Here is a 59999-nt window from a genome sequence, read left to right as displayed (position 1 = left end):
AACAAATAGAAGAATGAAAAGAAGTGATGGGTTGATGAGGCATCATGATACAGCATTAGTTGTTTGATGCTGTATCATGATGCTGTGTCTTAAGGCCACTAGATGGCACTCTCAGTTTGAAAATGATGCCAGGTTTCATTGAGTTAGAAGATCAGAGCCAAATAATGTAAAGCAAAGTACCATCTAGTGTCTTTTAAAATGAATAAACTGTATCATGAAAGGGTAACAAGTAAAGCAGATCTAAATTCAATTTACGAACAGAAGAGGTGTTTTTATTTCGAAGTGTGAAATATTCTTATTAGTGATGGATGTGAATTAATGGGATTTAAAATAAAATAAATGGATTATTAAAGCATTAGAAACATCTTAAGACGTTTTTATTTGTTCAGGCTTTTCCTTGATTTTCTCATCAGTTTTATGTTGCCCTTTAAAGTATATACTTTATTGAATATTGTTTTGATTGTTTAAGCGCTTTGTGACCCTGGTCTGGAAAAGCGGTATACAAGTAAAAATTACTAACTTACCTTTTTTCAGCGGACAGTTTAAATAAAATCCATATGTGGAAGTCAAACAATTCAATACAGGAATGAGAGGAATTCACCAAGTAGCTTGTTTTTTGTTTTCTTTTTATTTGGGAGCAGTGGGCTGGAGGATCCTTTACCACTGAAAGTGCAGTAATGATTTTGAATTATGTATTCTATATTTAAACTTCCAACTACACATTGAATCGTTTTATACAACGTTTTATGATTAGGGCAAGCCTTAAAATCAAACTTGTATAAATAGCGACGTTTAAATAAGTAGATTTAGATTCAAACAATAAAACAAAATTATTAAACAATAATTATTTGATGCCATTTTCAACCATATTTCGAGTAACATCGTGTTACATGGATCTGTCAGGTAAGTTGGAGGAACTCTTGGGAACCGGTTTATCCGGACACATATTTGTGTAACTCAGGAAGTGCAAGAATGCGGATGCAGTGTTTTATTGTGTTATAGGGCAGAGTCGCAGAAGGAAACAGACTTCTCTTCTGAAGGCGTATTTTTGTGAAGGTCGGGGATGAAGACTCCAGCTGTGTGTCCCGTCCAGACAATGACTTCACGGGGATAAGATGGCGAGTAAATATCTGTTGTAAAGCCACCGCACCCTCAGCTTTGTTTGCCAGGGAGGCATGTGTGGCTTTACAATTGGCTCCCGTTAAGCCTCTTTATCACCAGGTAGAAGCTGCCGTGAGGCTTTTTATGCGGAAAACCTCCCGTGTCTGAGTCTTGTCGTCCGATATGTGTCACTCACAGCTGAAGACGCTGGTGTTTGCTGCCTGGCTGCTGGGCTACGTCAGCTTCCTGCTGTCGGCCAGGAAGATGTGGAGCAGCAAGTACGTGCGGAGCCCCGTGGTGCGTTCAATTCTCAGCAACATGGTCGGAGAAAACGAGGATCCGGAAACTCAGCAGGTATATTTTGGAGTCTAGCGTTCAACAGATGAGCTGTGAGGCATCTTTTGACACTGCTGTGATCCGCAGAATGTGTAAACAAAAAACTCAGATGGTGATGTTTTATCTTGTTGTTTATGTTGTTGCAGTGGTACCGATGTTCTCCGGATCAGCTTGGAGAAACGGTGCAACCCCTCTTCATCCAGAGCCATCTAGATACAGACACCAGAGCCTTCCTCAAGCACAGTGTAGAAAAATCTGGCTGGATCTTCACTCAAATGTATCACTCCTTGATATCCTCAGTTCTGAGCCCTGTCGTGTCACGCACCTCCATCAATGGGTAGGTACACACACTCACACACACACACACTCACACTCACACACAGTTTTGTGACGCATTTTCTGATTTGACTCCCAACATTTCAGGTTTCTGGGCCGAGGCTCCATGTTCGTGTTTTCAGCCGATCACTTTCAGAAACTTCTCCGCATCGGCCCCGAGTGGCGTGCGGAGCGACTCCTGGACCTGGGAGCCGGCGACGGAGGCGTCACCGAAGTCATGAGCGGACATTTCCGAGAGACTTATGTCACGGAAGTGTCTCCGCCGATGAAGTGGCACCTTCAGCGGAAGAACTACAAGTATGGAAGTAGATTCTTCTGTAGACTCTTAACCAGGGGTGGACAATTGCATTTCCTCGGGGGCCACATTATATACTGTATCCGTTTATAAGGGGTTGTCAAGCCAAAAGAAAAAAGGGTAATTTTTTAAAGAAAATCTTGGTTACACTTTACTCTTAATCTGATTGTATATTATTGATTATTTCTTTAATTTATTTTATTCAAACATACTTAACGATTTCTTTTTGTATATGTCATATATTTAAATAATTAAATGGAATACATTAAATGCATAAAAGTGTTTTATTTCATTTAAATATAAACTCTATTTTAAAATGTGATATAAAAACACTTTTATAAAATTAAAAAGAAAAGCTTAAAATAACAAATAAAAGAAAAACGAGGAAACAAAGCTCTTCAACAAGTTATATTTACAGTTTAACTAGTAATGCATTGGTTTGATAGCAATCCGGAACCTTTCTAAATGATCAGTATATAGTATTATTTTGAGCTCATGCAGACCTCGTAGTTATAGTCAAAGGGCAGCACTTTACAGATTCAATATCGATCAGTGTTTAAAGAAGAACTGATATCATGTTTTCCGAGTTGATACTTGACACGTTTGTCTCTGTCTTCAGACTTCTGGGGATTGACGAGTGGCAGCAAAGCGGTTTCCAGTACGACGTGATCAGCTGTCTGAACCTGCTGGACCGCTGTGACGACCCCCTGTTCCTCCTGGAGGACATCCACCAGTCTCTGGTTCCTCATTCAGGGAGGCTCATCCTGGCTGCAGTGCTGCCCTTCCAGCCGTACGTAGAAGTGGGTACGTACATGTGAGGGTTCTATCCTCTAAACCAGACCCGGGGGCCACATTCCCAGCACATACTCCATCCATGCGGCCTGTATTTTATTTTCCTTATTATAAGAATTGGTTTTATATTGTAGTTTCTTAGCATATTTTAAGTGAAATGTATTTAAAATTAATTATTACATGATTTATTTTGTTATTATGCATTTCATTTATGCAATGTGCATTTTTATGTATGTAAAATGAAATAATATACAATCAAAATAATAACTAAGCTTATTTTAGGATGTCCTTTTTTCACATGATATAAAATTTTGTTTCTTTCAGTTTAATAGCCACGCATAAATGTCAGGGTTTATAATGAAGGAAATGTAATTGCCCTTCTCTGTTCTAAAACACACTTTTGAAATGAGGAATCGTTGTTCATGTTGCAGGAGGGAAGTGGCAGCGGCCCAAGCAACACATTCGAGTGTCAGGAAAGACGTGGGAGGAGCAAGTCACTAAGATGACCAATGAGGTGTTTCTCAAGGCTGGGTTCGAGCTGGTGGCTGTGACCCGGCTGCCGTACCTCTGTGAAGGAGACATGTACAACGACTACTATGTTCTGGATGATGCTGTATTTGTTTTAAAAGCCTCAAAACTAGAGAGTGAAAACTTGACCGATTGACCTCTGCGACCTTTAGCAGCACGGACTTAACTTCCTTCGACTTGTTCATGAGGCATTTTTTTAAAACGGTTCACTTGAGTTTCCTGCAGTGCTGGACAGGTAAGTCAGATGTGAACTCAGGAACTGTAACTTTGACATTTACGACATGTCATTGTCTTTGTGGACATCTCTTGTTTCAACATGCTGTTCAACCAGATGCAACACTACGAGCTAATGATGAGACCGTATCTGTAAGAGAATGATGCCAGTTATATGGCAGCAACTATGTACAGAACACTGTCAGATGAATTGAATTATATTGACATGTCATTAAATCCATCAAAAAGAAAATGATGTGGGCGACTATTTTACTGTGAATGCTTAAAGACATTTATAATAACATAATTATGAAGGCAATTATTTAATCGTTTTTTTGCAGCGAAAGACTCGCTATCGTTCTAAGCTTGGCTTCTATAGACGAAGAGTCTTATACATTATTTGCATTTAAAAAGTTACTAGAGATGTCAAAGGGAGTTTCACATTTTAGAGCGTGACATAGCTTAACATAAAGAGAGGAAGTCTGACTGAGGCAGATACAAAAGATAAGGTTATGGTGGATGAGGCGTACTTGCTATGACGGTAAGTGGCCAAAGACAAAAGCTCTAATAAACGAGTAAATAAAACGTGTGAAATGTTTTAAGACCTCATTAATTTTGTTGTTACTGCCATTGAAGTAGATTGATTTTAGTGACGCTCTCTTTTTGTTTCTTTAGTTTGTTCCTAGTTATGCAGGCACTTACGTATTGGACTTGAACTTTAAAAACTTAAATTGCCATTAAAAAAAAAAAAAAAAAATTCTTTGCAAATAAAAGTTTAGATGGAATATTAAGCAGACAAAATACAAGTAAAATTATCTATTTTAAGTCGAGTTTTCCTACTTACATAGGGTTGTGTCTAATATTTCTTAATGCCACTTTAACATGGCACTATTTTATACCGTCAGCAATGTTAAGAAGCCACACAAGCGAAAGAAGAAACCACAGAACATCCTTTGAATCTGTTAAAAAAAACTACAATACCCTCACACCTTCACAAATCAAAGTAATCCAAACCCAACATCCTTGGCGGAGGTAACTAAACACGTCTCCGGGTTCTCTCCTCTCATTGGTTAACCTCTGCTCCGTTCCTGTGCTCTGATTGGCTCTTGTTGTCTTGGTTACGGCCCCGAGCCACGTCGCGCTTCACTCGCCATTTTCCCCTGAACTACCGGACTCGTCTTCCGTCTCTGCTGCCCGTCCCTGCGTCACTTCACCGCCGTCACCTCAGCAAGAAAAAAAATACATTGACGGAGGAAGAAAAACCCCTTCGCTCCCGCTGAGTTTGTTCGCTCGCATTCCTTTGCTAACCGGAGCTGCTCCAGACATGAACATCTTCAGGCTAACCGGCGACCTGTCCCACCTCGCAGCCATCATCATCCTGCTGCTGAAGATATGGAAGACCAGGTCGTGTGCCGGTGAGTGCGACCAACACTTTTATTACTTTTATTCACACCGTGGTGTCACGAACAACCAGTCGTTCAAAAAAGCAGTAGCTACGTGTTGTTGCTTCGCTGCTCCACACTGGTGGCTAAAGGCAGCTAGCATGCACCTCTATCTACTGGCTCTCCTGTCACTCACCTTTGACCCTTGGATTGAAGCTCATGTAACCATCATTGTATTCCTATATCTCAAGAATACATCTTGTAAACATACTTGTAGCTGTGAGTATTCGACATCCACGCTGCGATGTCAGGCCCTGCACTGTGTGAACACACTAAAAAATGTGTAAATAAAAGTGTTAAAATAGTCGCTAGTTCGACTTTAGTTGCAGAATTAACTTGGATCTTGTTGCTCGTGTATGTTGTGATGGTGCGTGTTAGTGACTGACGTGGCATCTGACAGCATCCGCGTGTCTCCGTGCGAGTTAAAAGTTGCGAGACTCGATCGTTGTGTTTCTCCAGAGGTTAAAGGTCCTGAAGGTCTTGTGTGTCACAACGAAAACATGTGGTTTGTTTGCTTCAGGTGAAGAGATTCTATACAGATATGAGGGGAGATCAATGCAGACCCATCGGATAACTAGTGATCAGTTTCAATCATTTATTAATATTCCTTTTGATATAGAAAACAAGTAGTCAGAAGTTTTTTTCTAAAGCTCCTTCTGTGCTAATAAAACGGGTCTGACTGAGACGTAGTTTCGTTCCTCAACATTCGTCTTCTTCTGCCTGCAGGTATTTCTGGAAAGAGTCAGGTCTTGTTTGCTCTGGTGTTCACCACTCGCTACCTGGACCTGCTCACATCCTTCATCTCGTTGTACAACACCACGATGAAGGTGATCTTCGTCACACAAACCGACTACACTAAACACACACTGGGAAATGCCAGCGTGACACTCCCTTGTTAATCAAATTCACATCCCCTGCGCGGCTCATTGAAGAATTTGAGTGCTGATGTGTCTTTCAGGTCATTTACATTGGCTGCGCGTACGCCACCGTGTACCTCATCTACATGAAGTTCAAGGCGACGTACGATGGAAACCATGACACCTTCAGAGTGGAGTTCCTGGTCGTGCCTATCGGTGGACTCGCTTTCTTGGTCAACCATGACTTCTCCCCTCTTGAGGTTTGTTCCTTCCTCATCCTGTAAAAATAGAAATGTCACATTTATGTTTGACATTAACATCATTTTTTCTTGCTTTCAAATCAGATCCTCTGGACTTTCTCCATCTACCTGGAGTCGGTGGCCATTCTCCCCCAGCTCTTTATGATCAGTAAGACGGGGGAGGCTGAAACTATCACCACTCACTACCTGTTCTTCCTGGGACTCTACAGAGCTCTCTACCTCATCAACTGGATATGGAGGTTCTACTTTGAGGGCTTCTTCGACATGATCGCTATAGTCGCCGGGGTGGTGCAGACCATCCTCTACTGCGACTTCTTCTATTTGTATGTTACAAAAGGTGAGTTGACTTCGTTGACTTGTTCCATAAGTGTAAGTCATTTTTATTTGTATAGCGCTTTTCCAGACGAGGGTCACAAAGAGCTTAAACAATCAAAACAATATTCAATAAAGTATATACTTTAAAGGTCAAGATAAAACTGATAACACAACAGGAGTTCCAGAAAATCAATGTAATGTGATAAAGTAAAATAGGGGTTAAAAATCTGAAATACAGATCTTCACATGTATTTAAAAGTTATGTCAGAATGATTGATTTATATCACATGTTTTATCTATCACCCACCTGATAAATCCTTCTTGTGCCATTTCTCACACTGACACAGTTTAACTTTGTCTTTAAAAGTACTACTGTGGTCAATTTAAAACATGGATTAATAAACACTGCAAGGAATTTGTTGCTGTGTGTATATTAAACATTAGTTGACACCACCTTCAACATATCAATTTTTAAACACAACCACATTGTCAACTTCACAGATTTAACATGCAACACTGTAGCTGTTGATATAACTTGCATCTAAATCCGCTGCATTGTGACCACAAGGTTGTTGAAGGTTGTACCTGCAGTTCCACACATAACCGCTTGCAATGTTCTTCATTTCACTTCACAAATCATCACTGTGAAATGTACACTGTATCTACATTATTATTAAGTTTGACACACTTGGCAAGTCTGTTATATAAACCTTTTTTTCTAGTTTTTCTCTTAGGGTTTACCTTGTAATATCGTCAAAAATAAAAGGTTTAAGTCATTAATGATTTTTTTCTTGAGTTTAAATGATTTTTTTTTTAAATCAGCCCTTATCTGTTTAATATAGACCAAAAAATGTAATTCAATCCACTCACACATGCTTGGATCTTTATATGGATCAATATTGATGAGTTTTGTTTTGAGATGTCTAAGTGAAAAATCATTTTTGAAATCATTTTTCAGTGCTGAAGGGGAAGAAGTTGAGTCTGCCAGCCTAAGTGCCAAAGATGAGTGGAAGGGGAGACTGACAGAAGACAGGTGGGCAGGTGGAGGAGAGTCGGTGGACCCTGTGCTCTCACAGCTCCTCTTCATTCCCACACCAGTAAGATGCCTGAGACAGAGAGCGGTTCGGTGCTGCATCGCCATCTGGACCAGCACCTATGAATACCAGAACACCTACAGGAGCTGGATTTCTGTTTGATGCATCTTGCTTTAACTTTTTTAATACTCTGTATAAAGTAAGAAAAACAGTGAAACAAGTTTTCTACTTGCAAATGTGTATGCTGAAGATTTGACACATTGGTGTATTTAAGTTGGAGAAATAAAATTGCCTCTGATTTGGCATTGTATGATATGGAAGCAGACTCATGAGCTGGGATGTTTTTGACTGTATTTGCAATCAAAATAAATGTGCTGGGCTTAACTTTGGAAGGTGAGTTTCTTTTTGTTTTATGTATTCCTTTGTTTAATTAAAGAAGTTATTTAGTTTATAAGAACTATAATAGAAAACATAACAAAGTGATTAATAACAACTTTCGTTGAAATTTATGGAACATTTCACAGTAATGGTTCTGCATGGCCAATGGGGTCGGATCTTTTTGTTGGAGTTCCCCTTGTGTTCATTATCTCTTCAGTCAACCGAAAGTTCCACAAACATCCTCCTGCTGTATATACTTGTGACAATAAAATACAACCCAACTTGTTCAAACTCGTTCACTTGATAAAAATGAGTTTATCATGTTTGTCTATAAGTATTCTCACAATAAAATGTTTTACTCACTCATTTTTAGTGTTTTAAAGAAGCAGACATTGAGGGTGTTTAACCTGTCTAAAACATGCAGCTACACTAGCAGGGTTCCTAAAAGCTTTTAAATACTTATAGTTTTTTATTACTGTGTATTTTTTCAATGGACAGTATCGACTGAATATGGCTTATTCAGTTTAAGAAATACTTTTAAGAAACATTTTATTTACCCTAATGGTCTCTAAAGTATATTTTAAAAATAACTCATGAATACAGATAATAAAATAATTGTCAGATGTATATCCTTTGAATTATTGGATAAAATACAATCGTTCGATTTTTTTTTTTTTTAGGTAGGAACTTTTGATTGTTGCAACCCGAGCCCAAAACATAAACGGACACTTGGTTAGATGGCTGCAGACGGATGATTTTTGCCTCCAAAATACAACCTAATGTTTTCTCCTTTTCTATAACGTAATTCTGTCATTAAAAAGAAATCGACGGTGAAGACAAGCCACGTATACAATGGAGAGTTTACATCTAAGTTGTAAGTAAACGCTAGCATTGAAACTGTGACAAATAGTTCTGCTAGCGCTGCTAAACCTGAAGCGTCAGGTCTGAAATGTTAGTTGTGCATTATTTTAAATACAAAAGATTGTTGAACAACCAATATTTATATACAACAACATTTAGGAACACAAAAAGCTACGACATTTCTGGTTTAAATTACCGTTAGCTCTTACTTCAAAACGATGGTTTAAGGAAAGCTAAATAATGTTAGATAAAATGCTCAAAATACATTATAATGATATTATTTATCTAAGTAATTACGAGAATAATTTAAATAATTGACTCACTTTATAATAAAAAGTAACATGGGTTAGTGTTAGTATTGCATTTGAAATTCCCTTCAGTCAATATTGCACACTTTAAATTATATTTTCTTTACCCTTATCCCTGTGGAATGGCAACACGAGTTTACTTTATGAGATTGCTTTTAATATTTATTGTACATTTAATATTGTTTCTATATCTTAGTGAGCCAATGATTAATGCACTATCCTGACTAACATGACTCTCAAAGCTACTTAATTATTAAGTAAAGATGATTTTAAAAATGTTTCTTTGCTTTGCTCAGGTACATCACTTCCTCTCTCTTGTATTCGACTCATGGTCCCTCCACTACAGCTGGTGTCGGCAGCAATCTGGCAGACTGTCCAGAAAAGGGGTTTGGCTGATTATGGGATGCTTGAAGAGTTTGTAACTATTGTGACAGATGCTATTCCAGAGCTACTCACCAGCTCTGAGAGAGCACAGCTGACTGTAGGCCTCAGAGCACGAGTAAGTTCATGAGTCTGTTCCGGAATTTATTTCAATTTAAAACTTGTGTTTTAACTATTTTAGGAGTGTGTTGAATTCCATTTGAAATCACAGTCAATGTTGTTTTTTCTTGAACTGAAGACTTAACTTTTCTGTGGTTTTCAGCTGATCCTGGAACTGTGTAAACATAAAGGAATCGCTGATCATTACCTACTTCAGCCTCATCTGGACAGGATTCACTTACTCACTGATGCCCATCAAGCAAATGTGACTCCTTAATTCATGCATTAAATTAGCTTAACTTTCTTATCTTGCATTTGAGGTTTAATTGGTTGTATGTTTTTCAGATCGCTGATGTAACCATGTCAGATTCCACCTTTTCTGAGTTTATTCAAAATCTGTTGAAAGATCCGTCTAAAGGAAAGGATATTTTTCAGGTCAGGGATAACATTCATTATTCTACTAATTTTCATTAACCTAAGTGGTAGATTGTACAAATCTCACCGCTTATTTCTCCCTCCTACTGTACAGAAAGGGTACCCAGTGGAGTTCTTTGTACAGTGTGACAATGCTCTGGACAATCTAATGGTTCTATTCCTGACCAGACTGGAGAAGTCTTTTCCCCTTTACACATTTCAAGAGGTAAAGAACATCAGAAATGAAACGAAAAGTGTGTTTTAATCTGAATCTTTGTGTAATCCAGGTCGCCTTCATGTGCGCTGAGGTGTCTTCTGTTCTTGAAGACTCTGTGGTGTCGGTGTCTCGGCGTGAAGAACTCAGAACTCTACTGAAGCATCAAAGGAACATGCGACAGAAACTGGTAACTGGAGTTATTGAAGAAAAGGCCCCAAATTGCAATGACGCTACAGTAAAGGAGAATGCACCTATTATGAGTGAAACTGAGGTTGAAGCCGCCTTTCTGTCTCCTCCTCGACAACATCCTGAAGAGATAGTGGACTCAAGATGTGGGAGTGGTCGAACAGTTAATCGGGTTCCCGATGATCTTAAGGGCAAAAATCAGAAGAAAAAGAGAAAGAAAACTGAAGTACCAGTGAGATCTCGCCCTGTGAGATCTAACAGGGGTTTAAAGATGCGCCAATATCTGATGGAAGAAAAGCGGCAAATTGATGATGAGTCCAGCTACATAGATCCACCCACAAACAGTTGCCCTGATGGCCCTGTGAGTAAAGGCTCCAAAAAAGGTTTGCAGACATCTGCAGGCAACAAGTCCAGCCAAATAATTCCGTCATTAAAAACTTGCTCAGCCAGTAAAAATTCAAACAAAAAAATCAAAGGTTTGGAGAAGTCATTAGTCACTCACGGCAGTGATAATGATTCATGGTCTTACTACTCAGATCAGGAATCCTGTGGACATAGTTCTGGTTCCTGGTCGTATTACTCGGGTGATGACGCCACTATAAAAAGTTCCAAGTCAAGAAAAAGGAGTGATGACCTTCCGTCGGCAGATGAGGTCAAAGCAACTTCAAAAGTTCCTCGTCGGGTCCACTGTTTCATCTGCCAAGAACAATTGAAGACCAGCATCAAGACCCACATGAAAACCCACTTCCCCAACGGAGAGTACTCGTGTCCTTTCTGCGACACCAGGTTCAAACTGTTGCGCTCTCTGCAGCTGCATTTAAGGAGGACCTGCTACGAACACAACGAACAGAATTTGGTGCCTGATCCGAGCCAGAGCCTCTTCAAATGCGACACATGTCAGAAGGGCTTCAGGTACAACCTGGCGCTTCTGATGCACAAGCGAACGCACAACAAGCTTTACTGCGGCGTGTGTCGGAGGGTTCTGAGGAGCCCCGCACAGTTGGAAAGACACAAGGCTTCACACATGCCGTTTCATTGCATCCGCTGCGAGGAGTCCTTCACGGTCTACAAGCACCTGCTCAGCCACTGCAGGCACCTCCACAAACTGCGGGCACCTTTCCAGTGCATCCGATGTCCCAAAACGTTCTCTAAACTGCAGACCTTGATCAAGCACGAGTGGAAAGACACGGGTGACCTACCCTTCCAATGCGCCATCTGTGGGTCAAAGTTCAAATGTGACAACGAACTGGAGAGCCACCAGAGAGTTCACAGCAAAGAGAAACCCCACCTGTGTGCCGTTTGTGGGAAAGCGTTCTCTCTGAGGTGCAACCTGCTGAGGCACCTTCGCCTTCTCCATAGTGAGTCTCGAGACGAGAAGAACCACGCTTGCTCGCTGTGTGACAAATCTTTTAAGGAGAAAGGAGCTCTGGTCATGCACCAGAGAAAAAAACACTTAAAGGAGCTGTTCCGTTATCCGTGTCCCATCTGTGGGAAGAATTTCTCTGCATCCTCCATCGGCAGACACAAGCTCATCCACACGGGGGAGAAGCCTTTCAAATGCCCCGTTCCAGAATGTGACAGAGTGTACCGCTCCAAGCCTGAAGTCAAAAGGCATGTTCTCATCAGCCACTCCACCGATCGGCCGTACAAGTGTGAGGTTTGTGGGAAGGGCTTTGTGCTGCCATGTCACCTGAACAGTCATTCTAAAATACACTCGGGAGTAAAGCCGTTTGTCTGCCATATATGTGGGAAAGCTTTCCTCAAGCTCTACAGCGTTGAGAGACACAAGCGGCTTGTCCATTCATCTGACGCAATTTGAAGGAGGATTACTCTGTTCAACTTCACCTCCTTTGACAAATGTGAATTTTATCTGTAATAAATCCATGTTTGATTTTTCAAATACCCTGGATATTGTTCTTGATGACTGCAATTTAGCTTCTGCCATTTTAAACTTGCAACTATATCTATATATCTATCTGTCTATATAACTATATCTCTCCCTCTTTCTGATGAAATTAGAAAAATATGACAAACATAAATAAAAAAAGGAGTACAGTGGTCCTTCATTTATCGCAGGGGGAAGAGTTCAAAAAATAATCTGCAATAAACGAAATCCGCCAAGTACAGTATATCAAAAATACATTTGAAATCCAAATAACTTTGAAAAAACTCGAGAGTGGTGTTATATAACAAACCTTTTACCTGACGGGCCATTATTACTGTAAGAACTGCAATAACGGGAATAAAGAACACGTTTATTTATGTTTTACCATAAAGGCTCTCTATATATTTTATGTTGATTTAAACTACTCAACTATTACATGTTTGATTTTGTTTGGAAAACTTTTTTTTTTTCTTTTTTTTTCTTAATTAAATGTTTTTTTATTTTCTTTAAACGTTGGTTATAGCCTGTGTTTATAAAGATACAACACGAAGTGTAGCCGTGAGAAATGAGAACGTTGGATACACGGAACTGAGGATCTTTGCTTACGCTCGTCGGACTGTTGTTAAGGACGGACACCAAAGGCAGCCGTTCTGGTACAGAGTTCTCTTTTTGAGAGTACACAGACCACAGTTCTCCATATTGGAGCCCTATCATATACTTTCTACTGTGATGTAACTACTGCAAACGGAGAGAATGGACGGAGATATCGCTGAGCCTCCATGTAAGTATTTTTTAACTAAAATACTAGTTTGTTTGACTAGGCCGCAACGCCGCCCGCGCGCGGGAACGCCGTCGCTAAATAACTCAAAAGTAATAGAAACGTTGGGTGTATGTTTTTTTGAAATACGTCCTTATTGTGTAGGAGTTAATCTTCGATGTTCCATCGGTAAGCTAAAGGTAGTTAGTTTGTAGAAAATGCCGTTTTCTGCCCGGCTCAAGGCTAAATGCTAACGATGCTAAAGTAGCTTCTTCAAACTCCGCCTTGGATCACATCTTGTACACATTGACTCTGTTGATGGATTTTCCGGCTCCATCCATTTATGCATGTATACATGATGATCTCAGTTTGTGTCGATGTTTGTTATCACTCAACTATAGCTTTTATGTACACATAAACATGTTGAACTTCATGTCATGTCTTTTTTTCCAGCTCCCACGTCCCTCATCTCGACGCTGAAGCTTCTGGTTCCACCCATTCGTCTGATATCAGCAGCGATCTGGCAGACTGTGGAGCAGAAGATAGTCACCGACTATGGGCTTCTTGAGGAGTTTGTGTTCATGGTGACTGAGATGGTGCCACAGCTGCTGTCCACCAGACAGCGAGCCGAGCTCATCCTGGGCTTGAGAGCACGGGTAAGAAACGGCCAAATATGTCTTAACACAAAATATAATACAGTAAACATTTATATATAACCGCATCAATGTACTGTTAGAACACTCAGGATGTTTTGACACCTTTGTCCACGTCAACAAATGCACCTTAGAAATGTATTGTGTAAACCTCTACAATCAACATTACAATGTAAAGTTACTTGATGAATTTAATGAATTATCTTTGCCAGGATGTGAAATCAATCTCACCTATAGATTAATGGTTATGTCTGATTATTTAAATAAATAATTTCAAATGTAGAAATTATCCCATACACGCTGTATATATTATATTCTTTGATTATCTTTCCTTATTATTCGATCATTTGTGTTTGTGTGTGCGTTGAGTTATCTTAATCAGGGTTCCTGCAGATTCTTGAAAAATTCATTGGATTCATGAATCAAGTTATCCCGAGACACTAAACAGTTTAAGTAAGATCAAATGTTTAAGTCTTAAGTAAATTTTATATTTGCATATTTTTCTTCATGACTGAAAGCAGTACCAAGAAAACATTTATTTTGTATAGGATCTTTTTTATCATGCTTGCATTAATATTTCATGTCGCGTTTCTTTACTTTTTCAAATTATGTTTGATGGATAAGTTGGTCCTAAATTTATTTCCAAATATTATAAAAGTCATATGCCTTAAGCTGTAGTCACCCTGATTTGTAATCATTGAGTGTGTTTGAGAGAACCTGGCAAATCAAGGCAAGCTGGTCAAATATAATGCACAATCGGCACCATTCCAAATAATATGTCACTTCATGTACCACATGGAAAACTGATCAGATGAACAGCAAACACGTAAGACTGTCCAAAAAAGCTTTTTGTTTGATTGCTCCCTTTTAAAAGCCATTAGAGCCCTTGCATGCTCGAGTGAAATAGACAATCCCACTGCTCTAAAGTACTTCTGATGGGAAATGGAGGCGAGCTTTGCTTTAATTCTCCTGTAACACGTTTGTTACAGAACAAAAACATTTTCCGTGGTAAACATCGGTATTGTTGACGAATAAATCTTGATTATTGAATCTGGTTGGTCGTAGCTGATCTTGGAGCTGTGTCGATCTGAGGACACTGCAGACATCCACATCATTCAACCACATCTAGAGCGCATGGAGTCCCTGCAGTCCCTCTGGAAGGTAAGAAACAAAGGGGTACAAACATCAGATCAGTTTGTTTTTTTTAATGATTTCCGTCTGTGATTACAGTCAGAAAATGCTGAAGACGAGTCTTCCGATTCACGTTTCATGGGTCTTGTTCAAAACCTGCTCCGTGATTCCGAAGAGAGAAAAAACTTTTTCCATGTAAGTTTGTTACGATTGTGTGTCATTGCCATTTGGACGCTGCAGCTGACATGTGGCAATGTGTTTGTTTACCAGGATGTTTTCCCAGGAGAATTTGGACCAACTTATGATAAGGCAATTCAATCTCTGATGTGGCTTTTTGTGTCTCGTCTGGAGAAAATACTTCCCACTCAATCTCTCCAACATGTAAGTGTCTGATTTAAAAATGTATGTTTCACTCTCTGTTACAAGACTGCTGTGGAAATATTTGGCTTCTTTTTCATTGGCAGATCGCCTCTCTGCTCAGCAGTGCTACATCTGTGCTTAATGAATGCATGATGACTTTCACATCACCACATGAGCTCAAAACTATGTTGGACACTCATAAAGATCTAAGCCAACTGGAAGACATTGGTAAGTTTATGTAACGAAATAGATTTACTTCATGTCTTACTTATTACCTTCATGGAAAGGATTTATTGTTTAATCCTTAATGTCTGTTCATTTTTTAACAAATATTACACAAAGGAATTTCTCTTATTTTCGATCTCCTCAAGTCTTATATGATCAACTATCTACATCCCTTCTCACCTCTATCCATTCAAAAACACTCTGTCGTCCGTTTAGCTGGAGCATTAACTGCTTCATCCAAGTGTATGTTTTTGTGAATGTGTAGAGGAGTGTATGCATGCATTCCCACCGACTTGGTTGTTCCTCAGGATTTGTCATTCACAAATTTTATGAAGAAAAAAAGTTTTTAACAGACTATTGTTTTTAATAGTGATAAGTTAGAGCCCGGTGTGATGTTGGATGAGATAATACAAGTTTTATGCTTGATATATACAAAGACTTTGGTGCAAATTGTATATATTTTTGGTGGCCTAGAGATACAGGGGCCTTGTTTATCTAGAAGTGAAAATTTTCTTTTGTATTCTTTGCTGTTCTTGGAAAATACACTAGTGTTAGTATTTAAAATTTACTTCAGCCACGTTTGAGCATTTGTGTTGTTTGTTTTCCAGAGTCATGCACCGTTGACAGTGACATCCTGTCAGTCTTGTGTCTCCCCCCTCTGGATCGAGTGGAGCTCCTCAGTGAGCAAACGGAGAATGAAGGAGCAGCAGCAGAACTTCCGTATGCAGTCTGTTCCGAGATGGAAGTGGAGTCCGAGACTCCAGGAGCGTTGAACTCTGATGCATGTGTGCAGAGTCAGTGGATGGATTTTAACAGCAGTGTTAAAGACGAGGAGGACAATGGAATAGTTCCAGACACTCCAGCGGGTCCAGAAAGTGCTGGCGATCAGCCTCAAACTCTAATAATAGGAGAAGACGGACAGGTCTCCGTCCTTGACATGGAAAAGAAGCCCAAAAAACGTGGCAGGAAAAGGAAGCAGGATGTTGAGAGCAAACCAAGGGACTTTGACGACGACCCAGACTTTGAGATCTCACCAAGAAGACCGGTGAGGAAAAACCGAGGGATCAAGATGAAGAGGTATCTCTCTCAGTGGAGGAAAACGGGAAAGACGGACAGCACAGTTGACACGTTAAACAGGCCGGCGGATTCAAGTGAAAACAATCTGGACGAGAGAACGTGCAAGCTTTGTCTGAAGGTGGTGAGTGAGGTGGAGTTGCTGGAGAGCCACACATGCACTCAGCAAGAGCAGCTTGCCTGCCCAGCCTGCAATAAGGTCTACAAGAATCACCGCAACCTACAGCTGCACAAATGTCCGGCCAAATCAGGGGAGAAAGGGGACGAGGACCATGATTATACCGGAGAAGATCTGGATGGCTCCACCTCTGCTGACAAGACCAACAATGATGGCAGCCCAGGCGACAGTAAACACCTACTGGACGGTCCGTTCTACTGTACTCACTGCAGGTCTGAGTTCAAGTGCAAGCAGACCTTCAGGTGCCATCAGCGGAGCATCTGCTACAGCGAGCAGCAGGTGGATCCAGAGCAGCCTGAAGACGTCAAGCACTGCTTCCGCTGTAGCGAATGCGACAAAGCCTTCAAATACAAGTCAACGTTAGATTCCCACAAGCTCACGCACAACCCGCTCTACTGTGAAGTGTGTATGAAGTTGGTCCGGGACTCGGAAGCTTTAGCCATGCACAAGGAGTCTCACACGCCCTTCCAGTGCAACCGCTGCGAGCAACACTTCCCCGTGTTCAAGGCCCTTCACAAGCACTACATCGACACTCACAACCCCACGGAGCCGTACACCTGCACTCATTGCCAGATGACCTTCGCCAGCTTAAAGCGCTTCATCAGGCACGAGTGGAAGCACACGGGCTACCAGCCGTTCCAGTGCCCTCACTGTTGCAAAAGGTTCCGATCGTACTCGGACCTGGTGGAGCACCAGCGGAAACACACCAAAGCGTATCCGTACCTGTGCTGGGAATGCGGCAAGAAGTTCCGCCACAGCGTGACTATGACGCGGCATCTGGAGCGAGTGCACAACGCCGGCGAGCCCGAGATGCAGAAGCCGCTGGAAACGTACCCGTGCAGCCAGTGCGGGAAGATCTTCTCGTCCCGCAGGTGCCTGATGAAGCACGACAACTTCCACCACAAAGGCATGCGCTTCCCCTGCGAGCACTGCGGGAAAGGGTTCTTCGGGAAAGACGCTCTGGTGAGGCACACGCTGATCCACACGGGAGAGAGACCTTTTAAGTGTGACGACTGTGACAAATCCTTTCGCTCGTCTGCAGAACTGAAGATCCACAGGCGGTATCATACCGGCGAGAGGCCTTTCAAGTGCTCCGTGTGCAACAAGGGGTTCGTGCAGTCGTGCTTCCTGACGCTGCACATGAGAACCCACACGGGAGAGAGGCCCTACGTTTGCGCCGTTTGTAGCAAAGCCTTCTCCAGCTTGCATGGTCTCAAACGCCACCGGAGGCTGGTCCACACTTAAGACGCATAGGAGAAGTGTTACTGAGCATCATGGGACGTGTTATCCTCTCTTTATGAAGGAGAAGGGAAGCCCGGACTTGCTCATAGGGGACTGAGGCCATGAGCTGCATTTTGTTGGAATTGTACAGTGCACAGTTGAGGCGGGGGGGGGGGGAAGCAACTTTGTATTTTTACATAATTGTTTGTTCTAGATCCTCAAAAGATAATGTTTCAAAAGTTCTAATTGTGACTTCATTTGGAAAATAGCTGTTTTTCTTTCATGAATAAAATGAAGATTTTCTCCAAACTGTTCAATTGTTTTTACTACTAGTGAAGGAGACTCTTCCATGTCTGGATAAGATGCTCATTGGACTGTTCAGTGTTCACTCACTTATTTTCAATTTAAGATTGTTTGTTATTTATGTTTCAAATGTTTCGTGCAGACAGTCATCGAATGCTTATGCATGTCCTCGTGCATGAACGGTCGGTTCTTAACCTCTGACCTGTACGGAGCCCCTGGAGTTGCTGTGGTGTGTTTTCATCAAGGCTGTTATAAAGGTATTGTGCTCATGTAGCCGCGTCATTCTTTTCAGTGTCCGCTAGATGGCGTGCTGAGCTCTAATCTGGTATTAAAGGGCAGGCATATGATTTTAGTGGGAGCAGCACAGAATAAAAGGCTCAAGATGACGCAAAATAAGCAATAGAAAAACAGAGCCTTATCCTGTATTAATATTGAGAACGGGATAAAATCAGCTCAAATATGAACCGAAAGTTCGGACTTACTACCTTAAACGTCATCAAATTACCATAAACGATAAAACGTTCTCTATTTGATGATTAAATATATTAAGTATTTACAATTCGTTATTATGATCAAGAAAATAAGGTGTTTGGTCCACTTAGACAAAAAATGTGATTCCACCCCAGATGGGACTCGAACCCACAATCCCTGGCTTAGGAGGCCAGTGCCTTATCCATTAGGCCACTGGGGCTGACGTCGTTGTAATCTGACCTCTGACTATATAAATGGTAGCCAATGTGATGTCAGCTGAAATAGTGAATAAAAACATTTTCTTTGTGATGTCTCGGTTTTCTACTCACCGAATTATTACTTTTTCTTCCGTTTTTTTACTCGAAAAAACTCTCACACTTTTCTTAGTAAGTCTCGTAAATCCAGACAAGTTGATTGGATTTTCTTATTTGATGGAATGTTATCAAAGCGCGAGCAGAGAAGCACACGCGCGGTGATGAGATCAGTGGAGTTGGTGGGATCGATGGAAGTTTGAAGTGCTGACATCTGCGGGCGAGCCTCAGTGTTCCTGCTCTCAGGCTAGCGGACTCTGGAGGAATGATCACCCGCAAGATACCGAGACACTTGGATTAACTTGTTCACCGGCTGCCATTCGACACTTTGGACGGGATCATGAATTTACTGCCGTCGAACCCTCATGGGAACGGGCTCTTGTACGCGGGGTTCAACCAGGATCACGGTTAGTAGCTGCACTCGTGTTGTTTTCCTCCCGAGTGGAGATCAGTAGCTGATGCTAAGCTAACGCGGCTAAAGACTGGATCAGCCGATTTACAAACAACAACGTGTTTGGATTTTGTGAAACAAGCGTGTGGCGCGATGGTTGTCTTCTCCTTTTTATGGTTTTATTCAAAAAGAAGAGTAGATTAACTGTTTAAAAGTTAATCTACTTCAGCTAATGGTAACAATCTTATGTTTCCAGCTAATAGCTAACGCCAGGGCAACTGAATGTAAAGGTTTATTAAAAGACAATGTTCTTTAAACACAACCACTCTTGTAATATTTTATAGTTTTTACGAGTGTTCTCGTCACGAATACAGGTATTTGTTGGTAGCTAACTGTCCCACAGGAAGTCATCGTTAAAAGAAGCTAACGTCACTAGCAAGCTAGCTAGTGAGTCAATTAAGTTAGGATTCATTGTTGATATATGTTCATAAAATGTCACTCGCTCGTGTGTTTCACCTACACTTGCACAAAGACATTTAAATCTTAAAAGCGCGTTGTATCAATCCATAGGTTATTTTCCGTGATACGGTTACATTTTCCATAAAAAAAAAACCCTTTTGTGAATATAATGAAACATAAAGCTATGTTTGGCCTACATGTTCCTGAGGAACTCTGACCTCACGTGACCTGCAAATAAAAGGTGTTGACGCCAAAGTGTGGTTTCTACAAACCTCACTTCGCAGTCTGATCATTTCCTAAAAACCAAAACACGATACATTTTCATTGTCGTGCTGGAGCTATAGTAACTACTATTTCTATTCATACAAAAGTTCACTTGTATACTTGGGTTTAAAAATGAAACAATTGATTTAAAAATTTTGGATATGATGCAATGTATTGTAATCACTCTTTCATAAATGAATAATAAAGCTCTTGCTAAATGTCTTATAAATGGGAGGAAAGTGTTGTTTCCACACTTGGTACCTTGAGAAAAAAGTTATATTATTGTCAACAAGGCAGATCTGCTGAGCTTGATCTTAGATTAATGTTATCTTAACAGCTTATTGATCTGTGCTCTGCTACCTCCTCAGGATGCTTCGCCTGTGGCATGGAGAATGGCTTCCGTGTCTACAACACAGATCCCCTGAAAGAGAAGGAAAAACAAGGTTGGACTTTTGTTTCAGGTTCATCAAGGCATCCTCCATCCCCTATAAATACAGTCTTAGATGTTGTTATTGAACTGAAGATGAATGGTGTTCTTATGCCTGAGAACTTTCCTGGTGACACAGTGATATAGTTTTGTGACATTTGTACACATTCTTTCACACCCACAAATGTCTTGTTTGTCCACTTTTGACAAGGATCTAACCACGCATAACCTAAACATGTGTCTACTGTGATCACAAAGAGACGAGTCATGATACCTTCCTGTCAACAAAAATGGCATTATCTTGATCAAACTTGGGCCTGTGTTTTTATTTCATTCATTATTATTTGAAGATCATCACGTTCACACTCAGCAACTCTGAAAAAATTGCCTAAAACATATTTATAAAACCGTTGGAATGCACATGATTTCTCATTTCCCTAACATTCAGTTTCAGACCACAGAAGTATGACTCGTTCTGAGTCATAACCGGTTCTAGTCTCTTGAAAAAGTTTGGTGATATTTTTTTCTCAGAGCCTGCGGTGTATCAAACGTTGCTGATGTTATCACCCGGATCTGACAAGCAAACAATAGACTGATGTCATTCTTGCATCTTCTACCAAACACCTTTCAGAGTTCCTGGAGGGCGGGGTCGGCCACGTAGAGATGCTGTTCAGATGCAACTACCTCGCGCTGGTGGGAGGAGGAAAGAAACCCAAGTACCCGACAAACAAAGGTCGATTTTATTAAAAAAACAACAAAGTTTTTTTCTTTCTTGTGAAACTTGATCTGACGTTTTTTCACTGTTATGGCTCTAGTGATGATCTGGGACGACCTGAAGAAGAAGACGGTCATTGAGATCGAGTTCTCCACTGAGGTGAAAGCAGTGAAGCTTCGGCGTGACAGGTAATAGAAACAGCCACGCAAACAAAGGCAGCAGTAATACATCGAACAACATCTCACTCAGGATTTGTGTTGATGGATCATTTCAAGTTATGGATGGGTTGATGAGGCCTCATGATACAGTGTCTTCATTTTAAAAGGCCACTAGATGGCACTCTTTGCATTACAATATTTGGCTCTGATCTACTAATTGAATGAAACTTGGCATCATTTTCAAACTGAGAGTGCCATCTAGTGGCCTTTCAACATTAAGACACTGTATCGTGATACAACATCAGCTGCTTCATGAGGCATCATCCCTTATGATAACTATGACAGCTGCTTTATCTTTTAAAAACTGTGTTAGTTTTCAATAAAGATGCAAATATTGCGCCATTCATTCATTGTTAAATTGGTTCTTAATAAAATAAATCATTAACTGACATTATTTTTCATTAATAATTTTTTTTTTTAGAAATAATGCTAAAGGATCATCCGTTTCACATGTTCATATGTAATTTATCATGTTTTTTTTACCTAAAATAAATACTACATGGATTATGTACAATTTTCTATATTAAACAAGTACTTCTTAAGCACCTTTGTTAAAAAACATTTTGGGTCACACTTTTCTACAACCTGATCGAAATGAGAGTTTAGCGTTTGAACATCCATGTATGTTGAGTGGCCCTCGAAGCCTTTTTTATGAAACTTCATGCAAAAAGGAAGAAGAAAAAGTCAATATTTGTGTTGACTGTAGTTGTTCAACTCTGCATGAATGTCTTTAAGTACACAACATTTGTGTGACGATAAAGTTGCACGGCTGTGAATCCTAACCCAATGTTGCTTTAACTCCAGGATCGTCGTCGTTCTGGACTCCATGATCAAAGTTTTCACTTTCACCCACAACCCCCACCAGCTGCACGTGTTCGAGACCTGCTATAACCCTAAAGGTCAATCCCGGCCTCGCCTTGAATCTATTGTGAACCTTTTTCCTAAACATGCTGCTCCTGCAGGTCTGTGTGTGCTGTGTCCCAACAGCAACAACTCTCTGCTGGCCTTCCCCGGGACCCACTCCGGGCACGTGCAGATCGTAGACCTGGCCAACACAGAGAAGCCCCCCGTGGACATCCCCGCCCACGAGGGGGCGCTGTGTTGCATTGCCCTCAACCTGCAGGGAACCAGGATCGCCACGGCCTCCGAGAAGGTACGTTTAAACGATGTCATGATGCGTATGTGTGTGTTGGCGTCTCTTGTCAACGACTTGTGTGCGGCTCTCACAGGGGACTCTGATCCGGATCTTTGACACGTCTGCGGGACAACTCATACAGGAGCTGAGACGAGGCTCTCAGACGGCCAACATCTACTGGTCAGTGCTTTGAATTCATCCGCACGTCATTGTGTCTCAATGTGTATCAAGTGTCCTCGAAAACTTTTAAATCAAGGAGTTTTGTTTAAATATTATATAGCTTTGAGACCAGAGATGCACGTTGAAACGTCTTCAGGGGCAACATTTATACAGTTACTGTTGTGAGGGCAAAAATAAAATGAAATAAAAGGAGCAAAAAGCATAAAATCAATCTAAATATGCTAGAATTATAGTTCTATCATTTGCTTTACAAATACATCTGATAAAATATAATATAAATATATTCACTTAAATCTCTTTAAGGTGCAATGATATTCAAAATAAAAATGACAAAAATACTATTCTATGGTTTTATTAAGAGACTAGTAAAGACTAATAGAAATGAATAGAAAATAAAATGGTTAGTTTCTACATGATCGTAGCCAGCATGTGCTTGGGTTCTAGTTCTGCCAGTTCCTCTCACGTTCCCAGACAACTTCTCTTCTTTGAATGTTTTATTGGTGTCAATCTGATCAGAAGCTGCTTCGTTTCTGTTCATCTCATCTTACTTTAACCATTGTTTCTTTGCATCGACAGCATCAACTTCAACCAGGATGCTTCTCTCATCTGTGTGTCCAGTGACCACGGCACCGTCCACATCTTTGCAGCCGAGGACCCCAAAAGAAACAAACAGTCAAGGTGAAGCCCTTTAGTACAGAAATTAGTACAGTTTTAAGTTCGTGAGGATTTTAAAATAATTGAAAAATGAGGTGAAGAGGAATTAATCAAGTGTTTTCTGCTTCTAGTTTGGCTTCAGCCAGTTTTCTTCCCAAGTACTTCAGCTCTAAATGGAGCTTCTCCAAGTTCCAGGTGCCCTCGGGCTCCCCTTGTCTGTGTGCCTTCGGAACCGAGCCCAACGCCGTTGTCGGTGAGTTCTGCTGCCAACCGCCTATTTGTCTCCATGTCCGCTGACTCGGCGAATCTCACTTCACCTTGCAGCCATCTGTGCTGACGGCAGCTACTACAAGTTCCTCTTCAACCAGAAGGGGGAGTGTTCCCGGGACGTGTACGCCCAGTTCCTGGAGATGACTGATGAGAAAATATGACCTTTGAACCCGCCTCCTTCCTCCGACCCACGAGTTTGGGCGTCACTCGGCTTCTAATTTGTGTTCAAACGTGTTCGGGAGGGGCAGCACGGAGAGCGACGGACTTGAACCTCCCAACACGGACTCTTGAGGACCCTCGCTGGACAAGGGGGGACCAAACGTGAGGGAGCTCCTCTTGAAGATGTCTTCCACAGGATTTTAAGTCACGCAGATATGTTCCATTCCTGGCTAGAGCTCGGGAGTGCCTCGTCTGGAGTCGCATTGATTTTTGATGGACAGATCATGTTTACATCTGTGACCCCCCCCCCCCCCCAGACAAACTGTAATAAGTAGACTCCAGAAATCAATGCTTTCTTTATGCTTCCTTTCTTTTTTTTTCATCCATTGTGCAATATGATTTCACCACAGACGGGTGAGTGAGCAGGCACTTTTCTGAAGTTAAAAACCTGCACCAGATCTGCCAGGTGACGTCACACGCGTTGGTTTAGTTGAATCGAAACAGGTGGAAACACCTGCAGTTGAACTCTCTGCTTTTCAGTCACAACACACAAGTCTCACTTGGGTGACAAGTTAACGTTTCAGTTCATGTTCCAGTGCTACACTCTAAATGTTCTTCTCCAGGGTGGTGGTTTAGTGAGGTCTAACAATCAAACACTTGTCAGATGATCCAGGGAATGTTACTTGTACTAATCTATCATCACTGATTTCGTCCGACATTTCACACCAAGTTGTCATTTTTGAGTTCAAACTTCAATTGTCACTTATTTTTTTCGTTGATCTTCGTTCAGATTTGTAAATAAAATATAACATCTGCTTTTACAGTTAAGGTCTTGTGTCGTTGTCTTACACAGAGTTTGTGTATATGTCTGTATATATGGTTGATGGAGCAACTGAATATAAGTTTGTTTTTTGCAACATAGGAGGGTCTAAATTAGATTTGCTTGCAGCATTTTAAATGTCATGAGGCAGCAAGTACTTTTTCCTGGATGTTTTTTTTTTATCTTGATTGCATCAATTTATAGTAGTTTTGTATTTTTCAAGTTGGGTTGGTTGTCAAGATCGTCTTCAATCAAATTTAAAACAGTCTTGAATTTAAATTAAGCTGTAGAAATGCAACTATTCAGGGGCGGCAGTGCCTCACCTCTCAATATGCAATCCTTCACAAACTGCATTGATACATGCACTTGACTTGCGCTGGTTACCGTACCTGAATGTTGCCAATATAACACTCACAGATATGTTTATTTGCCATGACTTTCCACAATCTGGCTGATGTCTTTAACCATTTAAGTTCATTTGTAAGGGTCTTTAGTTTCGCTGATCGGAAATACAACCAACGTGAAAAACGCTGCATCATGATGTAGTGACTCACTTTTGAAAGGAAATGGAACTCTGCGTTATATACTAACTCAATTAATCAATTTCAAACAGGGCGCTATCTAGTGGCCTTTCAAAATGAAGACACAGCAGATGCCATCAGTTCTATACACACAGAAGGTGCAGTGGTCTGAGCAAGTTTACCCTCTGTTTTGGAATAGAAAGAAACATTAAAATTAACAATTCCTTGATATTTTTTTTAAACTTGTAATCTGTCGTATGCATAATAATTGGCCAAGATATACATGCCTTTGTCATGGCTACAGTAAAACAATGTGACTTAAAGTCAAACTCTCATCTGATGAGGATGGAAGGTCACAGGTCAACAGTGAAAGAAGCCCACAAGAACACGTTGTCAGTTGGTGCAGCAGTGTTGATGTTTACTTGGTACAAAAAAAAGAAAAAAATTAAGAGGCTGTTTGTTTTAAATAAATGTATATATATTTATATAAAAAGCTTTTACCCACTGAAGCAGAACCGACTACCAAGATTTGTCATATAATGTAGAATACAGTTGAAGTCAAATAACAGAATGGAGCAACGAAAAGGTCTGACCAAGAACAGGAAAGTAAATGAAAGGTTAAGTGCAGCAGCGAATCCTTCCTCGTAGATTCAGTCTAAATGTTCTTCAGATATATCACCTCTAGTTGTGTAACATGCAGACTCCATGTTGCTAATGCTCAAGCACGCTCGTGAGGAGCTCAAAACAGCCGCAGGTGTGCAGGTGGTGTTGATCCACTCGTAGTGTTTTCTTTTGAAAAGAGACTACATTCATGTCACTGAACAAGAGTCCACATAAAAAAAAGGGAGGAGGGTGTGTCCAAATATATTAGATGATTAGAAGGAAGGGGTTTAGTTTCTGATCCGGGCCGGACACAGAAACACTCACAGACACCCACAGACACACAGTTACAGAATACTGCATCTTCTACTATCAACAGGAGGGGGCGATGGGGAGGCTAGCTGCCAGAGAGGGGAACACACCTGCAATGCTACCAAAGTCTCAGAGGTCCAATAACTTTTTTTTTTCTTAATCAGGAAGTTTAGTTCGTGTGCTTCTCTGTAGCATCTCAAACAAGGATGTCTTTGATTGTTTTAATTTGGTCTCTGCATGAGGAGGGGGGGGGGGTGTGAACATTCCATGTTGTGCAGGTGTTTCAACATCTCTTCTCTTTTTGGCACCGCAAGAGTAGAACAAGTGGGATGATGGGCTCAGAGTACACAGTGGGTGGAGGGCAGCAGGCTGGTGGGGGGGCTACTTTTCTCCCACCAGTTGAGCGACGTGTCCTCCTCCGTCTCCATTCGTGCTGACGTCCTTCTCCGGCTGCTGCTGCTTCACCTTCTTGGACTCGGGCTCCTCCTGCACGCCCCCGTTCTGTCGCTTGGTGGGCAACAAGGCTGAGGCCGACGCGTGGGCTGCGAGAATGTGGAGGGGGTTTGTGACTGCAAATGACACAAAATAGATTTTTTTTTAAAAAAAACATCAACAATGGGTTCCTCAAAACCAAACCAGCACTCGGGCAGGAAGACTGTTAGTTAAATGACATGTCAAGTTCTAAATAAAACAGTCACACGGTCTTGTTAGAACAATCCTGTAGATTGAACTCTGAATCAAACCTTTAGAAGAATTAACAAATTTATGATACTGAGATCCAATAATTACTGATCAATGCAGACTGTGCATTTTAGAGCCAAGTAGGAGGCGCCCCCCAGTTTAAAAATGAATGGAGAGAGTGCCATCTAGTGGACTCTGAAGATACGGCTTCATGAAGCTCCATCAAAATAACATTTCACATTCTGAGCCATTAAGCAAACAAGTTTATACGAGCCAAACCAGATGACTCTACATCTGAACCTCTCTGAAGGCGTCACATTAGTTACTGGAAAAGTGGGCCGATCCAAACGATGGTCAGCCGTATAATGTAAGTAAGTAAGTAAGTAATTATTTGTAGAGCGCTTTTCAAGACCGGATCACAAAGCGCTTAAACAATCAAAAAATACCCAATAAATAGATTCTGGTCAGTTTTCTGCAGTGTTGTACTAGAGAAAAGTCTTTGTCAAATACAACACCCAGGTTCCTCAGGCTCAGTTTGACAGACTGACCTAAGTCACCCAAGTACTGAGGGATCAATAAAGTTTTACCTTACCTTACCTTACTGACTCAACCCTGGAACCTCATCATCAGGAGCAATAACCAGAGTTTCAGTATCGACTATGTTGAATCATCCAGCTTGGATTAGATTTAGTTTGGTTTTCATTCTAAGTCGGACCTTTATGACATAAATCTTTATTAGGCCAAAAAGCACAGAAGGACAACACTTGAGTGAGTAACTAAGTAAGTAATTAGTATTTATAGAGCGCTTTTCAAAACCAGGGTCAGTCTTAAGGCTTTAGGCTATTGTGACAGAAGTTTTTCATAAAAATGAATTCTCGGAATTAATTCATGAATGACATTTGTAAGGTGGGCAAGAGGGTTTATCTTACCACTGTTGGCTGCCGAAGTAAGAGGCATCAGATGAGTTCCATTCTGTGTGATGGCCTTTATTGGAAGTTGGTGCTGGCCCAGTGGAGCTTGTTGCAAGATGGTGACGGTCGTCATGGGAGCAGACTGGGAGCTCTGGATGATGCGACCCACTCCAGTAAGAGAAGATGCCGTGATTGTCGGAAGCGGCTCCACTTTGACTGCAACAGAGCGCACAGGAGTTAGTCACAGCGATGACGCACCAACTCCACACCGACACTCACCTTTGACCTCTTGATGATTCTGTCCTCCGTTCTCACGAGGTTCTGCTTTTACTGCGGAGGAGTGCAGTCCTCCAATCGTTGCCATGGTGACGGCAGGAATCTGGTGTACGACGTGCAGCTTCTGCATGACAGAGGCCGCAGTGGTCACGATGGTCGGGGCGGCCATGGTGTAGGTGACAGGCTTCATGGTGGTCTGAGGCAGCTGGTGTTGCACTGCGATGAGGACAGGCTGGCTGGTGAGCGGCGAGCCTATGGGACCAACAGAACCAGGTATGACAGGATGTGCTGTAAGAAGACATGTTGTCCGGGGAAGGCCTCCAACTTTACCTGGGGAGTTCTGGGCAAAGTGGGCTTCCTGGATGACGGCCAGTTTAGGCTGGACCGCCGTTGTGACAGTGGTGGGGGGAGTGACTGGAAGGGCTGTGTGCTCCGGCTCCATGGGGATCGGAGAACCCTCTCTGGACAGACTCTCTGGAGTCTGGACCCCACTCGAGATGGCCGACAGCCCCCCAGTGTGGTTGGGAGAAGCAGGTGCGCTCCTAATACAGAAACGTCAATATTTAGAATAGTTTTTTTGATATTAAGCTATTGAGACCAAATACAGTCGTTAATGACTGATGACTAGGTTGACATGACCAATGATTTAAGCCCAATTAAAAGTATTTTCATTTACTATATTGATGTAAAATGTAGAATACCTGGAAGAGAGTGGTCCAACTGGGGTCCTGAAGCAGGGAACTCCCCTGGGCCTACGTTTCCTGAAAGCTTGGTCCACTAGTTTGCCCTCGGATGAGGGATCGATCCTCCAGAAGGAACCTTTGCCGGGCTCCTCCTGAGAGCGGGCCACTTTGATAAAGTATCGGTTCAGGGACAGATTGTGACGAATGGAGTTCTGAACAAGAAACACACAGAAAGTAAATTTCAGACCCAACAGACTTGCAGCTCCAATGTATTACCGTTTAACAGAATTCTGTATTTTTCTTATTGCATCTAACCAAAAAACGCTGGGCCACAAACCTGCCATCCTTTGTCAGCCGTCCTGTAGTACGGGTAGTTCTTAGTGATGTGGGTGTATATTCCATTCAGTGTCAGCTGCCTGTCAGGAGCCATTGTGATCGCTTGCACAATCAGTTGGGCGTACGAATAAGGGGGCTTGGAGTCGTCCTGACAAGGATTACACAACAAAACAAATGTGAATTAATGATTAATATGTTCAACATCAAAATGACAGACCATCTTGAACTCATTTCTATCTTTAGCTTCTCTTAAAGGTGCAGATCCTCAGCAAACACTTGAGTCATTTTTAGACTTCAATCAGAACTCGGTCTCACTCTCATTTTCATACACTCATACTTCCTCCCTCCATCTTTACCTTTGGACTGTCTTCTCCCGATGCTTCCTTGTCATTGTCCAACTGGGAGTTATCGCCCATGAGGTCAGATGCCAGGACGCGAGAGGACCTGTAGCTGGACAGTCCCGCCCCTCGTGGACTGGATGGACAAGAGTTTGCGGCACTGAAATACAGCACAAAGATGTTATTGAGATTAAGTTTAACAACGACTTACTAGTAGCATTTTGCAATAAAAGCAATTAAGACCTAAATTGTGACGTTAAATAAATGCTCATTTTACAACATACGTCTAAACGAATACATAAAGGTTTCTGCCTCAACCGTTGGTCATCCAGGACAAAGTCCAACATCACAGCAAAGTTTACAAACCGCTCTGGGTAATGATTCGGCACCTGAGCTTTGATCCTGTGCTATAATGCTGCAACAGGTGTAAATAACGTGATAAAAAAGCCATTGATTTCAAAATGGTGAAGATGGATCAGTCACTGTTCACGTGGGGAAAAACAATTATGACGTACATAGTCTTATGTAGAAGACCGTTGTGTGACACAGAAGACTGCATGGCACACAAGTAGGAAAAAGTCTAAAGCAGTGAACAGTAATGAAAATAATTTGATTCTGCCTGCCACCATTTCAACTTCTGTACTGAGGTCTTACAAACACATTCTATTGAAAGGGGCTTAAGATTGTGTAGCAATTTTCTAACAAGCCGTTTTAGGTGACAACTTAAGAACAATAATGATAACAAAAACAATATTGAACTGGGCTCAAAAAGATGTAACTTTGTAATAGATTCCTAGGAAACCATGATGCCCATATACCTTATGGTGCCTGTGGGAGAAGGCAGTGGGCTCATGAGGTGAGCAATGTTGTCAGGAATGTTGATGGTCAGCGGGGAAATCTGAGGTTGAACTGGCTTCACTGGAGACTCGGATGCATTTCTCTGTTCTCGCTTTTCAATTTTCAGTGCAGTGAATGTGATCTTTATGTTAGTGCTGGGGAAGCGAAGGCAACACCTAGAAAAACAAAAGTGTGTTATAACGGTGAGGATCCAAGCACAGACCCCGTCATCTGCCCCGCAACAAGACGCTTGGCTGTAGAATTTTAGAAAGTTTAAATATGGAGGTCCTTGCTTTGGTCCTCCTTGAGTATTACATAACCAACATGCCTAATATATACTTAATGGTTTTGGCTGTTGGGCAGTTATGTAGCCTAAGAAAACAAACATGTCTACAAGTAATAAAAATACTTTTAATTATTAAGGAAAATGTGTAATGTTAGTTTTAATATAAGAAAGTTATATTTCAACGTTTATCTGTTTAATACAGAGAGATAAATGTGAAAAATGGCAAGATTTGTATTTTAACACAAAAACATTGAGCTCATAGTAAGTATTTTACCATAACAAATAAAACAATCCGCCATTTTGAATGTGCTCCTGTGTGGTTTGTAAAATAATATTCATTTAAAATGTACATTACAGTAAAAAAAAAAATACACAATGCATGCGTTACCGCAAAACGAACCAAATTATCATTTTAAAATAATAAAAGAAAATGTTAAAAAGCGGGGCTACGGCGTGTCGTTTCATCGACTTGACCCACATGTTTACGTTCGAGTGAATATTCCACACGCGCAGTCGCCTGTGTGTCCACAAGCAGCAGCTGACGTCACAACAGGACCGGTGACGTCAGCTGCTGCTTGACAACACGTGCGTCGCTGCTGCGGGACAACACAACAACAAAAACACACACAATAATGTTCTCTACTGTATAAACAACCGCGTGGTAGGGGGTTGTGTTTGGTGTCGCTTACATTCGTGGCAGCTGGAGAGGGGGTGCGCCTCTCCTCTGGAACACTCCATCCACAAACACCCCGTTTTTACCCAGACACCGGAGGTAGAATTCCCCCGCGCCGGTGCCATCTTCCCCCGCCGTGAAGATCTCCAGGTGCCGCCGGGAGATGAAGCTGGAGTGGCCCATGCTGACGTCCACCGATCCCTGCGAGGAGTTGCGGCCAATGGTCACCGACTTCTTCTTCATCAAGTACTCGAACTCTCGGCCCGCTAGCCGGGCTAACGCCGACCCCGACACCCCGCTCATCATCATCACCGCCATCTTCTCTCTCTACTAGCCGCGTTTTCGGGACCACGTGAAAAAAAACGCCACACAGGAACGCGGAAGTACGTGGTTCTGCTTCAGGACAAGCAACACGGACTTGTTTTCCCAACCCGTGCAAGAATTCGGCTCGAACCGTTGCCCGACCGGGGGTTACAGCGGCACCGAGCCACCGCCGCCAAGAGGTGGAAAAAAGAGGGGAGAAACTACAGCCAATGAAAAGCGGACAAACGGACGGAGCCTTAGACTGGCGTGCTGGGTAACCAATGGGGTTCGAGTGTTAGGAGGCGGATGAGTGACGTCCACCAATGGGAATCAACATAAAGGATAGCCGTAGCGCGGAGAGGTCGGTTGCACTGCAGGCTGACACGCAGAAATGGAGTGGGAACGAAGATGTGGCGTGGAGTTATTTGTACTGGACACATTAAAAACTCGTATTCTTGTGAAATATGACTCGTCTGCAGTATTAGTTATTATTTTATTTTATCTATTTTCATCCACTCTGCTTCTTTACAACTTATTTATTTTTAATTCACATTGATCTTATGTTGGGTTAATTGTATTAATTTGCAATGATCCTGCTAAATACAAGTTGACGAGCAACTTCAATGAATGCTATTTTTTTTCTAACTTCATAAAATGTTAAATCTTAGAGTTTATAAGGTGTAATGATGCACAATAGATAGAACGCATACAGTCGGTTAGCGTCACACACACCCTTACTTAGTCCATTCCCTTTTGAGATCCAGCCCGGATTCTTCTAGCAACCACTAACCCTGCCTTGTTTTTGCATCCACGCTTGTGTTTATATGTAGCGCAGATGTGTGTGTGCTCCAGAACAAGATGTGTGTGTGCTGCAAAACGATAATAGTTCTCAGTCCTCCCTCGGTACTGTGCTGCCTTTATGACGAGTAAAGCGTTGTTTTAACGAGGTCAATTTAGAAAAATCCAAAATATACAGAGACACATGTTTGAAAAATAGTCGCATCCACTATTTAATAATCAAAGAGAAAAACAACTTTAAATGGTAAACATTAATAGTGTAGTAGCAGTGGTAGAAAGTGATACATTGACAAGTTTTAAAAAAAATAAAATAAAAACAAAGAGCAACTTTGACATCTGCCGGACAAATGTTGTAACTGCATGGACCCTATACACCATTGAAATTAATTTAGTATTTTTATTTTGATAGGTTAAATTCGATAATATAGGACCATCACAATGTACCTGGTTTTCTGTAAGCATGTCAATGTCAGATTAAACTACAAATACACATTTTTTTATTTATATTATATTCATTTTACACTTGCGTGGAACCCCTGGTATCACTGAGCCTGTCTCCACCTTCTGGGCCTTCTTTAAGGCTGTAACTCTGGCTGATATTTCGGCACTGGTGAACAAGATGAAACCCTCACCTTGCTCGCCCTGACATCCTTCTGTGTAGGCTCTTTATTAAAGTGTTTGATGTAATTGGCCCCTGGGTTACCAAAATGGTAAACCTCTTCCTTTCCACAGGGAGTTTTTCCTAATGCATTTAAGCATGCCATTGTAGAGCTTTTTGAGTAAAGGCTCGCTTCCGGACCAGATAAGTGAAAGCCTTCCAGGCTGTTGCTCCTAAGCTTTGGAACGATCTTCCTCTCCCTCTGCGTTTGATGGATCTACTGACTCCTTCAAGAAACATCTTAAGACATTCTAATTTGTGCAGGCTTTTCCTTGATTTTCTGGGACTCCTGTGTTTGTCTTATGTGTATGGACTTTTAAAGTATTTAAAGTATTTTTGATTGTTAAAGCACCTTGTGACCCTGGTCTAGAAAGGCGCTTTACAAATAACCTCTACTTTAATTGACATATTTTGCTTACAGTTCTCTTTCATGATACTCCTGATTAGTGTAATTTTTCTAGACTAACAAACAGTTTACCATTCCGTAAGATGACAGTAATCATGCAGGATCTTCCTCCACACAAATAGCCATTACTTTAAGCTTTATTTACTTGACACTTTGTGACCCTGGTCTCGAAAAGCGCTATATAAATAAATATTACTTACTTACTTACTTACTTACTTGGATCTCATACTGAACAATTCACCTCTATAGTATTTGACCAAACCACAAAATAGGAAACAATAGAATTTTTTTTTTAAATTTTTTTTTAAAAAAGATTGTTAACAATATTCATTATTATTTTGTTTGTGTTGGACACACTTGATTGTGGACAATCAAAATAAAGATCTATCTAATGGTGTTATTAAATAATTAAGGAATTAAAGAATCTAAATAAGCAATAGCAAGAAATAGCTGATGCAATTGACAATGATCTACATGCAGTAGGTATTTAAAAAAAAATAGAATTAAGTACTTTTTTTTACTAGAAAAAGGAATATGGATTTGGAGGGACATGCTTGACTGAAAAACTATTATTAAAATAGAGTTTGAATATAAAGTAAAGCAAATGTATGGTGTTTAGAAATTAATCTCGAAGGAATATTCCATTTAAACAATTCTAAAATGGAAATTGCAGACACAAAAGTTCATAGTGGCTATGATTGAACATAAAACACAATTCGGAAAAAAACATGTTGACAAAATGTGACTACATGTGAAATCACAAATATTAAATGTAAAATTAATTTACAACTCACTGATGCTCACTTTTTTTTAAAATTGTTAAGACATATGCATTTATGTGGATTAACATTTAAACCTCAACTGATTATTATTTCACAACAAAAAAAAAGAAAGCGGGCTATTATTCTCATGATTCGAAGTTTGGAGACTAATTTGTTAGAAAACAAAGCAAACCATGTTTAAAGCAAAAAGTAAAACACTACCAAACAGTGTACATACGTTTTCTATAGAGTGTGAGAAGATATCAGTTGAGAGTTAGATGCAAATTTGTGTTAACAAAAGCAATAAAAAAATGTTTATTTGTATCTGCCTGAAACCTTTTCATTCAAACTGTAAACTGTATTTCTCATTCTGTTGCTTCAAAGCATGTAATTTGACTGGAAAAAAAACTTCTTCAGGACCCAGTCTGACTGGTTTCGGTTTGAAAGGGCTTGGCATCCAAAGTCAAACAATACAATCCATGAGCTCCCTTAGTATGTGCCCTCTTCCTCCCCCATCCAGAGAAAACCAGCAAATCCCAGAAACTCAATGGAGCAAAGACCTTGACAAGGAAGACCAGCAGGCTGAACATATGGACCGAGATATGCAGTGTAATCCATGACAGAAGTGGATGATCAGGCAGCGATTTGAGACAAGTAGTGGTAAAAAGTGGTAAACATTTGGTCTCTTTTGAAAGTCACCTGCAAGTGACCTGGCGCATAATGTAACTCTTTCATTCCTAATCATATCTACATCCATTTTTTCAAGATGAAGAGTTTATGAGATGAAATTGAAAAAAAGGGTTGAATTTTCTACAAGATAAACTACTGTTGTAGAATAACAACTGCGCTGCAGTCCACCGTTATTGTTCAAGACAACTTAAGAACAATAATGGTAACAATAAGTAAAGACAGAGATAGTATTGAATACATTTGTGAATTCTTCTGTTGCGCATTTGTGAACATTAAGACTGATCAAGTGGTTTGTCCTGCAGAGATTCTTCATAGAGCTCTTCCACTCAGAAACTTGGTTCTGGGACTGTACTTCTGAAAAAAATCCTGCAGACAGAAGACCAATCAGAATAAACCGAATATAGGAAAACAATTCAACAAATTGGACAGAATCAACCAAAAAAAACGGAACAAATTATAACATTATCTGGCCCGAAATAGAGACACACATACAGTAGTGGAAGAAAAATATATATCTTCAAATGTTTTCTTATGTATGTCTGCTCCACTAGTAACATTGAAGGATTTGGACATATATTTTGATGAAAGGGATGAATTAATTATTGGTATAGATAGATAGATAGATAGATAGATAGATAGATAGATAGATAGATAGATAGATAGATAGATAGATAGATAGATAGATAGATAGATAGATAGATAGATAGATAGATAGATAGATAGATAGATAGATAGATAGATAGATAGATAGATAGATAGATAGATAGATAGATAGATAGATAGATAGATAGATAGATAGATAGATAGATAGATAGATAGATAGATAGATAGATAGATAGATAGATAGATAGATAGATAGATAGATAGATAGATAGATAGATAGATAGATAGATAGATAGAACTTTATTGATCTCCTTCGGAAAATAGTTTTTCCAATTAGAACACAGCAATACAGACGATAATTCATAAAAATAAAAATAAGAACAATTTCCCGAAGGAGACCTCCTGAGGGATCAATAAAGTTCTACCTAACCTAACCTAACCTTAGAACAAGTTTCTATTAAAAAAAAGTGCAAGATGACACATTATAAGTCTAAACATAAAGAACATAGATCAAAGACAAATAACAAAGACAAAGGATACAAAGATTAACATAGAAGAGTCATACTTTCGCTCCACTCCTGCCCCCAAACTCAGAATTGTACAATCTCATAGCCTGAGGAATGAATGAGTCCCTGAGTCTATTAGTGTTGCATCTGGGAAGGAGCATTCGTGCTCAATCTGCTTCTCTGCTCACTGATGACAGTGTTGAGAGGATTACTGTCATCATCCATGATGGACAGTAGTTTGTCCAGTGAGCTCCTCTCAGCAACTGTCACCAGTGAGTCCAGCTTCATGCCAACCACAGAGCCAGATGCCAACCAAAGAGCCAGCCTTTCTGATCAACCTGTCCAACCTGTTGACACTCCTCTTGGACACATTCCCACCCCAACACACCACAGCGTAGAACAGGACACTGGCCACCACAGACTGGTAAAGTAAAGTAAGTAAATTTGATAAACACACTTACTTACATACCAGCTCACAACATTCACGTTCTCGCAGCGGATGATGAAGAACTAACTTCGGAGTAAGCAGCTGTTTTTTCCACCATTGTTTCAGCTGTGAGGCCTCCATGTGCTTTTGAGGCTCCAGGAAACTGTGGAAGCTGCGCTCAGTGGAAGCCGTGGGCGCTGGTGATCTGGAGAAGCTGCTCCTGGCCAGGGCTAAGAAGGGGTTTGCTATCATGAAGCTGTTGGTGATCATACTGTGCTCCACATGTTGGCCAGTAAAGATATATGTCTGGGAGGCCTAAAGCTGACTTTCTCCATTAAAATAACATTACTGCACATTATCCCACTGCATTTTCTTTTTCTTTTTTTTATTTGCCTGGCGGCCATGACATGGTTTTCTAGTGTTGTTTTGGTGCTGGGTTATCGTCACTGATGTGCCCAAGACTGCAGTGATTTATTTGGGCCTTTTAAATTCCTGTGAATGTCATTGGCCCTTTGGGGTGTATCAAAAACATTGAAATGTTTTGTGCTAAATGGACTTTTGCTACTTTGCATTTTGGTGGTCAGTCTGTTGGCTGATTAGCATTTGGCACACCTTAGGCAGGTTTTTCGGAACCCAGATGAATATGGTAACCCTGCCATTCCGTGGGTTACGTCTCCGTTGAAGGCAGAGGCAGTCAGGGTGCCCCTTGAGCCGTTTTCAATTCTTGACAAAGGTTTTGTACATGTTGACCTAGTTGGACGATGGTGAATCAGACCACAAGGTAGCCACGGGTGGGTCCTCTGTCCTCAACAACATCTGCATACATGGCTTGGGTTTCTCATTTTCAGTAAGCTATCCTGGACCACCGCTGACAGAGGTTCACAGTTTATATCAGACCTGGTGACGGCGCTGTCGCGGTCTCGGGTCACACAGGTTCACTTTACTACAGCGTACCATCCTAAGGCTTTGCATGAACGTTTTGACGTGTTGCTTTAGGTCTCATTGCTTGCTGTGCTCTCGGATTGTAAATCTGATGGATCAGTTTCACTGCAGACATACAGATATGGAGTGTTAATAAAGATGTGACGTGGATTTATTTATACTCGACTTATTAAAAACAAATTTTGTAGTGAGGACATGTTAATCTAATCATATCATGTTAATATTTGTAAGTAAGTAAGTAAGTCATTTATATTTATAGAGCGCTTTTCCAGACCAGGGTCACAAAGCACTTTAACAATCAATATAAAACAAAAAAAAGATATACTTAAAAGGTCAAGATAACACCAAGAACAACACAAGAGTTCCAGAAAATCAAGGAAAAGCCTGCACGAATAAAAGTGTCTCAAGATGTTTCTTGAAGGAGTCAGTAGATCCATCAAACACAGAGAGAGAGGAAGATCGTTCCAAAGCTTAGGAGTAACAGCCTGGAAGGATTTCTCTACTCTGGTCCTGAACCGTGTGCGAGGAACCATCAGTAGATTCTGATCCACAGACCTCAGAGCCCGAGCTGGGGTGTATCCTTTTCTTTGTGCCATTTCCTTTGATCAATGTTCTTTATATTTTCACTTTGTCATCCCTTGACCTTTGTTCTTTTTATTTGCAAAGAAGTCTATCCATCCATGTTCATTGTTTTTCAGGGACGCACATAGAATATAACTTGTATGGCCGGCACTGAGTGTGTTCTCTCACTGAGAGGCATTTTGGTCAGGGGTGTGGCATGTGTGTGTATCTATATATTTACTATGCGCTTCACTATTGCTCTCTGTCTTCTGGCACACACTTAAAAAAGAGACTTGTCTGGCGACAGGAGTTATTTCTTTTAGTATGTCTGTTTTATCAATTTAAGAATGGAATGATACACAAAAGACCAAACACATACAGTAGGTTGGTGTCGCACATCCTTACACAGTCTATTCAGATCCAGCCCAGCTCTTTTTAGCAACCACTGTCTTGTGTTTGCATCCATGCTTGTCTGCATATGTAGCGCAAATGTTTGTGTGCTCTAAAAGCTCCCTTAAGTTTTGATGACACTACATCTAGGTTATCTCAGATGGAGACTAGTCCATCTACAGTTTAGAGGTGGATTGAATTGGTGACCTGGTGCTGTGAGAACCACCTGCAGCTCAACGCTCTAAAACAGTGGGGATGATAATGGACTTTTTTGGAGAGTTCCAGCCACCCCCAACCCTCTCATTCTCTACGGCTCCATAGCTGACATTGTGAAATGTATCCATAAGCCTGGTACCAACCTGACTGGAGATTTGAAGTGGAAGATGAAGAACTCTCAGAAGCAGATGTTAGCTGAGGAAATTCCACCTCCCACGGACGATGCTGGTTCAGTTTAAAATTGCCACTACAGGGACTACAATCACCAGCTTCATCAACGTGTGGTACTCTGCTGCAACAGCTACAGCAGATTATCCATTCTGCTGCGAAGGTGATCGCAGGTGTCACCAGGATATTGAGGCATACAGGCAGGATCATAGCTGACCCCTCTCACCAGACCACCCCCTGTTCCAACCACTTTCCTTAGGCAGGAGACATATTGACCAGAACTTCACAGTTAAATTCTTTGTACCCGTATAATTTCCAGATCATGCAGTTTTTAATGAAATGTACTGTATTTTATTTATATTTTGCTTAATTCATTATTTACATGCCACTTTATAGTAATGTATCTTATATTATTTTAAGTTATCTTATTGTTTTATTTATATTATTTTAATTATTGTATTCTGTAATGTCACCACAGACACAAAAAATCCTGTGTTGAGTTTACAACACTGGCAATAAAAGTTCATGATACCTTGAAATAAAACGTTATTTTATTCAGGAAAACTAATTTCAATGATACATTTTTTAATAAAAGCTGGAATAACAATAAAGTAGCAGTGGTAGAAACTGATACTATATACGTATACTTGTATATATTTTAAAGAGCAACTCTGCTATCTGCTGGACAAAACGTATTACTGCATGAACACTGAACAGTAAGCCCCTTAAAACACACTTTTGTTGGCAGAATAGCCATTCATTTTCACATCAAGAAAGCCTGCAGTCTCTGCAGCTGTAAGTTTACACATATTGTCTCTGGCGAACTTGTGTCTCAGAAAGATGCAACTTTTAAGCCTTTTGTTTACAAAACAAGAAAAAGTTTTATAGAGCGGAACAGTGTTCAAATAATAGAGTTTTGATACACAAGTCATGCAAAATTAAATCAATTCTAACAGAAATTATAAAAATAAATTAGGTAAAAAATGTCACATATTGTTTCTTTAACTCATGTGAAATAACAAATACTTGAACATCCATTTTATTTAGTTCATATTTTTGTCATTTGTTCAGATGTACAACAAGTGTTGCTTTCTCAGTGGACTTCCATAGAATGCTGGCCTAACCTTTAAACATAGACAAATACATTTTAAATGAGTCACATAACATTTATTTTGTTAGCAACGTTTCAGATCTGACAAAGTAACCAAGAGAACGTAGAGGCAGTGATAAGTTAATGATGCCTTATGATACAGCATCAGCTAACAGTGTCATCATCTTGAACGGCCACTAGATGGCACTCTCTTCTCTGTAATCTTTGACTGTGATCTACTAATTCAATAAAGCCTGACATCATTTTCTTTCACAGTGCCACCTAGTGGAATTTACAGCATCAGCTGCCTCATCAGGCCTCATCAACTCATCACCACTTACAGGTTTATAAAATAATATGGGTAAATATTAAGTCAAGAAACAAGGAGCAATTTTAGATTTTTACCTGGAGAATTAAAAAAACTCCGGCGCCGAATATCAAATGGCTGCCTTGGTGATTGTCTCGCTTTTTCCACTTCGCCACAACAATTTCCTGTTTTCTTCTTGCTTCACTAAAGCGGATTCTCTGATTCTGAAATAGTAGCCGAACCCACTGCAGTGAGTCGCTGTACGATCGTGACAACAGAACACCATGGTGACAATTATGCACAACATAATCCATGTCCCCTTTGTTACAGCAGCACTGACTCAAACAGTGTCATGTTCAGTTGACCCAATGTGTGTGTGTGTGTGTATGTGTGGTAGGTGTGTGTGTGTGTGTGTGTGTGTGTGTGTGTGTGTGAGAGAGAGAGACAACAAGTAATGGAAAGACACATTAGGTGTGAGGTGGAAATCTGAACCCACTGGGGACCGGAGGTTATTGTGACACCTCAGAATCACTCAGTGATTAAGCCGCAATGACAATTGTGCAGAAGACAAACATGAAATACACACTTGCTGCTCACTGGATTGTTCAAACGTGGAAATAAAAATGAATATGGAGTCATTTAATGACTTCAAGTTTAAATATTAATTAATTAATTAATATAACAGTGTCAAAAGGCCTAAGAAGCGGCTGCACCACATTCTTTGATGGACAGATTATACGTAGCACTGTAACAAAAACTTATGAATTCATTTCTTGTCCTGTTGTGCTGCCATGTGTTGATGGGACACATGCAGGCTCCTCCCCCACACAAATACCCGTTCTTGTAAAATGAGAGCACCTCCAGACCCACTTGCTTAAGGACCTAGTCCGACTGGTTTCTGTTGGAAAGGGCTTGGTGTCCAAAGCTCAGATTCCACAACAGGAAGTACAGCGAACAGGTGGATGACCAGTTACAAGGAAACATGTTAAAAAAAATAAACAAGGGACGATCAAGCTTGTTTCTCAATGTTTGAGCTCATTATTAGGCGCCATCGTCATCCATCCCCGGCTTCATCATTCTATGAAAGAAAGTAACATGAGCCAAAAATGTAAAATAAATGAATAAAAAAAACCTTCAAATGAAATTCCACACCTGCAACTGCAGCTCACGATGAGAAACATAATCGACTTGTGGTGAATCTTCATCGGGGAAGAAGCTCCTCCGTAGTCACCTCCAGGTTTCCCAGGTACCAGAAGATCCACAGCACCAGGCTGAGGAAGATGATCAGAGGCCCGGTGAACACCAGGAAATCCCAGAAACTCAACGGGGCGAAGACGCCGACGAGGAAGACGAGCAGGCCGACTATATCCATGAAGAGGGCGATGAAGAAGAACGGCAAACACCGACCGAGATACGCAGTGTAATCCATGACAGCAGCAGGTGAAGAGGATGTGATTCAAGACACAAGTAATAAGATGTTTGGTCTCTTGTGAATGTCGCCCGCAAGTGAGCCGACTGGAAATGGAACGCTCACATTCCTCATCATATCTACATCTCATTTTTTTCAAGATGACGTGTCGATGAGACAGACTGGATAGGCAACAGATGGTGTTGAACTTTCTACCCTCTTTTGCCAAATACATTCAAATGTATGTTGTGTAACAAACACATTTCTAGGCATAGATCTCTAACAATTATGAAGCCCAACACCTTTATATGCAAGATCTTTACTACCGTTTTATATGTTGCTTTTATGATTAAAAATAATCCGAGCAGATAGGGACATCTAACATAACATTTAAAACCAGTCACGACAAAGTTGTTTTTTTCCTCAATTCTTTATTCCAGAAAAAAATAAATTAAACAAATAAGCACTTAAAAAATAGAACAATTTGCTATATACATTATTAAGACCTCTCTCATTTGTGCAAAACCCTAAAATCTCAGTCAGAGCATCATGGCTTTAAATTCCTGAAGAAGAAATGGTCAGTTCAAGGTTTCAAAAGTGACTTGTTCTGGAGAGCTTCAGTCTTTTGGATGATTGGAACAGGAACTCGGTTATATGACGCAGACTCGAACCTATGGGAGAGAAAAGATAGATCTTTAGTTTTGTGCACCAGAAGACAACACATTTAATAATATTTGTTAAAATAACACTCAAATAAATAAAGCTGCTTGATGGTTAAATAAATGACTGTTCATTCATTTTTCACAAGACTTCCATTTTCCTCCCCAAATCAAGGACTATTAATTAGCAACTCGTTTCCCCAGCTTTGCACTAGTAATGTCCAAACTGTTTGCTTCGTTCAGTTAACCTCTGGAGACTGCAAGGCCACAACTTTAGATTGTCTTAATGGCCCACTGATTGAATTTATTAAAGCCGTCGTCTTCGAGCATCGTAAATCATTTCTGTTTCCATGAGCACTGACACTGCATTAACATTTCTTTGAGGAAATGAATGGCAAGCGCAATTAAACTCACAAAACAACATTTACTCTTTCATTTGTCTTGATAATTCAAGCATATAATGTGGAGTAATAATAATTAATAGGTTTTTGTTTGGTTGTCTGTTCTCTCTCGGTCAGCACTGGCTTCCTCTTGTAAAGATGTTAACCCATGAGTATTATTATATCACTATACAAGGCAAATCGATAGAAATACGTCAGGGTAAAATAAATATCAATAAAAATAATAAAAAAAAACTCTTTATAAAGGTAAAAATAAAATAACTTCCGTAACCGTTTTTGCTCTATTTAGAACATATCCAATAGTAATATCAGCATGTATCTGGGCTTCCATTACAATGTCTCGTCAAATAAAAGTGATATTTCTCTACATTCTGGCAGATGCTGTCTGTGTTATTTTCTGTCAGTATTATTTTGAGGTGAAATTGTGCGAGACCACGTGCATGAGACACTTTCAGTGGGGAGTTCAGGTAAAGTACTTGCTTGAAGTTCTGTGAATAAATAATTTACAAGGATTTACAAATTGGATCAAAACCATCTAGTTATACAACTTGACTCATCTATCAAAAGTCTTATTGTCCTTTCAGATTACCAAAGAATTGTCATAATTTATCCACCTCCTGTCACAGTGTAGTGTGAGTTCTCTGACTTTTTTCTGCCCATTTTCTTTTTAAGGTAACAGTAAGGTAACCCCAACAACATGTCTTTAGACTATTCAAGCTGCTGCACCCCAGTACCGGACACTACCTAAAGTGATACTAACACCTCCTTTAATGAAGCAGTGCTCGCCCACTCTCACGTGAAACTGTTGACATGTTTGACGTGGGTGTGGCTGCCATCGGGATGGTGGAGTCGAGGATTTCTCAATTGTTTTCAGACCACAGATGTTTTTATCAGTCCACTGTAGGACTATAAAGTAGGTCCCCACCTAAGGACAACATTGCACACATGCTGCCTCTCCCTGACTCACAAGTGCTTTATACCTTTGAATAATGTTGATGATGTGTGTGTCCATCATATTTTTTTTATGTCTTAACTGTACTTATGTAATACCAGGCTTAAGAGTCTTATCTGTATGTTGTAATGGAACACGTGTATGATGTGACGTAAAGAAGAAAAAATACATTTCCCAAGAGATCATGGGGTTATATCTTCTCATCTATCTAAACGTTGACACTGTTCAGGGGAGTTTGCGAGGCAAGAACTGGGAGCGGCTGCAGACCTTCATACAGCAAGAGGCGCCAGTCTTGGAGTGGCCAGCTCAATTCCCGGATATCAGCCCTATTGAAAATATGTGTTGGAATTTTTGAATGGAATTCGTTAAAGATTAGCCAAACAGGACATGATTGTAAATATTAAGGAACACGGCTCGAAACTAAAAGATGATTATATGGGGTTGTGTTCTAACATCGATTCTAACTGCTTCTACTTGGATAACCCGTGTTATAAAACACTAAGGGTTTCCAAGACAGGAATAATTTGAACTCTACAAGGCGACCGTTGATGATTGTCCATGTGCAAAAGCTCAGTGCTCTCACACTCTAGGTCTATATCCGAGTGTTTTTTTTTGTGCCATGAACAGTTGTAAAAGAGTTTTTAGAATATTTTTTATTAATGTGATTGTATGCCCCGTTGGCTAAGTGCTTGAGACCTGAAAAACACTCAAGGATTTAGTTTTTAATCAAGTTATTTGTTTTCTTGTAAACAACAATTAAGACCAATATATCCTGATGTGACAATTTATTTGTATTACTATATTTAAATCAAAAATAATCTCTTGGCCTGGAGTATGAAGATTTAAAATCCAAAACACATTTCAGGTATAAGGAAGCATTACATTCAAAAGGAGTGTCAAGAGGGCCGACTTGCTAGAGAAGCCAAATGCCAACAGATACCGAACACTCTTACTGATATACACCTGAGCTCTCAACAAAAGAAACCTGGTTAAACAACAACATGGAAGCCTTCCAGATCAATTTGTGGAATCAATTACACTTTCCGGACTAGTGTCATCCTGCTCCATGATTTGGCTAATGTTTTGTCTTTAATGATTCAGAGGTTTTTTGCCAAAATTGGTAACAAAGGCCCAGCAAAAAAAGCAACGATTACTGCTGCTGTGTTGCCGTCATTCCCAGAAACGAATGCGACTCTATTCACATTGAATGGAATCACATTGAATATCCCTGAACCCACAAATCCTTGTCACAATCATCTTCATCATTGCCATGTTTCATAGGGTTCACATGAGAAGCAACCAAAGCTTATGGTTATGATGATGATCATTTACTGCATCTGAAGGTCAAATAATTATGTTTTCTGTTGATCTAGTTTAGATTTATTTTTATTACCACGTGTTTTACAGAGGTAAGGTTCTGTTCAGCAATAGAAATAGGCTTGTATTTGTTTTTCGTTTATTAGTCCATCATATGTTCTTTCAAATAAAACTATAATGAACAAATAAAACACTGAAGCTAATATAATACATGTAATTAAAGTTCTAAAAATTAGATCACAAAGAGAGAACTAATATATCTAGACACACATCCACACAATATATATTATATAAAGATAACTATAAAAATTTACCAGCATAAATATCTTTAGTTATTCTCAACCATTTGTCCATAAAAGTTTCAAAGTAGCCCTCTATGAGTTACGCCCGGTCACAGATTTTTCCGGCCCATAGGGCAAGATTTAAAGGGGACCTAATGGTTGTAGGGGAGCAGAGGGCCATTACTGTACAGAGCGTTTAACACTCTTGGACAATCCAAGTCTCCTCACAGCTGTAATATATCCACGCTCCATAAAGCTTAACAAGTATTCCTCTCCTTGCCTCTTTCCGACGTTCCTCACATCAGTTCCTCCAAGTTACATTTCAAAGTCTCACCTTTATTAAATTACTGCCCCTTTTCATGGGCTGAGCTGATTTGAATTCATAAAAACAGTCAAAATTACACGCTTCATTACGTTCCTGAATTAGGCCTTAAAAAGAAAGAAAGCTTAACACTTTTAAAAGTTTTACTTCAATTTTTTGACATTAGTACAGAACACATCAGATTTCTTTTTGTCCTCATCAAGAGTCAGTCTCACCCTGAACTGCTCATTATGCTAGACTTTTTTTTTTAAAACTTGTTTTTCATTCACATTCCCAGTCAGAAACTTAAAATCATTTGTTGAGAAAGAAAAGGTTTTACAGGAATCATATAATGTTCACTGACCGTCCTACAATAGTCAACAAAGCTAATCTTGTTAAAATAATGATACAAATTAGAGTGACAATGTTATAAATTTACTGTGTAATTATGTTGAAATTATAATATTCTGCATCAGCTAGAACCCAAATGTGGTGTCAATACAAGCTCATTTAAACATTTATTTACATTACATTATACATTTAATGAGATTTCCCTGAAGGGAACTTAATTTACTCAAATACATATCAAGGTTCCTAATTTCAATTGAAATGCTTGCTACTCAAAGAGATCATTTATTTTTTAAGACCACAGATGGAGCTTGTGGATGACATTTGATTTATTTGAGAGTGACTTTGTTGCGTATGTGTAAACCAAATACACAAAAATACAATATATCAGTAGATAAGTGTTTGAAGGGCATGACAGTGCACTTCATTTCGGCTCAGCTGGTGGCATTGATGGCTGCTGCCACATCCTGATCTGTTGCATCAAAAGCAGAGAGCAACCAAACATCTAGATTCTTAAAGCAAATGTGACTTTTCCTTGAGAAAAGTTGGAAATAAGAACAGCTGGCGTGTCAGTATGCGGCACAGCAACTCACTCAGGTCCACATCTCATGATCACTATGCAGGTGAGATCATGAGAGAACGAGACTGTGGCCCATTAAAATTAACCACCTGGAACTAGTGCATTGAAGAAGACTTGTATTTAATCACAGAGAAGGGAGGCCTGCCTCCTTACCTCTCCACCACGCTCCTCTCCTGCGGATCAATAAGTACTGCTGAGTTCCATTAAAATGCAATTGCACCTTCAGGCCCAGAGGGTTCCCGGCCCACCACCCAGGTACAAGCAAGCTGACGGCTAAAATAATGCCCGGGACGTAAGGTGAGCAGAGACGGTCAGGCTCATTAATAAAAAGCTGCCACAGGCCAATGCAGATCTTTTCGGGAAAGGGGGAAAAATAAATTTAATTAGTAATATATTCATGAAGGGAGTTGAGCTGGCAGGGTCCCGAGGGGATCAGCTTTATGTGAAGAAGGGAAAGGAGGGGTCTCTTTGAGGAAACCGGCACAGGAGACATCTGATCGCTGACAATAATGCGAGGCATTTCATCATCGTGTCTGAGAGGAGTGGCGCTCAAAGAAAAAGAACCCAGAATGAGGAAGAGCCATCGACCGACACAGACTGGCAGTTATAAAAACACTGTCATAATTACATGATCGATCTTTGTTTGTTTTTCTCAAAAACACATAACAACCAGGAATAAAGCCACGGGACGTTGCCCGGCTCAGCCTCAAAGGGAGTCAAGTGTAAGACCATAAAAGAGCCGTAAACTTTTTTATTATTTATGGGACACTGTAGTAAATGTGCGGCAATACGAGCGGGAGGAAAGGGAGGACACAATATTTCAAGTCATTAACTGATGCCGCAGCCCAGAGTGATATAAATCCAATACTGTATTTTACCATAATAAGACAAGTTCATCTCATCTTGACATTCCATTTGCCGCTAGGTTGAAGGGCGAACAGAGTCATCACAGAATTCCATACATCTACTTTCTTGCCAGTTGTTACTGAAAAAAAAACCTGGAGATACAACCTGTCAATCTGTTCATGGTCCCACCTCCTGGATTTACTACTAAGTCCTTCCTATCCTGATAATAACAACACAAGTTAGTGATTTGTTGTGACTAGTCACATCGTTTATCTTATTCTTAATGGCAGGGACCAGATTACTAAAGAGAGATGATTTCAATTATAGACCAACATCCACAAGCAATCACCAGGGGCCTAATGTACTATGGTGCTTAGCTGCCTTACGTCAAAGTCCATATGTATCAACACTGAAAAGAGCGGTAAAAAGTACATCATTCCAGCAAGGTCTCAAGTTGCCTATGCCCGGATCAGCTGCTCAGATGCACGCAGAGATACATTAGCGATCAATATTGATCATAAGTTAAACCACAATAGTTGTAGTTACACAAGATAATATGTTCATATTCACCAAATTGATGATCTGTATTTATTAAGACAACATCGATTTGTCTACAACAATCACATGACGGCCTTTTACAATGGAAATAAGTGGGCACATTTGTTGCTCGTGGTTATTCCCATCGGCGAGATCAGTGAATAGATGTATATATAACAAGATGGACGCGACGGGGTGTGATGGGCGAAACTATATAGTACATAATAACTTTGTTATGATTTGACATTTTCGATTACATTTAAATTAAACTTTATTTAAATTTCTCACTTTACTGACTTGTTGAGTTTTTTTGGGTAAAAGTGAAAAGGCAAGAAACCTTAGTTTGAATTGCATCTTGTATGCAAGTGCTAATTTGCACTGGAAATTATTTGTTATTTATTTTACTTAAAGAAAACACATTTAACTGGCAATTTAACCAAAGCTGGAAAATTTAACTCATGATTTGAAATGTGTGTAATGTCATTTTCTTGATGTTAGAATTGTTAGCGAAAAAAATTATCCCTCAGAAACCGTCATTGAAGTAAAGGTATTGGTATCTGTATCAGTATTGTAGATATCCGATTGATAACCGGCTCCATCAAAGACGAATGTCAAACAAACCTGACACAATTTGTCCTGTGGCTCAACGCAGCATCCTCAACATTTAAAAAAAGTATTTAAATAAACGTTAATAGAACTATCTTTGTCAATCTGATAATTTTAAACATTAACAGTTTGAATCACCCTAACAGACAAATAGTCCATGTTAGCACAGTCTTTTAAATAGAAGCAATAGATACACGTGTAACACGTTTTGCATTTTGACACCTCACTGGGGATCATCTGTTATGAGTATCTATCATACCATCGCCACTATTAAATTACATCGGTCACATGTACTGTTCCGAGAAGGAAGTGAAAGTACGGACAGAATCTTGGAAATGGTCGGATTGACAAATTTATTTCTAATATATAATGTTTGGCAGAGACACTGCCATCGTAGCCTCAATGACAAATTCCAAAATGTTCCTAAAGCTGATCATCTACTTACTGTATTAAGCCGACTACTTACGTTAGTCTGGTGTTTGCCTTGCATTAATGTTGGTAGATTTGTTAAAACCTGAGGTGAGCGCTTGCTACTCAAAGCATAGGAGTCAACCTGCAACTAAAACTAATACATATCTGCCAATTTTATCATTGCCGTTTGTAAAACAACACAATCTAAGTTTCATGACACCTTGATCCAGAAGATTTTTCAACAATTGCGTCCATTATGGTAAATTTGACTTGAAATGAGTTTGGTAAAAAACAGAAGTTTACTGATTTAGAGTATGTATTTTTTTCTAAATAAGATGCATTATAAGTCTGGTTATATATATTATATTATAAGCTGTTATTCTCACATGATTAACTTCAAAAATTAAGGTTTCACCATCAAATAAAACCTACAGCTAAATGTTAATACACATTTCCTTTAAAGGTTTATTTGTGAAACCATCTACTCTTAAACTCAAACAAACAATAACATTCTAGGCCTAAAGTATATTCACATCATGTAGGACAACATGAAAGAAACCATCATTGAGATGCTGGTTTCACACCTTTGGTTGAATATTGCACTAGTTAGTGAGATGTTGGGTTTGATCTCAACTTGCAATGTTAAACATTTTGAACCATGATGTACATACCGTGTGTCAGAGGAGCCTCTCGGCTTTGTCCTGAGTCGTCTGCACATTCAAGTTGGGGCTCCCCACCACCCCCAGTTCCATGTTCTTATCAGCAGAAGTCCACTCATGACCCCCAACAAACGCCTTGTTGTCGCGACCCGGCGTCCCTTCCCCGTAGATGTCTTCCCAGGTCACCCGAGCGGGCGCCGAGGAGCGCACGGTCCCTTTCGCGTCCCTTTCCAGGGTCTTCTTCCACTCCCCTGCCTCCAGGGTCTTCAGGCTGCTCACGCTGAGCCTCTCCGAGAGCTTCCTGGCCCAGTGCGAGAAGGTCACGTCCACGGAGCTCCTGCGCTCCTCCAGCCGGATGTTCCCCGTGTACCACATCACCCACAGGATGAGGCTCAGGAAGATGACGATCGAGCCCGTGTAGATGAGGAAATCCCCGTAGAAGCGGCCGTCCAGCCTCAGGTTCCCAAAGATCCCCACCAGGAGGACCACCAGCCCCGTGGCGTCCAAGACCACCGCCATGAAGAACAGCAGCGCGCAGTTGCCCACGCAGCCCTGCGCCATACCGGTGGACTGACTCCAAATAACGCGGCCGGACTCTGATGCTTGTTTATCAGGACGCACATGTCCCCCCCCCAGACTCTCAGTCCACCTGCACGGCGTCTACCTGCACGTAAGCCACGCCCACCGCGTATGAGTCACTCCCACTGAGGGCGCCAGATTTCAGCGGGAGCTGCTGTTTCTTACTCTAACCTGGTCCATCATGTTTCTGTGCTAAATTAAGGAATATTCTCTTCATGTTCTATTCGTAAAATAGATACTTTTACGAGCTGCTGGGCCCCACGTCTGCTTGTCCGTGACATCTTTAAAATAAGAGCGCCATCTGTTGGTTTCTGAGAACAGGTGGCTGAAGTTCAAACTGAATTAGTTCAATCATAAAATACAAAAATCGAAACATAAATATTATATAAATAATGTATATAAAAGATAAGATTTATATTGCGAGTTGAGTCATCACTCACCGTGCTTTGTCCCCTAACATAAAAAAACACAATTTTAGATGAAATCCAAATTAAATTACTTGTTAATGATATAAATAGGTTGTATGCTATAAAGAACTCCGACAACCAAACCAATATTCATTCTCTTTACACTCAAATACAAATACAATACAAATGTCTGTTGCCACAGTACAAAACTACAAAAACTAGATAATGGCGTTTAGTATCTTTCCAACAAGTTCAAAAAGTATTTCATTGTTGTTGCTATTTTCTTATTTTAAGCTAACCCTGATCAGGCACCTGATTGGCCGCACCTATGAAAATGGGTTCTGCTACAGTGGTCAGTAGGTTTCTTCTCCAAGAATCGGTAAGTTTCACTGATCCGTATAGAGCCGTGTGATTGGGCAACCTCAAGCTGGTGTTCCACAAAACCAAGTTTCAGTATTGTTTAGAGTGAGCCCTAGTATAGTATCCAGACTAAAGGCTGAGTTCTAAAAAACCCCAAGAAGATAGTTTACATAACACTTCATGTCACTTTCTGTCTTCTACAGATTTACAGAAAAACATTGCAGGAAGATATAGCCAAAGGCTCTCTGCCGAGACAAACTGTAAGAGACTGCACACAATCTATCTTCGGGCCAGTCTGTCAAACTGAGACTGAGAAAACTGACCAGAAACTGTTTCCTTCAACTGAGAAAATCTCTAAACTTATGAAAAATGATGTCACAACACGATCTGGAGCTTGTAATCCATAGGTTTGTGTCTTGTGCCTGCAGTAAATACAAAACTCTGCAGCGAGAATTTTGACCCGCTCTAGTAGAAGAACTCACATTTCCCTGTTCCTTAAAACTCATTGGCTGCCAGTTTCTTTTAAGATCAATTTTCAAATTCTGCTTCTTATTTTCAGAGCTATTCATTGTCAAGCTCCTCCTTACATCAGTGATCTGATCCAGCCTTACACCCCAGCTCGGGCTCTGAGGTCTGTGGATCAGAATCTACTGATTTCTCCTGAACACACTTCCGGACCAGAGGAGAGAAATCCTTCCAGACTGTTGTTCCTAAGCTTGGGAACGACCTTCCTCTCTCTGCGCTTGATGGATCTACTGACTCTTTCAAGAAACATCTTAAGACGTTTTTATTTGTGCTTTTCCCTGACTTTTTGGAACTCTTGTGTTTGTCTTATGTGTCTTGGCCTTTTATAGTATATATTTTAACTGTGTACTGTGTGTGAGTGGAGAATGCTTTGCTGGTTGCTGCAACGACAAAGTAAAACGTTTGGTGAGCGTGATAGTGTTGGGTGTCATCTCTCGCATTGTAAAAAACATATTTGCAGGTAATCTCAATGCAGAGGGATATCTAGATGAGCTTTTGAAACCAGTGGCACTCAAACATCTCCAGTCTGAACCCAAACTCCAACCTCCAGAATGACAACGCTTCCTCTCGCAAAGAGTATCAGTGACTTCAAAGGATGGAATAGCCTTCTAGCATTCCTGACCTCAACCCTCATAGAAGAATAAAATATAAATAAAGTGAAAATGTTCCGCATTAGCAATGATTTGAGATTTCATTATAAGGTAATTCATAACTCAAAGATGTCATCGCAGAGAGAGTGTGATCTGAAATGTGCTGCTGTTGCTGATGCTTTATCAGAACCAGAGTTATTATTTTCGTTTCAGATAAAAAGGTATCCTTGTTTATAATGATTTTTTAAGGGCAACAGTAACACTTTACACTTTTCCTTAGAATACAATTCAGAATCACCATAAAGGAGAAGCAGTAAAACAGAAGTTGTTGGTGCAGCCGATAGATATTTTAAAATAAATTCCATATTATTTGACATGCTCCCATGTGATTAACAATCCTAGCTCTCCATAAAGTGTATAGAACGTTTTTTTTCTTTAGGGAAAAGTGACACCCGTGATGCTCAAATCAAATTTAAGGTCATTGCCTTTTTTAATTAGACTGTGGAAGCACAAGAGCACGTAACTTAAATATGTCATTCCGTTTTTTAATCTTGCAGCTCTTCCCTTCCTAATATTGATTTGGAAAATTATTATAGGACCCATAACATAAAAAACCCCATGTCTTTGACTCATTGACCTCAATCTTTCATACACAAGTTTTATTGAAACTCTGCTCTCATCGTTCTGTCATTGATTTGATGATTTATTCAGCTCTGTGATTAAGCGGATGGATGAGTCATGATGGACTTTTTTTAATTTATTTTTTTTTATCTCAGAAGAAAGACATCACAGGCTGAATGATTATGGGATGTTTTCCAGTCCGCAAAAAAGGGACAAAACAATCATGACTTTATAATCTATGACTAAGCTGTTAGGAGTGTTATCAAGATGACACGGATGCTGCTGACTGAGTCTCTGTGGTGCTCGAGTCGACAGTTAGGGGGCGCCAGACTTCTTTGAAACGTTATCAGACTCAGACCACGTATGCTTGGACGTAAGAGAGAGAGAAAAAAAGCCAAGTCGTGTTTGACAGTCATCTGAACCACAAACACGTAAAAATAAATAAATAAATAAATAAAAACACAAGACATCTACTCAGGAGTGAAGGATATCAGTGACTTAGATAGGATGATGAGAAAGGACAGACTGTCTGCTGGAAAAAATGTATTTGACAGGAAGTTTCATTTTTAAATGGCTTTTTAAGAAGCAGCGGGATTTATTAAATGCTTAAATCTTGTCACGCACATCTCAAATAAATTTACGGGCTCTCATTTGACACTATAATGCTCGTATAATAAAGACTGGAGACAAGTGTCATCCACTTAAGCCCCGTCTTACCTGCTCCTTATTTTCGTGTACCTTATTACAGCAGATAAAAAAAGGGTCCACAAAACGTTACACAGAAACCATTTCATCTTGAAAAGCCAATTGCAATATTTCCTCTCCTTGAATCTACATTAAATTGACCCTAGAGTGACATTTTTATTTAATAATTTAACTCCAAATACACTTTACTTAAAATACCAACACTGCGAACGTCTGGACTGTTTTAGCAAATAAATTAGTGATGAAGTGAATTTAAAATGACATTTTATCTTCCAAACCTTCTGCCAGTTGCTGTATATTTTGAAGGGGTATCAATCCTGTAAGAAAATAAATATGAATGTGTGCAGACACAGATGGTCCTATCTTACTGTACATGTTTTTCTTCCCATGCTTTATTTATTATTTTTACTACTAAATAAATCCTGCACCTTCTTGTCCGTACTCTGTTTTTTGGTGGTATATAGCAACCCAAAAAATAACCAGAGTAGCAAGTTTTACGATGTAGTGGTTACTATTGGCACCTCAGTAAGATGAGGCTTCATGAAGCAGCGTTTTTTTTCTTCTTCTTTTTAGCTGAGTGTAAACATCATGTTAAGTTATTATGAAGCAGAGGATGCCATCTAGTGGACTCTGAAAATATATATACTTACGCTTCATGAAGCTTCGACACATTAGTTTTCTCTAAGATCCAAAAACACACTATTAATTCTTATAATTAATACTTATTACATTACATTTATTTTAAGTTAGTGCAAGTTGTTTGTCGTTGTCTATTTATATATGTCCAGTGAAGGACAGGGGTTCAGTAAAGGTGTCTCTGACCCTGGAGGACCCTGGAGGCTCAGATAAAATGAATAAGATCATTTAAATTAAAAAGATGAATTAATTTATTTAGATTTGGGATCTATTATACATTTGCTTAACCTCCTCTCAGAAGAACTTGAGTCTGGGTCAACAGAAAACTCTCGTAAAGGAGTAATATTCCAGCAGTTGTAACTAAAACTTAACTTTTCTTCCCTAAGGCATTTTGTACCCTCATTGATGTTCCTCCTTCATTCCTCATTAGTTCATGGACTAGAGAGGACGGGGCTGCAGGTTGCTGCAGACAGTTTGGGACACGCTGGATAGATTCCCCAAAAAACATGTAAAGGGCAAGGCAAGTATGTCTTTTAAATATTTATAAAAACTTCTGATGTTGCTCAGATTTTGTGAAAAACATCTGGGTTTTGGATATCTCCAGTGAAAGGCTTTATAATAATCAAAATAGAAGGGTGTTTTCAGACCCAGAGATCTTAAAACAGAGTGCCATTTAGAGGACTCCCAACCTTTTAACGGCTGCCTTGTGACTCAGCAAATCGCTATATGAAGAATCGGTTAAGTTTTAATTAAACTGATTCACTAATACAGGGAAAACATGCAATATAATTCAATGTGCTTCTGACTTTACGGACACAAACTGTGAGACTGCATTAGGTGCTGATGCCTCACAGCGTGATGGTCCATTATCGAGTCCAGCTGAAACAAGCCTGGAATGAGTCCTATTTGTATGGAGTCAGTGCTCACTCTCTATATGGGTTTTCTACCACATGGCATGAATTGATGACTCTAAACCCCTCAAGATCTACACGTCATGTTATTCAGCCTTGAATAGAAGCTTCATTATACTCCTCTGGGTTGTCATTACGAGTCAGCCAATACTGCAAGTAGACACCAGAGGGCAGGTAACCAGAGGAAAACAGAGGCTTATGACGTGCAGAATTATTTCAATTATTCCGATTCAATGTTTCTTAGTGCGGAATTTTCATATGTATTTGTCGGCTGAACCTTCAGTCATCGAGAGAGATGGATGTGGACACGACTGCGGCTCACTGGAGGCAGACGCTGATGGACAAACGGATTTAATACTCAATCTAAACTAATTAGGAAGACGAGGAGGGAAGGAGAACAAATGAAACCTGAAGAGAGAAGCAAACTAACTAGTATGTGGAGGTAAAACAAACGGGGGATTAAGCCCAGGAAGTCTGACAGGATTTGATTGGAAACTGGAGACACAGCACACCTCTCCCTCTCTGCACGCAGCATTTACAAAGAAAATATACAGACTTCCTGTTGTCGAATGTGGCTTAAGCTTCCTTGATCCAATTTGTCATAGCAGCCGTAACCCTCTCTTTAAAGCCGGGGTGGAAGGAGGTTGTTTGCTTCTGGGGTTGGCCTCGAAAGAACTTTGTCAAGAATGTGACGGAACCACTATAGGTGGGAAATAAAAACTCTCTTCTCACCTGGAGTCTGATAAAAACAAGAGACAGAAGTCAAATACTGAAAGAGACAATTCACATAATTCATCTAATACTTTATGGCAACTGTCATTCACTGACTTTTTTTTAAGGTGTTTCAGCTGAAGTACATGATCAGGGATTTCTCCTCGAAGACATTTAACGCAACAGTGACGATAAAATTTCGCCGGAAATAGCAGCGATCAGTGTCACCATATTATTTCAGTTCAAGTTGAAACTAGAAAAGAACTGTGTTTTGAAAGAAAATCAAGCTCCTTTCACTCAAAGATACATATTTTCCTCACTTTTCCATTGCAAAGTCTGAGCATGAGAAGTGAGTTCGTTTCTGAAGATAACTGGTGTAAAAGAGTCGGAAAAATATGGAGCCCTGAAAGAGCAGATGTGGGAATTATCAAATCCCCCCCCTGTGGAAAGGAATATCATAATGCGTATAAAAATAGGTTCACAGAAATTAGTGATTACTCACGACTTTGCTTTTGTTTTCTGAGTTTCCTTATGATGACATACCAGGTTCAAAGTAAATACAACAAATAGTCGATGTCTGTGTGACATACTAAGAATGCTTTCAAAAATGTTTCTAAGTGTTAATAGTTTATTTTCATCAATGAACAAAATGCAGTGAATGAACAAAAGAGACATGTCAATCAAATCAATATTTGGTGTGACCAACCTTTGCCTTCAAAACAGCATCAATTCTTCTAGGTACACTTGCACACAGTTTTTGAAGGAACTCGGCTGGTAGGTTGTTCCTATCATCTCGGTGAACTAACCACAGATTTTCCTCAAATCCTTCTGTCTCTTCATGTTATCCCAGACAGACTTTATGATGTTGATCAGGGCTCTGTGGGGGCCATACCATCACTTCCAGGACTTCTTCTTCTTCTTTACGCTGAAGATATTTATTAATGACATTGGCTGTATGCTTGGGGTCATTGTCCTGATGCAGAATACATTTTGGGCCAATCATACGCCTCCCTGATGGTATTGCATGATGGATAAGTATCTGCCTGTATCTCAGCATTGAAACCATTATTCCTGACAAAATCTCCAGCTGCATTTGCAGAAATTAAGCCCCAATATTGTTTCACTGTTGCCTGTAGACACTCATTTTTGTAGCGCTCTCCAGCCTTTCTGCAAACAAACTGCCTTCTGCTACAGCCAAATATTTCAATTTTGATTCATCAGTCCAAAGCACCTGCTGCCATTTTTCTGCACCTCAGTTCCTATGCTTTCGTGCATAGTTGAGTCGCTTGGCCTTGTTTCCATGTTGGAGGAATGGCTTTTTGGCTGCAACTCTTCCACGAAGACCACTTCTGTCCAGACTTCTCTGGACGGTAGATGGGTGAACCTGGGTCCCACTGGTTTCTGCCAGTTCTGAGGTGATGTCAAGGCTGGACATCTTCCGATTTCGAAGGGAAATAAGCTTGACGTGTCTTTCATCTGCTGCACTAAGTTTCCTTGGCCGACCACTGCGCCTACGATCCTCAACGTTGCCCGTTTCTTTGTGCTTCTTCAGAAGAGCTATGAAATGAAAAATTAAATCTTTGTCTCGGAGAAACCTTGCTGATGCAGTTTAACTACTTTGTTGCTGTGCTCAGTCTTGCCATGGTGTATGATGTGACATAAAACTGTCTTCCACAACCTCAGCTTGGTAGCAGAATTTGGCTGTTCCTCACACAGGTTTAAGCTCCTTCACAGCTGTATCTTTTTCACTTCATGACTGTGTTTCAACCTACTTGTGAAATTGATGATCATTAGCACTTGTTTGGTGTCTACCTGTTTATCAAATAATTAAAATAAATCATTTTACTCGAAGTCATTGTTATAAATGGCTCTTCCCCCCAAATTGTCTAGTTTCTGCTTTTATTGTTTTCAGACTAATTGAGCTGAAAAAGACATCTGTTTCCAATTGAGAAAAAAAGATAATGAATCATGGATTTAAATGGTGGAATAACCAAACTCAATCTTCACTTTTATGTGGGTGAATCAAAACAAGGTAATCCGAGATGAATTACAGAGGATTTATAAAATAGACACAACGCCAGAGTGAGACGCCTTAGTCCTTAAATCATTGTGTGAGGCCAGTAAAAGCGAGTTAAGAAACAATTTCACAAAATAATTTGTTCAAAAGTGTGAAGACTATTTCACAGCCATAAGGACAGGAGATTGGTTATTGACAAGACTTCAGTCTAAATCTTAAAAAGAGACTTTAGTGCTCGAACGCTTCTGGTGCCATGATGGTCTGTCCTCTGTGTGTTCTGACCCCATTATTATAAATTAAACAACAGGCTTGCGTAACATTTCATGGCATGCCACAGGGCCACTCCGTTAGTGATCATTTGATGTTTAACGTTTAATGTTCAATCATGAATATTGCAGGATTTGTGGGTGAACATGTGTAGTCTTCTGCAGAGTGGGTGGAAAATGGAAAATGAAGATTTAATATTTTACTGTCATCATTGACACAAGGGGACTTTTTTTTTAAACGAGAGAGGGGAAACAAAGCACTAGGAAAGATGATCTTACTAGACAATGTTATTTTATCTGCCTTAATAATTCATCAAAATGAGCACATCATAAACCTACCACTTTGAATCTGACCTTGTTTCCCCAACCTCTTCATATATCGTGACAGGGAAAGTGACGATTCTCAGACTCCACGGTCCTAACACAAGTTTTTGATTGCCTTTTATAAGGATTTATTTTGCACATGAAACCAAAATAAAATTCAGGTAACTATTACATTTTCTAAAATAATGGGTTTTGTGCAAGACAAAATAGTAGATTATGCCACATTTTTCTATTGTAGCAAATACAAAACAAAGTCAACTTCTTCTGTATGAATGTAAGTATGAGATAAGTGTGGATGAAAAACAAGTTAATCGTCTATATAAGAGCCTATCCCATTTTCATCGGATGAGAGGCGGGGGACACCCTGGACAGGACACTAGCCTGAGACAGGGCACACAAAGTCATACAATCATTCACACACACACTCATGCCTATCGACAATTTCCCCAAGTTTCCAATCAACCTCTTTATGTTTTTGTACTGTGGGAGAAAAATATAAACCCCACACAGAAAGGTCACAAGTTGCCTCCCTTCCAACCTGAAAGAGAACCGCAACTTTCTGGCTGTGAGGCGATCGCGCTGCAACCAATGCACCACTGTTCCATAATTTCTTGAGCAAATTGCAAAAGTCTTCATATGTGAAATGAAACGTTATCTCCTTTTAATTTGGTTAACTTCTAAAGCGGACCCCTCCTGCTTATTTTAGGGCCTCTTAAATGAAAGTGGATCCCACCGGAGCACTAAAGTGAGTTTCAACTATTTTCTTTTCTGGGAAAATAATGCACTGTACAGCACCAATCTGCCTTTTTCACCTTTAGATCCAAGTTTATGGTTTTGAGTGCAAAAGTTTATATCACGAAAAATGCCTAAATGACTTGACTTTTATCAGTTAAAGAAATGAATCAATGATGACATGTCTTGTTTGTTAAAGATATTAAGTTGTACCGTTACATTTAATTTTTTCGATCATACAGATTAGATGAGATTATAACAAAACACTGAATTAGGTAAATTCTATACTGTCAGAATGTGTGAAATGTCATTGACTAACAGACTTTGAAAGTATTAACTTAAGACCCGACGTCCTAAATGAACAAGATCTCTTGACACTCGTTTATTCACTACACCATCAAGCAGGATAAGAGTTAGACATATTTTTAATCTACACTTAAGTCATAATAGTTGTTAATGCAAGATTAGACCCCTTTAAGATAACTTACATGCCATATATGGGGCAAAGTAAACACAAGGATTTAGTTAATTGATGAAGTAACAATCTATAAACCCATTTAATTTCTCATGACATTTTTCAATATTTTATCAGCAATATGCACTTGGAAAACATCCAATTCTACAGACGGGACGAAAGCTACTTTGAAAAAGACACTGTGTCCTTCATTAAATATGTAATAAGTCTCCAATTATTTGCTGGATATTTTGAGTCCAGACCCACCAACACCAGGTTTATTTGCACATCTATTTTGGTGCAAACCTGTCAAGAGCGGTTGGAGAAGGTTGATTCAAGAACAATTATTGAAAGTACAAACAAACAAAAAATAGCAAAAGTGATACTGTGACAGCAGATGACTCTACCAAGGCACTGATTCCAAGCACTTTCTTATAGTACAACATACAATTAAATTCAGAACATCTATCTCCTAAAAATGTTTTGGCTCAAGGACAAGGGCTACATTCCTTGACCATGAAACAAACTCACAATAAACGCTTAGAAGTTTGCTCTGCAGCATATATTCCTCATCAAACAACTACTACATCTTGCCTAGCAACGTTAAAGCAACATTTGAAAAATATATTTCTGTATCTCCAGTGTTCGAACAATGTAACTGCAGTGTGATGCAACCACTGTTGCCATGTACAGAATGTACAATTGTTCACAAAACCAGATAAAGGCTACTTTCCCTTCCTGGTATAAAATCTCAGTGCAACATTGAAAACACTGTCTCTAATCCACTGCTGCAAAGCACTTTGGTGGTCACATGAAACTCACAGACTATGTGTATAAGAAAGTATGAAAAAACAATGTTACATACTGCCACTTTAAAGTAAGGTTTTGGTGACTGAGTTCAGTTTTTTCTTTTTGCTAGTTCTGAACCAAGCTAAGCAGCAGTGTTAAGAAGCCATTCAAT

At 40.1% G+C, this 59999-nt stretch overlaps 7 protein-coding genes, 1 long non-coding RNA gene and 1 other non-coding gene across 11 annotated transcripts; 5 read left to right on the top strand and 4 right to left on the bottom strand.

The window, feature by feature from the left end:
• Window positions 1-991: 991 nt before the first annotated feature.
• mettl9 (methyltransferase 9, His-X-His N1-histidine) lies at window positions 992-3848 on the top strand. 3 transcript variants are annotated; one of them, XM_087793467.1, is made up of 6 exons: window positions 992-1118; window positions 1300-1455; window positions 1584-1774; window positions 1861-2070; window positions 2688-2872; window positions 3292-3848. In XM_087793467.1, the coding sequence occupies exons 1-6, from the start codon at window positions 1116-1118 to the stop codon at window positions 3522-3524; spliced, it is 978 nt and encodes a 325-aa protein (XP_087649593.1). In that variant the 5' UTR covers window positions 992-1115; the 3' UTR covers window positions 3525-3848. The 3 variants fall into 3 exon arrangements, with proteins under 3 accessions (XP_087649593.1, XP_087649594.1, XP_087649592.1); XM_087793468.1 differs by having other exon boundaries at window positions 992-1221; XM_087793466.1 differs by lacking the exon at window positions 992-1118 and having other exon boundaries at window positions 1285-1455.
• An 899-nt stretch (window positions 3849-4747) lies between these two features.
• On the top strand, window positions 4748-7903 carry LOC148078038 (ER lumen protein-retaining receptor 2). The gene is made up of 5 exons (XM_087794600.1): window positions 4748-5016; window positions 5770-5870; window positions 6002-6160; window positions 6245-6497; window positions 7434-7903. Exons 1-5 carry the CDS (start codon window positions 4926-4928, stop codon window positions 7466-7468), a joined length of 639 nt encoding a protein of 212 aa, XP_087650726.1. The 5' UTR covers window positions 4748-4925; the 3' UTR covers window positions 7469-7903.
• Window positions 7904-8621: 718 nt separating this feature from the next.
• Window positions 8622-12177, top strand: LOC148078037 (uncharacterized). Its single transcript, XM_087793465.1, has 6 exons — window positions 8622-8761; window positions 9353-9555; window positions 9700-9801; window positions 9882-9971; window positions 10066-10176; window positions 10238-12177. Exons 1-6 carry the CDS (start codon window positions 8740-8742, stop codon window positions 12170-12172), a joined length of 2463 nt encoding a protein of 820 aa, XP_087649591.1. The 5' UTR covers window positions 8622-8739; the 3' UTR covers window positions 12173-12177.
• A 629-nt stretch (window positions 12178-12806) lies between these two features.
• LOC148078036 (uncharacterized) lies at window positions 12807-18146 on the top strand. The gene is made up of 7 exons (XM_087794599.1): window positions 12807-13019; window positions 13449-13651; window positions 14714-14809; window positions 14879-14974; window positions 15050-15160; window positions 15244-15367; window positions 15973-18146. Exons 1-7 carry the CDS (start codon window positions 12992-12994, stop codon window positions 17859-17861), a joined length of 2547 nt encoding a protein of 848 aa, XP_087650725.1. The 5' UTR covers window positions 12807-12991; the 3' UTR covers window positions 17862-18146.
• Window positions 18147-18758: 612 nt separating this feature from the next.
• On the bottom strand, window positions 18759-18831 carry trnar-ccu (transfer RNA arginine (anticodon CCU)). The gene has a single exon. It is a non-coding gene; the product is annotated as a tRNA-Arg (tRNA).
• A 279-nt stretch (window positions 18832-19110) lies between these two features.
• Window positions 19111-24622, top strand: wdr45b (WD repeat domain 45B). Its single transcript, XM_087794598.1, has 10 exons — window positions 19111-19329; window positions 20405-20479; window positions 21095-21196; window positions 21279-21366; window positions 22201-22295; window positions 22359-22549; window positions 22626-22711; window positions 23288-23389; window positions 23497-23618; window positions 23690-24622. The coding sequence occupies exons 1-10, from the start codon at window positions 19263-19265 to the stop codon at window positions 23794-23796; spliced, it is 1035 nt and encodes a 344-aa protein (XP_087650724.1). The 5' UTR covers window positions 19111-19262; the 3' UTR covers window positions 23797-24622.
• A 903-nt stretch (window positions 24623-25525) lies between these two features.
• foxk2a (forkhead box K2a) lies at window positions 25526-31767 on the bottom strand. Its single transcript, XM_087794596.1, has 9 exons — window positions 31085-31767; window positions 30091-30285; window positions 29291-29432; window positions 28936-29082; window positions 28617-28810; window positions 28246-28457; window positions 27919-28167; window positions 27658-27855; window positions 25526-26616 (listed from the first exon to the last, which is right to left on the bottom strand). The coding sequence occupies exons 1-9, from the start codon at window positions 31384-31386 to the stop codon at window positions 26429-26431; spliced, it is 1827 nt and encodes a 608-aa protein (XP_087650722.1). The 5' UTR covers window positions 31387-31767; the 3' UTR covers window positions 25526-26428.
• A 7753-nt stretch (window positions 31768-39520) lies between these two features.
• LOC148078032 (uncharacterized) lies at window positions 39521-41395 on the bottom strand. Its single transcript, XR_015711433.1, has 2 exons — window positions 41047-41395; window positions 39521-40972 (listed from the first exon to the last, which is right to left on the bottom strand). It is a non-coding gene; the product is annotated as an uncharacterized LOC148078032 (long non-coding RNA).
• A 432-nt stretch (window positions 41396-41827) lies between these two features.
• On the bottom strand, window positions 41828-49761 carry LOC148078031 (transmembrane protein 238-like). The gene is made up of 2 exons (XM_087793463.1): window positions 49213-49761; window positions 41828-41973 (listed from the first exon to the last, which is right to left on the bottom strand). Exon 1 carries the CDS (start codon window positions 49759-49761, stop codon window positions 49219-49221), a length of 543 nt encoding a protein of 180 aa, XP_087649589.1. The 3' UTR covers window positions 41828-41973; window positions 49213-49218.
• Window positions 49762-59999: the final 10238 nt, after the last annotated feature.

This window comes from Callionymus lyra, chromosome 6 (genome assembly GCF_982586985.1).
Source record: "Callionymus lyra chromosome 6, fCalLyr1.hap1.1, whole genome shotgun sequence".
NCBI classification, from domain to species: Eukaryota; Metazoa; Chordata; class Actinopteri; order Syngnathiformes; family Callionymidae; genus Callionymus; species Callionymus lyra.
The sequence above is the reverse complement of the archived record's forward strand: the minus strand, read 5'-3'. Positions and strand labels throughout refer to the sequence as shown.

Bases quoted from the DNA above. Each gene is read 5' to 3' on its own strand.
- mettl9 (XM_087793466.1), top strand. From the start codon at position 1,285: ATGTGTCACTCACAGCTGAAGACGCTGGTGTTTGCTGCCTGGCTGCTG. The intron at 2,071-2,687 runs GTATGGAAGTAG...CTCTGTCTTCAG, and splicing joins CTTCAGCGGAAGAACTACAA to ACTTCTGGGGATTGACGAGT. The intron at 2,873-3,291 runs GTACGTACATGT...TTCATGTTGCAG, and splicing joins CCAGCCGTACGTAGAAGTGG to GAGGGAAGTGGCAGCGGCCC.
- LOC148078038 (XM_087794600.1), top strand. From the start codon at position 4,926: ATGAACATCTTCAGGCTAACCGGCGACCTGTCCCACCTCGCAGCCATC. The intron at 5,871-6,001 runs GTGATCTTCGTC...TGTGTCTTTCAG, and splicing joins TGTACAACACCACGATGAAG to GTCATTTACATTGGCTGCGC. The intron at 6,498-7,433 runs GTGAGTTGACTT...ATCATTTTTCAG, and splicing joins CTATTTGTATGTTACAAAAG to TGCTGAAGGGGAAGAAGTTG.
- LOC148078037 (XM_087793465.1), top strand. From the start codon at position 8,740: ATGGAGAGTTTACATCTAAGTT. The intron at 8,762-9,352 runs GTAAGTAAACGC...TGCTTTGCTCAG, and splicing joins GGAGAGTTTACATCTAAGTT to GTACATCACTTCCTCTCTCT. The intron at 9,802-9,881 runs GTGACTCCTTAA...TATGTTTTTCAG, and splicing joins CTGATGCCCATCAAGCAAAT to ATCGCTGATGTAACCATGTC.
- LOC148078036 (XM_087794599.1), top strand. From the start codon at position 12,992: ATGGACGGAGATATCGCTGAGCCTCCAT. The intron at 14,810-14,878 runs GTAAGAAACAAA...CTGTGATTACAG, and splicing joins CCCTGCAGTCCCTCTGGAAG to TCAGAAAATGCTGAAGACGA. The intron at 15,368-15,972 runs GTAAGTTTATGT...TTTGTTTTCCAG, and splicing joins AAGCCAACTGGAAGACATTG to AGTCATGCACCGTTGACAGT.
- wdr45b (XM_087794598.1), top strand. From the start codon at position 19,263: ATGAATTTACTGCCGTCGAACCCTCATGGGAACGGGCTCTTGTACGCG. The intron at 22,296-22,358 runs GTCAATCCCGGC...CTGCTCCTGCAG, and splicing joins GACCTGCTATAACCCTAAAG to GTCTGTGTGTGCTGTGTCCC. The intron at 22,712-23,287 runs GTCAGTGCTTTG...TTGCATCGACAG, and splicing joins CAGACGGCCAACATCTACTG to CATCAACTTCAACCAGGATG.
- foxk2a (XM_087794596.1), bottom strand. From the start codon at position 31,386: ATGGCGGTGATGATGATGAGCGGGGTGTCGGGGTCGGCGTTAGCCCGG. The intron at 28,811-28,935 runs GTTTGTGGCCCA...TTTCTTGTTCAG, and splicing joins CGGCTGACAAAGGATGGCAG to AACTCCATTCGTCACAATCT. The intron at 28,168-28,245 runs GTAAAGTTGGAG...TTGGTCCCATAG, and splicing joins CTTTGCCCAGAACTCCCCAG to GCTCGCCGCTCACCAGCCAG.
- LOC148078031 (XM_087793463.1), bottom strand. From the start codon at position 49,761: ATGGCGCAGGGCTGCGTGGGCAACTGCGCGCTGCTGTTCTTCATGGCG.